A 59209-nucleotide genomic window follows, 5' to 3' on the forward strand; every position below is an offset into this window, starting at 1 on the left:
GAGTGGTTAGCTGATCGATATATTTATTTGTAGGTTAGTTTGGGTTTAATATACATTAACACATTTGTTTAATTTGGTCAACTTGGGCTATATTACTAATCCAAATCAACTAATAAGCGACTTTTGCCAAAACAAAGGAAAAAGAAAATTACAGTTACTTTGAAAACAAGGTTTAATTTTACCTTGTTGTATCTTTTTCCAAAAAATTTACCTTATAGTATGATAAATATTCTTTAATTCGACTGTATAACCTAAAATTTAGAAGAAAAAAGAAAAGCAAAATTGAAAAGTAGCTTTGAGTAGACGAGTCAAATTATGAGCCACTCATAAGTCATAAACTCATTTTGGCATGTCCCATTTTAGTCCAAACAAAATTTAGATAGGTTTCAATCATGCCTTGTCTTAATTTGATTAATAATAACCAGTCATTTGGATGTAATACTAATATAACAAGACCCACTTTTGAAAGCACGAAACATTTTACATTAGAATAATAAACAGCTACCATCAAATGTAATTCCTTTGAATCCACAACACTTTGTAAAGAATTTCCAATGGCAAGGATGTTATCATCAGAGAGTGTTTCATCCACTAAAAATCAGGTTACTAAATGGCAAATATCGAATGAGAATGAATTAAATGTAACATGTATCTTGTAGGCATGCAGCGGGAGTAGGAGATTGTCTGATACACAAACGATTTCATTGTTAATTGGGCAAGCAAGAGTTTTAAATAAAATACTTAACCCATTAGTTGCAGAGATTATGAGCGTTCAGAAAGCTATCGGTTGGTTGAAGAATGGCTTTGCTAATAGTCCTATGGTGATTGAGACAGATAATCAACTAGTTTATCAAGTTCTCAAAGGATAACATTTCAAATAATTCTTATTTTGAGTCTCTTGTTTATGATTGTAAGACTGAAGAATTTCAATTAGACTAGTTAAAATATAAGTGAATCAAGCTGCTTAAGCTTTAGTCTAAGGCGACTGTTTTTATGTATGATATTTCTGATGTACTTGATTGATAATTAAGAAGACAATTTTTTTTTTTTTTTAAAACAAAGTAAATATCACAAGACCCAGCCGAATCCAGGACCCGGTATCCGAATATCCAAAATCCAAACCCGCCCAATAAAGCGGTCAGCTATTCTTTGTTTAACACTTATCTTCTTCTTCTTCTTCCGCCAAATGGTAAAGCAGCAGTGAGTTTTGAAGCACTGCACACTAGTTTGCCAGCAGACCAATTTTTCTGAAGATTATTGAGTACTCTATCCCTCATCTAAAATGTTGAATAAGTGCAAGTAAAACAATAAACTCCAATTTCCAAAATTTCACAGCAAAAAAATGGCTTCAATTTGCACTTCAAATTTTCAGTTCCTACACAGAACGAACCCTAACCCTAACCGTATATCTCATCAGCTATTAGTCTCCCCTTCTTCTCTATCCTTTTCCCGGCTGTGCCATTGCGCGGCTTTGAAGACCGGTTCAGAGAGCGGTGGGATTCACAGCGATAACGCCGAGTTGTTGCGTAAGCCAGTGACGTCATCAGTTGGTGAGGAGGAGGAGGATGATGAGGTGGCGAAGAAGAGTGGAGAGGGTTGGGTTGATTGGGAAGATCAGATATTAGAGGATACTGTCCCCCTTGTTGGCTTTGTTAGAATGATTCTTCATTCTGGAAAGTATGTTCCCTCTACTTTATTCATTTCTATTACTACTTGTTGTTATTGTTTCTTTAGCCTCGTTTTGTTATCTTGATGTTGTTTATGCTTGTTGCTACTACTTACTGCCGACGGTCTTTCGAAAACAGCCTCTATACCTTCTCAAGGTATGGGTAAGGTCGGTTTGCGTTCACTTTATCCACTTGTGGGATCATACTGGATTGTTGTTGTAGTTGTAAAGTATATAATTTGTATCTGTGCATTTATCGTGAAAATTGGATATATGTGAATTTTCAATGTATATTAGATAGAGACTTTCTTTTGCCGCTTCATGCTCCCACCCATTCTGGAATAACTTTTTTTTTTTTTTTTTTCCCCCTAATAAATGAAAAAGAACTTTGACTGCTCAATCTTTGTTCATAGGTGCCTCCTCCCTGCCTGACGTAGTTGTTGTTTATTCAATAGGAAAGGGTAATGAAAGGATAATAAAAAAAAGTTTGTCTTGAATTTTTGATGCTCATAACTAGTACCATAAAGGTAGGGGTTAGGTCTGCATACATCCCCAAACCCTACTTGTGGGATTATATTGGGTATGTTGTTGTTGTTAAAACCATTACCATATGCTCCGAGGAAATGCAGCATTAGACCCCTCGTAGACTAAAGTTTGACAATGTTAAGCTGCTCCAAGCAGAGGGAGATTTTTCTGTTTGGAGTTTGCACCTACCTAGTGAAATTTTTATATCTTCTGCTTCAGCAATTCCTGAGTCCGTCGAATCTTTTCTTATAGGTTTGAAGGTAAACAGTAAACTTTTACATGGAATGAACTATGTTCAATCAGTTTACAATATCTGCAGGTCAAGTTGTTAATTTGGTGTCCACTTTGTTTGGAAACTATAGAAATTTATCTGGTTCTCAGTGGAAAGCCACTACTTTCTCATAGCAATAGATGTGGGCAAATCGGAGCAGAATACCTTATCTAGAGACCAGAAACTTAGGCAGTTTATTCCCTTATGAGTTATAAACTCCAATTCCTCACAGCGCGAAAGCATTTGGTGGTCCTTAACATCTGGTTGATGACTAGTGTCATGGATGAAGTGAGCATTTTAACTGCTCAATCGAGTCACCACATTGTTTGCAGAAACTAAAAAAGTCTTTGGGTATTGGGTTATGGTTAACCTTTCTAAGGTTAAGTTGGTCGTCAATCTGTTTTCATCCCATCATCCTTTTCTTTCAATGGAGTTGTTGGCAGGCTAAGATAGTTATCAACCTCTCTCTGAGAGGTATCCATAATTTTGAACATCCAGATTCTATATGTTTACTATTCTTGCTTGATAAAAAATGTTTAATTATTCCTACAATCCTCATCCCACCCACCCCCCCCCCACCCCCACCCCCCTCCAAAAAAAAAAAAAAGGAGAAAAACATTGATATCATTTCATTTGTTCAATCTACAATTTGCAGATATGCAGTTGGCGATAGGTTAAGTCCTGAACATCAGAGAACTATTCTACAAAGGTTGCTTCCATATCATCCGGAATGCGAAAAGAAGATTGGCCCTGGAGTTGATTACATTACTGTATGCCATCCCTCCTCGTTGCTTCATTTACAGATCTGCCTGCATTGTTATGTCACGTCGCATCTTTCTCTGTTCACTTTTAGGATCTCTTTTTTTGGTTTACTTTCTAATGTCAGTACGGCTAAAGATCTTTAGTGTGCGTATACTCTCCAATACTTGGCTCGTGTTGAAATTCAAGTATGCTGTATGACATGCATTCTTAATATAGGTAATACCAACTATTTCAGGTTATATTGCAAACATTATATCTTGCCCTCTGGGCCGCACCTACTGTGTGATGTATAACACACAACGCAATTACCAACTGAAACTTGTTAATCTGTAAGCCGGGAGCTTCATTTGTTTCTTGAGCTCTTTCTCATTTGTTGGATGTTGTAGCTTGTTTTAGGTTCATGGAAGGTCAACACTGCGATTTTTTTTATCAAAAGATGATTGAGCTCTACTAAAATGCCTTTTAGGACTATTACCTTACTCTATTTTATGATTTTGAAGTTTAGTGGGACCAGGAGAGAAACATGTTGCTATAGATATCATGCAGAATATGCTGCCAAGGGTGGTATCAGAAGGTAGCAAAAATAGCAGGAAAATTAAATCCACTGCTAGGAGTGGATATTTATCCTGTTTTTGGGGTTGAAACAGAACCAAATCCAAGCCATAGTCGATTTGCCTCAACCACTTATGGGAAGGGGTGCTAGTGAAAAGCTTTGATGGTGCATAAAGGGAAGATGCCTCCGAGGGAAAATGGAACAACAGACAGTAAAACTGAGGTAAGTAAACAGAATGGGGAAATTGCTGAGTCTGAATGGTGTAATAATCTAGAGAAATCAGTTTCAAAAAGAATGGTGTAATAATCTAGAGAAATCCAATGTAATTGATCATGGCTATGTTGCTCGGACTCTTCAAAAATGTCGAGGGGTACGTGTCCGATCCTTCAAAAGTAGTGCATTTTTGAAGGATCTGACACGGGTGCGATAGCATTTCAGGAGAGTCCGAGCAACAAGGATCATGGTGAAGGGTGTTCAATGAGATAGGGAGATTGCACAACTCAGTAGTCCATGGAAGACAGAAACATGTGAAGCAACTACAATGTATGTGTCAAATGAGCACGATATGGGGTAATGGATATTGATGGGAATTTATTTGGACCAATGGTTTGTGAATTATTCCGCCGATGAATGACGAGATATTTAAGCCTATCATTGAAGCTGAAAAATAATGAATCAGATTTAGAGTGTAATAAACGAGGGAATATAGGAAATTCTTGGGAAAAACTTCGTGACACAATAAGAGAAGGCAAAGTCATTATAAATGCAAGGTGGGGGTAAGGTCTGCGTACACTTTACCCTCCCCAAACCCCACATTGTGGGATTCAATTGGGTATGTTGTTGAGGAAAGTTGGGCAGAGGGAAGTGGCCAAAAGGGCAAGTCATACTTGAAAAAGACCAAGGACAACACAGCGAGGGAATTGAGACGATTGAAACATAGGTTCAGGACAATAGATCGTTTTTCAGTTATGGAAAACAAGATTTTAGCTTTAGGGATTTACAATGTACTTAATGGATCTATTAAACAGTTGGTAGTGCGATGAAATTTTTTAAGTTGGAGTACATCTTCACGGTTTTGCATACACAAGTAAACACTTTCTAAAAAATAAGTGAATAAAGGAATATAAATAAGTGGCGATGAGTAAAGAGGTGAACCCATTATCCCCGAGTTTCAAAGGCTGTGGTTGGTCCTAAGAGTTGGCCAAGATGGATTTCTTGGTCATAAAAAGAAAAAAAGATGTGAACAACTCATTTGGTTTTTTGACATCCTGTGGTTATTCATTTACCTAGGATGCCCACCGCACTTCCTCCCAAAGGGTTTTTCTATCATCCAGTAAGTGGGAGTTCCCTATTTCAGCATATTTCAGTAACTTGTAATCTCTTTGTCTTAGGATAAGTAGCTAATAGACTCGTGTTACTTGAGAAAATAGTTTTGGATTGTTTTATGTGCTATATGCAGCAAGTGTTGTACTTTTAGGTTTCTACGACTTTACATATGCATGTGGGGTGCGTGGAACGATTCTCTTTTGCAAATTTCTTAACATTGTATATCACTTGGTTTTGTTTGACAGGTAGGGTACCATCCAGATTTTGAAAACTCCAGATGTTTATTTATTGTTCGCAAGGATGGTGAATCAGTGGACTTTTCATACTGGAAATGCATAAAGGGTTTAATTAGAAAAAACTATCCACTCTACGCTGACAGCTTTATTCTCAGGCATTTCCGGAGGCGGAGGCGTAATGACTGAATGTATCATTTTGAACTGGAGCTACCCTGAGTTACATGCAAAGAAAATTCTTTTACTATTACAGAGCACATGTCATTTATGCTGAAGTGTCACTCAAAGATTTGAAGGCTGAGATATAAGTTCGCGTTTATTGGAAGCTTACTGGAATCTACTCACTGTAGAATTGCCCTTCCATTTACTTTATTTAAAAATCCACACTGTAGAATTCGAGTCAGAGTACTGATCAAAAGGAATTCAAGTTAGTGTAATTTTGCCTAGATGGTCAGGTCTCATACTGTTGTAAAAGAAGCATTTTAGCATTTCACAAGTGTGAAGTAAAAGCTTCCTTTCCTGCCTTCAGTTTTTTGTCCTTTTCTCTAATCTGAGTTCATTCTTTTTCTCCCATCCCGGTTCTCTTCCGTTGAATCTTTCGGTTTGGTTTTGCAGTTGGAGATACCTTCTTTTCCTTATTGAGACATTATTGTTGTATTAAAGTGTTGCAGTTAATTGGCATATTCGAGTTTCAACAGAGAGAATTTACCTATACTAAGTAAATTGCAGTCCGAAACGCATATAGCATTTCTGGTTTAAGAGGACCCTATTTGTTTTTCCATAACTAGAGTTCTATAACTGGAATCAAGATAAGATAACCTGCTGCGACTTCCTGCTGAAAATGATAGTCCCGCATTAATATACTGCATGTTATGCTGTTCACTACCGTCCTGGAGATATCAAGCATTATTAACATCCATATGGGACCTGAGGTCCACAATGCAACAAATTGGAAATCTTCTGAAATATCTGCTATGACAATACACATGATTCTGAGATGACTCTTTATCTTTATTATAAAGACAAAAGTACTACGAGTAACCGACTTACCGGATTGTGTCCTTGTTTGATTGGTTGCTGATTTTTGCAACAAAGTCAAATCATTAGAAATTTAAGGTCAGTTGATCATGAATTTTTTATTATTATTATTATGGATGCTATTGATAACTATGATTTCGTACTGGGGTCCCAAAACTGTGCCCTTGGTGCTCATCTAAGAAACTATGGTGGAAATTAGGGGTGGGTATGGTATGGTAAATGCCGATTATCATATCGAAATCGAAATTTTTTATATTGCGGTATTACCATATCGAAATCGAAAATTAATTTATATATATCTTAGTATTATAATACGAACAAATATTAAACTAGTATTTGATATTATTTAAATGCTTTTTAAAAAATGTTGGTATTCTTTTGAATATTTTTACATGTGTATTTTAGTACATAAAGAAAATATCGAAATCTCGAACGAATACCATACCGTATAGTATATAATTACATATACAATTTATATATCTTAGTATTATAATACGAACAAATATCTAAATTAGTATTACTAGAAAACTAATTGTTTAAATGTTGGAACTTTAATTACTCTATTTTGATTTAAATGTCTTTTTTGTTAATTGATTTACGAATTGATTAGGATTTGGGAAAACTTCTTTTGTACTTTCTTTTGAATATTTTACATATGTAAGGATGTTTAGTACGGCCCATAATAATTGATACGGACCGTATACGTTTACTTAAGCTCCAGCGAAAGTCATATTATATGGACCGTATAACTTTATAATTCTTTTATTTCCACGATATGAATCCATATATGTCATTGTTCCTAATCTAAGGTTTTCAAGTCCCGTCAAGATTTGGAAATCTTCTCACAATTATTCAAGATTTTGGAGCAATTAAGGTACCGATTTACCGTACCTAAAATACCGAACCATGATATAGAATTAATTTGGTACGAAAATGGTATAGTATTTTTTATGAATGTAGCGAAAATTAAAATATATAATTATCTATTGTTACCATACAAGAACATGTTTTGCACTACGATTATCTCGTGACCCCTAATGAAACCATAAAGAAATGTTATTTACAAGGAATAGAGTCATTTCATACCACATTCAAGAATGTGGTGGTTAATGAAGTAAATAAAAACAGATTAGTGTGTAAATCAAATAAAGACAAATAAAATACTAAGCAATTTCTTCAAACGGCTTACCTTTGTTAGAAGGAAGTAGCATTTAGCAAATATATATAAAAATGGTCGTAGTGTGCGCGTATAGTAGCATTACATTTAACGGAATGTTACACATTTGAGGAGTAGGCTAAAAATAATTATATTCGCCAGTTAAATACATAAAAAATATACACTATTTTGTATCAAAGATGTATGTTTTATGTATATCAAACATTAATATACAAAGAATATACATTTGCTGGCTATTGTTTTAGTGGACGGTTATTTATATCAAATTCACTACATTTAATACTATTCACATATTTTCTTTTGACACTATTATTTAATTTATACTCAATTTTTAATTTTTTTTACACTTTTACTCACTTCAAACTAATGCATACATGCTTTTTGTCTAAAGTTCAAGCAAAAATAAATGAACGTAACACATTTATCACTTTCTTTATTTTATTTTATGTGATAATATATGTTTGATTTCAAAAAGAGTCCCTTATTTATATTCTGCAAAAAAATCAAAATGACTAGGCTCAAAGAAAAATAATATACACTAATAAAATTGTTATCTGTTTTAGTAAAACTAAGTAAAACACATACTTACCTTTTTAATCAGATTTTGGCATTTGATACACCGATCATTTTTATGTTAACATAAAGTTCCCAAGTTCAAATCTAAGTAAAACAGGCAGTACTTTTTTAAACCTTTCGGTGATGGGCCTAATGGCTCAAAGTGGAGCGAGGAGCACATGTGTTACGTCTGTCATACGTGTCAAACTTGAAAATTCAGTGGGCCACCACATCAGTGACACAAGCACAAAACATGGGTCCTCTAAAGGGCAAAGTTGTCTCTACATAACAATACATTACAACAAAATATGTTTTTAGCGGCTAATTATATTCTAGAATCAATTATTACCGGCAATATCAAACTTCAACCCTAACAATAAATGTGGCTAAAGGCTTTATCGACCTTGGATCTAATGGCATTAACCAATTGCTTGTAAATAAAGAAAAATATATTGCCACTAAAAGCCTTTTTTGGTGTAGTGATATGAGCCAACAGAACAAACCAACAATGCGCAAAAATAAAAGTAAAATGACCAGAATGCCCTCAATTGCCAAAGCAAGCCTGTTGACCTGCTGCTTGCTTATCACCATTTATTTATAGTAGAAACTAGAAAGTAGAAAGTAGAATTATAAAAGTAAATAAATAAAGTCATTCTAGATACTCGTTGTATGCTCCTTAGATGACCTTTTGCCTCCTTTAAAGTTTGCACCTTGGTGCTTGTATTAATTTGACATTATCAATTCACAAATTAAGAATTAAACTAGTGGTGAATGAAGGAAGCATGATAACAATTTGTCGTTCCATGAGTGACCACTATTCTTGCCGGTGCTAGTAAGGCATGTTGAATTCAGACACGTAGCTCTTGTGCTTGTGATATTTCCTAGGCAGTTGAGCACTAAAGTTTAAAGATATTTTTGTTTATTAATCACTTATGTCATTTTAGTTTGCGTAACTTAACTCTGTCCTCACATATTAATTTCTAGACTAGAAGGGATTTAATATAGACAATTATCTACAATTAACCTTAAATAATTTGATAGTGTAGAGATACATGTCAAATTATTCGTGTATAAAAACAAACCCTATACAGAGTCAGTTGTTCGATCCCAAAGAAAGCAGCATAAATCCAAGGACTTGTGACAACGCAAATAGTTCCCTTGAAAAGGAAATTATTACACTTGGCGCTATAAGAGGCAAGCTATGTGATATCTACTCTTGAAACAACAATATGGAAATAGATCTTCTGTTTTTAGCGTGCTTTGAATGTAGCTATAATAATGGCAAAAGGTGTTGACTAGAAACAATTTTTTATAGAGTTTTGATAAATTGAAAAAGAAAAAAAATAGTATAAGCAATTTGACCCTTTTACGGCAAGTACTTTTGGGTAGGGTTTTGACAAATGGCTTCATCATATTCAGATTACTCTAGAGAGGATATTACATAAATTGAGTGATTAGAAATATTGTTATTTTTTTTCTTCTTTTCTTGGTTTGACATGAGAAGAAACAGACGCCGTTCAGGTCAAATCCCATATCAATCGTATTGCTATTTGCACTCTTATTATAATATGGTTCATTTATTTGAACCCTATGCTTTTATGTTTTACAATTTATCCAGCTAATCTCTTCTTACTTTTCTTTTTTCTTTTGCAATTTGCACTCTACCTTCTTCTTTTTTTCCTTTTCCGATTACGATCTACCAGTGAGATTAGTAGCTAAAATTTCTGTGATTGGTCGGGGCATTTTTTTCCTATCTACGCGTGAAATAGGTTGCACCCATGTTTGCCACCATTAATGAGGGATGACATGCATTAGAGAAAATAAAGTTATATTTCCGACCTAATATTACTATGAAATTCGTTTTTCCGTGTGTTTACTTTTTTTAATTTCAAAATTCAAACCTACTTTGTGAAGATCCTAAATTAGCCACAAAATATATGTTAGATAGTTTGTAATTAGGGGTGGGCATAGTTTGGGCCAACTCGAAATCCAAATTGAAATCCGAACGTTTTAAATATTTGGTTTGGATTATGGATTGGATTTCAAATTTTATTTTTGAAATTTATGGGTTTCAGATTGGATATGAATTTAGTACTATGGATTTTAGATATCCGAAAATCCGAAATTTTTATACCTTTTATCTAAACCTACCTATATCATATGTACTAATAAGTCTAGTTTCTAAAGGTCTAATAGATTAGTACGTAAGACCCTACCCATTAAAATATTAAATCCAATATACAATTCTCTACTAAATTAAATATAATATAAGGTTTTCTTATTTCTCAAGTCTCAAAAGTCTCACATCAGTGTCACCCAAGGCAATGTTCTTTATTATTTTTCCAGATGACTACTTAGATTTTATTTTGTTCATTTCCACTTTTCCATAATGCTTTTATTTAGTATGGATTTATTATGTTGGACATGACTTGGATTTGTTAATCCTAACTTGAACTGGAAGGCTTTTTTTACTAAGCAATTAAGATTTAGATTTACCTCTGTGGAACTAACACATGAATTTCGTTCCTAATAAGTTTGCCTTAAGTCTCAAGAGTCAAATCCTAAATATCCAAACCGAATACTCCGAAACCGAACTTAAAATATCCAATCCAATCCGAACTTATTTGGATTGGATTTGGATTATAATTTCTTTAATCTGAAAACTGAATATCCAAACCAAAAATTTCATATCCACTGACGATAGCCCGAACGCCCACCCCTATTTGTAATACATGTATAAAGTGGGTGTGTCTACCGCAAAAGACGAAATGAGTTTGAAGGCTTTGTGTATTAAAAGCTTTTTCAAGTTTTTAAGAGGAGGTTAAAGGGCCAGTGAAAATAGATCACAAAATTTAGCATAGACTTATAATATTGACCGATCAAGTTGCTACGCAGAGCATGAATAAGGTTTTTTTTAGGTGGATCCTCGCCATATGATATATCAATTCTGAACAAACAGTATCTCTATATGATTTCATTATTGGTATATTGTTATACATATGATATATGGAGAGAGGAGACAACTTTATTGAGACAAACGATTTCTTTTATGAACTCTCACTATATGAATTATCATTATTGGTATTTAGTTCCATTTTGTTTGAATCGTCGTGGAAGAAGAAGAAGCCTTTCACCGGCCACTCTATTCCGATCATAAAATAAGAGCTAACAAGTCAATAGAGATAATCCGAACCAAACCGAAAAAAAAAACCCGACTGGAGAGAGAGACAACTTTTGGTTTTGGTTTTAACTCAAACCAACCCGACATTACATTTATAAAATTTCAAACACATTTTATACATAAATTTTAGTTATAATGTAATTTATGAACTCATCACTAGTTGGAATTAGACTTTTAAATGGCTTAATAAGTTTTATAGTGATATTAGTAACTCAAATAAAACTCAACAAAAAATCAAATCAATACTAATGCTAACAAAAGTAACACCAAATCTTATTTTATATTAGTTTAGAAAGTTGCATAACTTAATTTTATTTTTTTGTTCCATAGTTAGTCATGTAATTAATACTTGAGCCGTACTTATTTTAGCATGACTTAGTACTTTTAGATTATGATCATTTTTTACATGCCTTATAAATTAGTTGTATTTATTATAGCATGACTTAGTACTTTTAGATTATGATAATTTTATTTTATGCAATTTCATTAATTTTTTTCGTTGGATATTTTAGTACAATGTCATCTCTCATTCCGATTTTATAAATATATTCCGTAGAAAAGAAATATTTGAAGTATAAGTTATATGTTTTGTATGAAGACTTTTACCGGAAAAAACCCGAAAAACCCGAGCAATCCGAAAAAATCGAGAAAACCCGAGGTAACCATTTTGTTGATTTGGTTTGGTTTATAGATTTAAAAACCCGACGCAATCTATAAATTAACCCCAAAGAGCTATTCAGAATAATCTTTTCCTAGATTAGGCCTTCTTTTATAAAATGATTAAGAAAAATCTTCAAGTATATGATGACTTTATTGTATCTAGGAGGGGCTTGCCTGTATTTCACCAAACAATATACAAGCAATATCTCTTTAATTAGTAAAGGTCGATCTCACGCTTCAAACCTTTCTTGTTTTCTCGGTTTCGAATTATCAATATTTTTAGCAGTGTGTGAAGCAAAAATATGATGAGGTATATCCTTTCTTATCCGGTCTCGTGTAGATATGTAACTATTAACTAACATTTTGTCACTTAATACATCGTCATGGTGCAGAAGTAAACTGAACTTTTGGGACTCTGTTTTTATAAAAGTGACAATTACATATAGGATGCTTCTTCCTTCCTCGCACTTGGGAAATCAATGAGAACGATTGATGGACTTAACAAAAAACAGGTGCTTTGGTTCTTAGAGAAATAATGAGTGACACGTGTAAGTATATGTATTCATCCTCCATCGGTCTCAAAATGGTCTTAATTAGTGCTTCAAATTGATAACATGGCACAAAGAAATCCACAAACCCATATAGCTCAAGTTTTGTCCTTTGTTAACAATTAAATCATTGTCCATAAAAGTTCAAACTCTTCTCTTTCTTCTTTTCTTCTTCTTCTTTTTTTACCATTTTTAGCCATGAGGATAGTCACAAAAAGACAAAGTAAACTAAAAGAAAAGGATATGAGTTCCAATTATAGTCTTCAATGTTGAAATTTGATGTTGATACTTGTATAACATTCTCTCTCTTTTTTTTTTTTTTAATGATGGTATTTGGGTTAGCTTATGCGCATCTTAATTATATCATCAGGTGATCATAAATCACACACAGGGACCGAATAACTCTATATATGCATCAAAGTTTAGGCAGATAGAAATAAATCACTTACAATTTTGCATCCGTTGAAATTTGAACCTAGCTTAAATATATCTTCTCACTTCATTGACCAATAGGTCATACTCTTAATTGTGTATAATCTTCATCAGTTTATATTGTTAATTAATTTCAATCGAATTAAGGGTTTGTTCCCTTTATCATCTCTTGACAATAGTGTTTGAGTTGAAGCTTAGCCAATTTCACAAAATGAAGTCTAGTTGCCCTAATTCTACGTCTTTCTACATGCCTCCTTCTAATTGGAGCATTAAGATAATTATTGGCTGCATGACCTATTAGGATGTACCAGATGGCTAAAATCACCAAAAGATTATTTTGGTCGGAAATATAATTTAGAAAATAAAAATTGTTGATTAATTGTCATATAACTCATAATAGTATAGGTTTGAGGTGCCAAAAGAAATCAAAAAATTTGGATCTTCCTATATGTTTTGAGAAATTGGAATATATACAAGAGCTCTTTTGAGTGTATATTAATTATTTTAATTTCAAAACTTAATTATACTAACTTATTTTGTTTATCATTTGTGTATCCAAGTATTTTATCTGTATATTTATAAAAACTTTCATCTCTAGTGGATTATTATTTATACTCAAACTAATTAGAATCAATAAAAACATGAAAATTAAAGTCTTAGATTAATCTCCATAGCATATATCAAACTGTGATCTTTGTAGGGGGTTTGGTTTAATTTTTCTCCCCCTCCACCTGTCTGTTTTCATTTTAAAATGATTTGCCTTTTTAGTTTCTTAAGAGTAACTATATAAACTATTTGAAAGTACATTCACTCTTCAATATAATATGGCAAGAAAGTATACATAGACTCTGAGTTTCTGACCATAAATTAATTAATCAAAACTAAAGTAAAGGTGCCGTCTTGGAGAGTGTCATGTCAGTATCTTGGTGTGATTGAATAAAAATAATGCTTCATTAGCATTAATGGGAAGGCACATCTAAGAGATTGACATTGAAATGAACAATCTTTTAGATTAGGTTCTAGTTTAGGTAATGCTTATGTAAGCCCTCACATGCTTGACCTCAAGTCTAACAAAATTAGACGAGCTTCATTTTATACTTCTTCGCGGTTCCAATTTGCGTGATATTATAAATATTAGTACTACCTATTTAAGATTACAAATTACAAAAATAATATTTTTATGTTTCATGTCGAATCAAATTATCTTACACAAATTGAAATGAAGGGAGCTATACAGCTAACATCTCCATAATAACATCGTTTTTTGCTATAACAAAGTGTTATTATAGAGAACATATAAAATAACATAATACGAAATCATTCCAACAAAAAATTGATCGTTATATTTAAATATTATTATACAAAATGATAATTATAGAAAAGTCTCACTATATTTTAACATGCATAAACCTTTATGATTTGTGTTTGGTGAAGGAAATGTTTTCTTGTCTGGGTGAGTATGCACTTTATGGAGACCCATAATGTGCTATCATTAATGGAGTTTCTTCTTGCTTAATTTGGTTATCCATTTTTGGACATCTGCCGACGAATATTCATTTACTGTAAATAACGAGTCTTTGTATCATTATATGCCCTCACACCTTATCTCTTTAAGTTGAAACTCTGCAAAGCTAACACATGTCTATCCGTCTTGAACTTCACATGTCGTAGTCAACAAGAGATAGGTCTAGAGACATTTCCAATGATGATTGATCCTCTAAAAAGAACAAGAAAAACAATATAGTCTTAACTTGGAACAGGGAATTGTCTTCAAGAAAAAAAATAGTAAGAAATTATTACGTAAAGTTAATGATATTTTTGTAACAAAAAATAGTGTTATAACTTTCTTAGATAATTTAAAGTTACGCTGTGCCTCTAATTAATCAACCCCTTGGAATAGTTATGTGGGAGTCATAGTTCAAACTTGCTAGCTATAACACAAGAAAGATATAAACGTGAACCATGATTTGTAACATCTATAAGGTACAAAATTCATGGAGAGATTATAATGAGAAGATTGTAATGCAAGAAAATTATCGCTAAGTTATTTAGTACATACCGTTTTTGGATAATAGCGGTTGATTGCATTAAAAATGAGATATACAAGGTTTAACTTTGAATTTTTGCACAATACACAAAAAGTATAGAAATGGCACGAACAAAAAATTTAATATTTGGCAACTTTTTTTTATTATTGGCAAATGAACTTTTTTGTTGCGAAAGAGTTTAATTTTATTGCCATAGTATTGATTATTATTGTAAAAAGTACTTTTGGCAACAAAAAAAAAAGTTATTGCACATTGTTGCAATAACAACAGTTAGAAAAAGTTTATGCAATAAAAAAAAATTATTGCCAAAAGTACTTTTGCAACAATAATCAATTTATAGCAGCAAAAATAATTTTGTTGCCAATTTTTTTTTTCTTGTAGTGTGTTTTTTTATATATTAAAAAAAAGATGGCATTAAGTTTATTTTGTATTTTAAGTGCTTTATCCTGTAAATTTAATCCACATATATAATGTATCATATGTTAGATCTTGTATAAATAATACAATTTCAAGAATTATCTTCTTTCGCTTTATTTATCTTACTATCTTCCTGTTGTTACTATTTGTTATTACTGCTTCTTTTTCCTCACAAGGTCTATTTGCTTCTTTTTCGTCACAAGGTCTATTGGAAATTAAGAATAAATCTACGTACACTTTATTCTCCCCAAATCTCACGGCTACACTAAATTTATTGTTCTTGTTATTGTATGAAAAGTGAAAGAGTACGAGATCACTTCACACCTTGTGGTACTTACGCCTTCGTAGCGTAAAATTCAATCTTGATAAACTATTTCTCTAGCTATCCAATTTTGGGCTTTGCTCGAACCGAAGCTACCGTATTGTTTGATTATTTGCCCTGAAACTTGTTAATAAAAGCACTTAAACTTCAATCAAGATCTCAAGCCAATAAGAAAGTGCCAAATTAGTGCAATCCATAAAGGTCACTTCCCTATTATAAAAAGTAACCAATCCTAAAGCACCAAGTGCCCTACACACAGTACTGCACACTTTTGGGCGTGCGTCTTTATGGCCTTGTCACTATCCCATCCCACCTATCTGATATAAACCAAACAAACTCATCTCAACCGTTCATTTCTTTCTACGTGGACGGTTCAAAATCAACCACATTTCCTTCAATTATTGGCCCAAAGTCACAACAACCCCTCTCCTACCCCATGTTTATTGGCCCAAGTTTTATACCTTTGGGCCCCACAATCCCATTATTTTATTATCCAAGCTACTATATTTGGGCTACCAATTTCTCTTTTATATTAAAAAGTTCTAATGAGCCACTTGGCACTTTCAAGAACCACTCACAACCAAAGAAGAAACGTCTAGCAGCGTACCATTGCAAGAAAAAAAAAAAAAATCCGGAAAAACGAAAAAAGGTAAACAGGAAGTCACCGAAGTTTTTTTTTTTTTTTTTTTTCTTGTTGTTATCAGCTACAATTAGAATGGTGTTACCTAAAATATTTTTCTATTTATGGATAAGTAGTCAATGATTAGCTTGTGTTAGCTTTCTTGTTTTCTTACCTTCAAAGTTTTCAGCTTTATGCTTTGATCTTTGAGCTTTGTTATTTTTGACTTGAGTTTGTGCATTTTAAGTGGATATACTTTGGTAGGTGAAAAAGTATATGCTTTATTTGGATTGGTGGGTGGGGGAGTTTGTATTTTGGGGTTCATGGTGTGAACTGAAAATGCAGTCAACTAAGTTGAATGAAGTGAAATTCAAATAGAATTTGTTTTTGATGATTTTTCTGTAAAAGGGTTGGTGAAACTTAGCTTCAATTTGATTTTCCATCTGTTTCCAGGTATATTTGCTTTCAATTTCAGTATACACTTGTGTGTACCTGTAGATATATGTACATTTATGTGAGGGGTTGAACAGCATAAAGAGAAGTGAACAACTTGTTGGATCTGACATATATTTTTGTGATTCTTGAATAACAGAGAGAGCTTTGAAGTAGGGTTGGGGAATATTGTTGTGGAGATTTTTAGTAAAATGGGGGGTAACTTTAATTTCAAGAACTTTGGAAATGAGCCACCAGGGGATGGTGGAAGTGGTGGGAAGCAGCCCGGAAACTTTCAGTTGCCACGTCAGCCATCTATCTATTCGTTGACGTTCGACGAGTTTTTAACCACAACTGGGGGGAGTGGTAAGGATTTTGGTTCAATGAACATGGATGAGTTGTTGAAGAACATATGGAATGCTGAGGAGAGTCATACTATGGGAGGGCCTGGGATTAATGGGCAAGAAATTGGTGTTCAAAGTGGAAATTTGCAGAGGCAAGGCTCTTTAACTTTACCTAGAACACTTAGCCACAAAACTGTTGATGAAGTTTGGAAGGATATGTCAAAGGAACATGGAAATAGTGTTGTTGGGGTGCCACAAAATATGCCTCAAAGGCAACAAACTTTAGGGGAGATAACACTTGAAGAGTTCTTAGTTAGAGCTGGAGTTGTTAGAGAAGATGCACAGTTAGCTGCTAAATCGAATAATGCTGGAGCAATCTTTGCTGATTTGTCCTATGCTGGGAATAATAATACAGGGCTTGCATTTGGATATCAACAACCTAGTAGGAACAACACAGGTTTAATGGCTGGTAACAAGAATGGTGAAACTGTTATTCAGTCTCCTAATTTGCCACTGAATGTGAATGGCGTCCGATCCACACAACAACAACAACAGCCACATCAGCAACCGATTTTTCCTAAGCAGCCTGCTTTGCCCTATGGTGCTCCGATGGCTATACCAAATAACGGTCAGTTGGGCAATCCAGCACTCAACTCTAATTTCATTCAAGGCGCTGCTGGCTTAACGGGTGGAGGAATGAGTATGGTAGGTGGTTTAGGAGGCGGTGGGGTTACTCTAGCTGCAACGGCATCTCCAGGTGTTTCTTCATCAGATGGACTTGGGAAGAGCAACGGAGATAATACACCATCTACTGTATCTCCAGTTCCTTATGTGTTTAATGGTGGTTTAAGAGGCAGGAAATATAGTACTGTGGAGAAGGTTGTTGAAAGGAGGCAAAGGAGAATGATAAAAAATAGAGAGTCAGCTGCCAGATCAAGAGCTCGAAAGCAGGTAATTATCTATACTTTTTAATGATTGCATGCATTTTGTGTTACTGTCTTATTCAAAATATTATGAAGAATGATGTATTCTCACTTCTTGTATAGCAGAAACACAAACATCTGTCCTTATGTGTATAATCTTCATATTTCAACGATTTTAGTAGGTTTCTCTCCCTGTAAAAAGTAAATCTTTATCTTGATATCTCATCAAAGGAGTTTATCTCACGTTTTTCAATATAAAATTATCCTATTAAATTTAATGGGAAAAGATTGCTGGTGTTTTTGTGGCCTCACTAGGTGATTAGTTACACTTTGTGCCCAATGGTATGAAATTACAGTTATGCACATATGTCTACTTTCTGGTAATAATACTTTCAATATTATCTGTATCATACAGCTGAGAGACATGAACAACCAATCACGCCCATCGGATGTCTAATGTTAATACTAATTTGCATATCTTCCATTAAAGTTAATCTTTACATGACTCTCCAAACCTATCGAAAATATAAGTACGACTCTCCAAGAATTCTTAATGTTAACTTCAATATTTTCAGAGGTATATATTGATGTTAACTTAATGTTTTCAGAGGTTTATGGAATACCACATGTCTTTACCTCTAATTTTCTCTGTAGCAATATAGCAAAAAGACATACATCTGCGGTTCTCATTTTCATTAGCAAAAGCACCCGACATTTTCATAGTCATTTAGTTCCTGGGTGTGGTTACTTCTTTATATTTTGACTGCGTTTAGTGAAAATTCTGGTCCACCATTGCACACTGGATTGCTTAGGCTAGCAAATATAGAGGTCGCTTTGACTTCATTCGAAATAATTTAGCATAGACATTTAATGGTCCTCAGAATAAATATATAAAGGAATTTATGCCACCAGCACCTCGTATGGTCGCTATATTATAGACATGAAATCATAGGTGAAGACACCATAGATGAAGTGATCAGAAAGAAAGCACCAGATGGTTTCCATGTTCTCTTTTAGTTTTATCTTCTTTTAAATAGTTTAGTTGAGTATTTTAAGACAAATGAAAGGCTTTTGAACATTTGCCTAATCTATTTGTTGTTTGGAAGGGGTGGAAGAATGACAAGGAGAAAAAATCACATATTTTTGTGTAGAAGACCTGTAGAACTCAAAGGAAAACAGAAATTAGCTTCATCTTGTCACTTTAGACAATATTTGATTGACTAACATCCTACCTCTTATTCAAAGTTACCAGTTTAAAAAAAAAACATCCTACCTCTTACTATCCATGGGCGTGCATCTTTATAACTCTACAAAATATTTGATATCATATGCAGCAGAATGATAGTGTATTGAAATCTAAATATGACAAGATCTGAAAGGTCATGCTTCATAGAAGCTTTAAATATCCCCTTGACTACAAGGTAATGCAATTTTTGCTTTTCAAAGCAACCAAAATTTGTATGACCTTTTGCATGTCTTCCTAAATGTAGCCTAGCCCATGAACTAGTCCATCATTTTAATCTGATGACACTCTTGTGTTCACTGATTGTCATCTATTCTAACTTTCTCTAGGCCTATACTATGGAGCTAGAAGCAGAAGTTGCAAAACTAAAAGAAGAAAACGAAGAACTTCAAAAGAAACAGGTAACTTTGTATGAAATCACATTGCAACTTTTGTCTGTCTGAATGGTTCATTACTAACTAGATTGAACTGCTGCAGGAAGAAATGTTGGAAATGCAGAAAAATCAGGTACAAAAAATTTTTGGTTCCTCTTTCCAGTCAAACCCTCATGCTTTCTTCTTTTCTGCACGATTTTTTTTTTTTTTTGATGACATGGGAACCCGCAGCCGCTACCCTTTGGGTGCGCACCGGGTAAACTCAGCTCCTGTGCAATAGCTCGCAAATCACACAGGAGAGGTAACCCGCACTAGGCAAGTCCCATGCGACGAGCTCGACCCAGAAGGCAAATCTCCTGCTATCGTAGGCAGGGGGTTTCGAACATGAGACCTTCATTATGAAAGCCTCATGCTCAACCAACTAGGCCACCCTTGCGGGTTCTTTTCTGCGCGATTTTGCTTCCACAGACATAGTTAATTTCACCTAGTCTGGTCATCCATATCGTGCAAGAATCACAGCTTTTCTCGGTTTGATCCTATCCAATTTTTGTCCATAGAAGCTCATAGCTATTCTGCCTCGTTGATTGTGTTGTTTTCTTCTTGATCTGAGTTAGCATAGCATTTTTGGTTCCAAAAGCTTAAGTATTGCATTTTTGTGACACAGGTTATGGAAATGATGAACCTTCAAAAAGGAGCTAAAAGGCGATGCTTAAGACGGACACAGACTGGTCCATGGTAAAAAATAAAAGGGGGTTCAGAAGTTAGTGGTATTAGCCATATTTACAGACTTATAGTAGGTGGCTGTACATAAAGGGAAGATGTATTCACTGTAGATCGGAAGAGGAGAGTTGTCTTTTTGCTGTAGGTTTTTATTTCTGTTAATTTCTTGTTCTCCCTTGTTGGCATCATGCATAGAGCCAGGATGTAGAAATACCCAGTCGATAGCTGATACACATATAAAAATACATATATTAATGTAGCCTCTTTGTAATGTGTTCTGTAAATGTGATTTGAAAACCAATGTACTGTTTTAACAGGCTGAAAGTTGATTCGGCGGTTATGTTGCTTGAATTCTCCAAAAATAAAAAACTTTAGCCGGATTGAGACACACCTGGCGGCATTTTTAAAGGGTTAGAGCAACATAATTGAAAGTAATTATTTGTTCAAAGTGGAAGCTGTACGTTTTGTAGTAGAAAGTGAAAAGAATTAGGATGCTCTCCAAATGTTTTTCCGCAATGGTGTTTTTGAGTGGAGTCGTCGGTGATTGCTAATCTTGACAAACATCTTTCTCCTGGTCTTAAACGAGACATAAACAGCTGCAAATTGAGTTAAATTTTCAGGTGAACACAAGCATTAACTTAAAAATAATTGTTTCTCAACAAATCAGCCGAAAGCCTTGAGGCACATATGGTGGTGTTTGAAACTCGAAATATGCAGATTCAAGTGCATTGGTCATCACTAGAATACAAAATATTCAAGGTAATAGTTGCAAATCTCGCTGCGTAATTTAAGACCAATTGTCACCGTAACATTATTAACTAATGATGTTGGTGTGGATCATTTGCAAATTGAAGGAAAACGGCTTTCCTTACCAGTAATATCGTATAGCAACTCGAGTCAGGTAATGTTTGTGATATTTAGATACTTGAATGAACGTTTTTCCTTTCAAACTTCAAAAGAAAAACAAAAAAGAAGGGAATGTTTCTTATTTCACATTGAAATGGTACATAGTGGTTACAAAGAGACTGATCTCTCGCTGCTGATAGGTTAAGAGACGTGCACAAGCAAACTGACGATCCGCAATAACACTAATGAGTTGCCATTCGTTTTTATTGCATCTTATTGATCAAATGTCTGCACAAGCTGATTTTAATTGATCGTGCCACTGAATCCATCCAACTATATTAACATGGACACCGCGGAGCACTTGTTAAAGAGGTTTTTGTACGCAAACGCGGAAGAAAAAAATATAGTTAAAAATGCGCTTATATTAAGCAATAGTATAAAAAGATGTCGACCAAACATTAATGCTATTGATACGGTGCATATGTTTCATGGTTCTACCATTCGATATGGTGAACATACTAAATGATGTACTAGCAATACCATTTCAAAATATTTCCCTCAATCGGCAGAGCTGGCCCACCATGTGCTTTAACCAAATAATCAATCAAGCATTGTCTAACCAATTCTGGAAAAAACTGGAAGTGTATGAACCCCACTAACTTATTGAATCATCCTTACAAACAGCAACCAAGGCATCAACAACCGAAAAGAAAACAGACGTGCCAAGAAGTGGCATCAGCCCCATCATTTTGACAAGATGGACAACAAATAGCATCCTAGTGTCAGCAAGAGACGGCACGTTGCAATGTTAATCTCAGTAGTACATGGTATAGAACAAAAGACAAATCACATGGAGTTGAATTCAACCCAGCACACGCAAGAAATAAAGTTTCAAAAGGTAACAATATTTGGGATATTACCTAGTACGGATAGCCAGGGGTGCACGAGCCGTCTTTCCATGAGATCATCTTCCTATGATCTCTTCCTCTAAATGATCGAGCAACAAGCTGACCAGTCATAGGCTTGCACAAACCAACATCAATCACAGAAGTGCTCCTTCTCTTCTCAGAAGATGAACCCCCGTCTTCAACATAAAAGTCAAACAGCAAGGCAAGACAACGAACCTGATGAGCGAGGACTAAGTTTTCTTCATCTGCAGGTATAGCATTTATTATGTGAACATTGACCTGCAATAGATTAGATAGCTACTTCAGTATAAGATTGACGAATAAACTTGTTGAAAACTGACATCAGACAATCTCAATCAATGAACATGTTCAGCTAATTGTCTGAGGACTCCTCAAACCTAAGGTGGTTAATAAAATGTTTCTGTTAGCAATTAAGGAATAAGACCGGAGTCTCCTTTTGAGTGAGACATTAGCCACAGGTTTGCGGTTGAATTGCATTTCACTGTAAAACACTTTTAGATCGATGTAAAACACTGAAACCCATTTAACATGGTCTAAGCAAATAAAGAATCCATGTAACATAGCCACAGGCTGCAAAACTAAACCATCAAGTTTGTTACTGCTAACCTCTGCTTCCATGCTGCGAAGTTCATTGTACCACACAGAACTATCCACCTTGGAATAGCTCTCTGCCTGTATTGCCTCATAGAGGCTCAATGTGAAAAGAGGAGGTCTAAGTGGATACTCCTTGCTGATTTTGATCTGCCATAAGAATTACCATAATGTTAGCCACTCATGAAGAGGAAAATTAAATTGAATTTTGAGATAGAAACTGAAAAAGGAATGATGTTAGACCTTGGATTCCAATTTCATTTTTCTTTCCTCGTTATTCATCTTTCTTATCAAAACAAGACAATATTCCTGAACCTTGCAGTCCACCCATGAGTTATCACTGACCCCAGCAGATGCAGGTGCATTATTACTATCCTGCTCAATCTGCACAATGTCATCCATTTCACTATCTGATTCCAGAATAAGGTCTGTATCATCTCCGTATTTCTTAAAACTCGGTGACTTCCCCTTTGAAATTGGAGAGCCGGTACTCTTTGAAATGAACGCCAGCTTTGTCGAATGATCAAAAGCAGTTTTTTTATTTGGCGTGAAATTAGTATCATTTATAGAAGTGGCAGGAACTAAGGATGGAAGCTCCCCATCCTCCCTCGTGCTTTCGACCTCTTCTTTTGAAGAGGCAGATTTTCCATTCACCACAACTTCTGTAGGATGCTGAACTTGTTCTGTTTCTTTGATAGCCAATGATGAAACCTGACTAGGAGATGAACCAAGAGGGATCCATGCATGCAAACTGCAGCGAGGATCATGTGAAGCCCAAGGAACACTTCCACCGGCTAGAACTGGCCAATTTAGGTTCATTAAAGAATCAAACTGCTCCCTGTAACTCAGCCAAAAAACAGTTCAAATTTCCAATATGAGTTAGACCTTCCGTTCTAACCTTAAGGCAAAAAATAAAGGAGGAATAGAAGTAAAAGACAAGTCTAGAGATAGAATTTCAATACTGAAAGTACAAAAGAATACAAGACATCACATCATTCTCCGTGAACACGAGGACAGAGTAGAAAATAGAAAGAAGGCAGAGTACGAACTTGCAGAGCAAGGTAAACATTCACTATCTTTAATAAATTCAAACATCTTCAGCAAAACAAAACTGCACGTAAGATCATCGCTGCCACAAGTCAGTCTCATCTATGATATTGTCCCTACAGAGCCATGACGCTAAACATACAGTTCAGTGACTCACACTAGAGCCAGCTGAGCCTTTTTCCGAGCACGGACTCTTTGCACAACTGTTTGCACCCGATTTTGCTGCCGATACAGCGACAGACCAGATATAACAGCAGCGTGCTTTGCTGTCTCATCATTTGAAGTCTCCAAAACCCTAAGCGATGGTGACACCTCAGGTAAAAAGTCGATGCCTGCCAGATGCTGGGCCCACTTGTATGGTCGTGAGGTTCTCCTTTCATCAAATGCAATAGCATGTTCAATTAGCTTAGCTGACTGCAGAAAACACAAGAAGTTGAATCAATCAGAAATACTGAAACAAACAGTTGAAAGTAAAATGAAAAATTAGTAATCCTATATCACAAGCTGAAAACCTGGTGTGGAAGTTCAAGGCCTGTGTCATCTGGAAATAAATTGCATAAGATGTCATTATCAGCATTCTCTTGAGAGCCTTCAACTCCAACACAAACACTATTCAACTTAATTAAGTACTCAAATTTCAAAGTGACAAGTTTTCTAGATTGTAAATCAGATTTCTCATCATCGTGTATATGAAGTGTGACTTTAAGTGGGTGAGTTTGATAAATTCCAGCCTGCTCCAGACTTTCCTTGCTGGGTATCTTTTTGGGACGCTTTCTTCTCCTTTGTCCATCATCTTCCTCATCTATATCATCATCAACTTTCGAGCTCTCTAAGCTGGCAGACACACCTACACACAAACGATTTATCATTCAGGAAAGAACATTTAAAGAAGAGCAAAGGAAGCAAACTGGGAAAGAAGAAAGGGTTCAGCCGGATAAATACAATCAAGCTAAAGTAAATTAAAGGAGATAAAGTCGGTGAAATTGAGCGTGAAAACTAGCACATCCACTGTAGTGCAACCAAAAATGACAGCGGATAAATGAACAGGCATGCAGAATAAAATAAGATATTAAGGTTTACACAGCAGTTTCAACAAAGAGAAAAAACACATGATAAGCCCAAACAAGAAATCCATAGACTGGCACCCACCAGTGTCTTTATTTGCTTGCTGACGGGCAACAGCTTGAGCATCCTTCACACTACCAACAATCTCTAGCTCCACATTTTCTCCAAAGGCTTCTTTTTGGGCCATTAGCTGTGAATAAATAACATAGAGAGGCGGAGGAAGCAACTCTGCGTATTGCAACTGCTTCAACTTTTTTGTGTGCAGAACTCCAAGTTGGTGCTGCACCGGCAAGGATGCTTTCTTGAGTGATTTTAGGTGTGACGGGAGACTTGACAAGAACTTCTTCCTGTTTGCAATGGTCTCCTGTAGAGCCTTTTTTTTCTGTTCCAGTTTCTCACGAAGCTTGCATAATTCTTTGCGCTGACACAGCAAATAAGTAAGTTCAACACAAAGCCACAGCCAGACTTATCACACACACACCCAAACAAAGGAGCTTCAGCCACTCCTCCAATGGCCATATAAGTTCAACACAAAGCTACAGCTGATACATATTGTCTAATACAAGTTCTAAAGAAAGGAGAAGCATAGAATTGACCTCAACATTAGCCAAATACTAAAAGATGCCAAATCTTTTTCCAGCTCATGAAGTAACATGTTACAACATCTACAAATGAAACACATTACTCTTGATAAAAAATAAAAATAAAACAAATGAAACACATTAGAAGAAGATTATGTAAGTGCAATATGTGCAGAATCCACTGAAAGCACCACTACTGGAAAGCCAAGGTAGGTATATTTTCAGAATATCTCTATTCCCTATTGACGTATAAACCTCCATGGACCTCAAACTTAGCTAAATAAAAGAGAAGCATAGAATTTGACCTGCAGATTAGCCAATACTGAATGACCCCGAGATTTTCCGGCTCATGCAATAACATGTTACGACCTCTACAAATAAAATCTATTCAGAAAAGGAATATATAAGTGCAATATGTACAGAATCCACAGTTAAAAGCGCCAGTAAACGGAAGCCAAGCCGGGTATAGCTTCAAAGTATATCTTTATTGCTTGTAACAACATTCTTATGACCGCCTACTCCACTGCATCCACTTCTGGGACCAATTTAGTAATTGTAATAAAGATGATAGTCCTTTTGTTACCTTTTCTAAAAAAAAAAAAAATGATAGTCCATGAATACATGAGTTTAAGGAGCAAGATAATTTTGATTCACAAGCAACGTGAAACACCTAACAACCCCATTTAGCACAAGATGCTGAGAAAATAACGCTAGCAAACAATCACTAATTTGGAAAACAAGATGCTGAGAAAATAACGCTAGCAAACAATTACTAATTTGGAAACAGAAAGGAGTACTTGCCAATTGCATTAAACTAATTTACCTGGAATAGCTCAAAATTGAGCCGCTTTAGCATCAAATTGTGTGAGCTATCCTTTGAAATAACAGAGTTTTTTATCTCCTCAGGTGCATCTCTAAAGAATTCTTCCTCGGGAACAAGTTCAATATCAGGATATTTTGACCTGAAATCTTTGCATGCCTTTATAGCTTTCACATAGTGACTTTTTTCATACATCAAGTTGTGGAGCTGCAGTGTGGTGAAGTCCACGGGAGCTTTTGCACGTTCCGTTTCCCCCTTCACACGATCCTCTTCGAGCAAGATTGATCTATTTGCCTATGGGAGGATGTTTAAGGTAAGTTTAAAGAAGTCAGTTGAAAATATTAACATAGATTTCATGGCACAATTAGTTTGCTATCCGGCAATCCCAGCGTTGGTTTATTGAAACGATTTAAGAATGGTTAGATGAAAGAAGACGGCCTAACACTTTACACAAATTTCAAAGTTTGGTACCTTGCTCTAAGTGTAGAGCCCCAAAAAATCAGATAAAATATACCTTGTCAAAAACAAAAAAAAACAGATAAAATATACAAATCTAAACTTAACATGAAATATGTGCAGCCTAAGAGACATTATCTTTGCAATTCACAATGAAGCATGTATCAAGTTTGAGAAGTGAAGCAATCAAGCGACAATATCATTCAACGAGAACAAGAGTTAAAATACAAGAGGACACAACCGACTCTCCAATCCTCTAGATATGATTAGAAGACTTACTTGAAACAATTCAAACGAAACTAACTTTAACAACTAAATCTAATCTTCTCGATAAAATTAGCAGATTTTTCAAATGAACACTAACTCTAACAACTAACAAAACGACTCATAGACCTGATTAGCTCAATAGCAAGAAGGAATAGAAGCACATGTACATAGATTCAATTAGTCGATAAATTGCATTGAGATCAAACAACTAGCATCGAATTACAACAACTAGCATTCATACGGATGATATGTAAATATACGTGAATTGAGTGATCTAGAGTACTAACAGCTCGTCATTAACCCTAATCATATTCATTTGAATAGTTTTATCACTTCCTTTGTAACAAAAAGGCTATCATTACCTGACGAAGAGAGACGAAGTTGATGAAAATCTGAGTAACAAGTTCGCGAATTTCAGATTTAGGAGTGCTTTCTTTCTTCATAGAAAGCATTTTCGAAATGATTTCCTCAACTGAAGCTTTGCTTTGCTGAAGAACTTCGTACGGCGACTTTTCCTGTTTGTGCTCTGGTAGTATCTCGCCGGGTTCCCTCATCGTTACGTCAAGCTTCATCGCTGCTCAGTCGTACACTTGGCTTCTCGATGTGTACGCTACTAGGGTTTCTTATGTCTGCTCGAGTGCAGCCTTCTTGGTCCTCTTCTTCTCCTTTTCTTTTTTTTTTTGTCTTCAGCAAGGTAATCTTGTGTTCATTTTTTCTCCTTGTTTTTTTTTTTTTGAATAATTTGTTTCCAGAATTTACGAAGAAAAATACATTAATGGAAAAGATTAAAAAAAAAAAAAGAAAGATAATTTATGCATTTGTTTTCAGAAGTTCTTGCATTTTCTCAAAAATTGTTTTCTATGTTATGCATTGTTTATTTTTTATAAAATGACAATTTTAGCTGTTACTTCCGTGTATATTTATTTTTTTAGTTTATCTAAAAAGAATATTATCTTTATATATATTGAAACAATATGACTTTAAAAATTATCGTTTAAACCTTACGGAGATGATTTGTTGTGATACAACTATTTAAGGTTAAGTTTAGAGAATAAGTATCAAAAGTCTTTAACTTTTTTTCTTCAACTTTGTGTTTAGTCAAAAAGCGTCACATAAACTGAATGAAAAGAGTATAAAAATATATATAGATCACCATAATTAATAATTCAGTTTAAAAAATTATGATAACAAAAACTTTGACTCTCCCAATAATAAATGTGGGGGTACGGCTTAGCTAGCGTTTGGACATAGATTTTTAGAAAGATTTCGAAAAACTTGATTTGGGTGAAGGTTTTTTAAGTTTTAAAAATGTGTTTCGTCATAGTTTTTCAAATCATATTTCACTTTTTGTTTTGGAAAACATGAAATATTACTTATAACCATAAATTCTAAAAACTATCAAGAATACCCAATCATACAAAGTTGATCATCCCAAATTATGCAGAACATTATATTTTAAGAACAACTGCTAATAACACACTTATTACCTACTACAATTCAAATTACAATACAAAGATCCATATTTATCTTCGCAACGGATTTCTACAGTTGACCGAGCAATTTTCCCTAGAATTTCTTCTTCTACTGTTTGGGCACAGCTTCGCTCGTTCACTTTATTGAAGAGACTGCTTTAATTGTGGTAATATGATAGATACGGCTTTAATGGAGGAACATGGTAAATAGAATTACTTGGGTTACAGGTTTGAGACTAAATTTGAGATTTGAAGATTTGTTTTCAAAATCTTATGGCCAAACAAAGATTTCAAAACAAATATATTTAAAATATGCTCCCAAAACATATGGCCAAACGGGAGCTTAAGGAGCTGCACAACTTTTTTTTCCATGATATACTTAAATAATTTTTGTTAGTATCTTATTTCCAAAATGAGTTATATGTATAGCTTTCTTTACAAAATGCAAAAATTATATTGACAAAAGTGAACACCACTGTGTTGGACTCAAATTCGTTGTCCATGCCAAAAGAAGGAATCCAAGAAATACAAGCTAGAAAAGCTTCACCCCCAAAAAATTAATATACTTGATCACTTCTCTAAAAAGATAATTATTAATCTTTTGTTTCAACTTATGTGATTATTTGGCATGAAATTAGCCTTTTTCAAAAAATTATGATCTTAAACATGTTGTGACATTTGTGTAGCCAAATAAACTTAACATTAAGGGCAAAAAGTGAATCTAAAGTTACATTATTTTTGAATATAGAAACGTGTTTTGTAATGAAATGTAACAAGGATCAAAATCAAAATTTATCAACAACTTAGAGTTCAAAGGTGCTATTAACCCCAAGAAAAAGAAGAAGAGCCAAATGTGATTCTTTTCTTCCCCAGCTGGAATAACATTTGTCCCAACTCACAACAATACCTCAAAAGTCAAAGGTGATTCTTAAGTGAACATCTGAAGGCACCTTTACAACAACTACCAATGTATAGACACCGTTTAAAGTCAGCCAAACTCAGAAATTAAGCAGACATTAATAGAGTAACTGCAGAGTTGTTTATGGCTACTAACATGCAACAGAAACTTCTTGCTTTACACACATGGGTTTCAACACTGACGACATACTTAAAACACCAGCTATATGGTCTCGAGTCTTCATTAGTGACCAGGCCCAAGAAGAGATAGAAGAAAGGTACGATAATCGCCAGAAGTCTCGGAATGAACAGCATCATTAAGAGATTTCCTATGCTTTTTCTGGTACTCTACTTTTATATACTGCATATCGATCTCAGTTCGCGTGACTACTATCCTGATGAGAGTCTTATCATCCGTCCCCAAGCCCTTCATTGCCTTGTGCAACTCCTGCATCCATTAAACATATGTAAGGTGCAGGCAGTGCACATTTTATTCACGTAAGAATAAGCATAAAAGAATGGCTTACTAAATTCAAGACAAAAATGACTGAACAGAGATTATAGCAAACTACTTAAGATTATTCTGAAGCCCGCAAATGAAGGATGTTAACAGTACAAACACAAAAATCTTTAGAATCCCTTTCCACATCAAGTTGAGATATAGAGCCAAAATGAATGAGAAATATTCCACTGTAGAAAGAGCAGCATGAAACTTTCCACATGAAGGAGAACAAATATCACAGTGAGGTATAGAGGCAATGCATCTACATGACACACAAGATAAAATTAGTCTACTTGAAGGAAAAGAATATTTTTTGGAGGATAGTCATCTCCAGCAAACCTTTTGGGCAATATAAATCTAAACCAAAATACAGCTTGGCCACTTTTTTTCTTGATTGGTACACATATAACCAAAAGCAAGGAGACGAAGAAATCCAATAGGAGGAAGAGGATCAACTATTAAGTATAACATCAGGAAGTGAAATGACCATGCCATCTCCAAAAGGTAACTATCATGATATTTGTCTCTTGACAGGTGTCAAGTGTTATGCTTATAATATCTACTCAATTCCTCCTGATTTGACTATTTACTTTCACTTGGCACTTTCAAAGAGAAGAATTGAAAGTATTACTCTTTCAACCAATTAAAGTGTCCTATGATTTTAGTCTTTAGTGGTCAAGTTTGACCAGTACTTTTACTAATATGAAACATAAGCTTTAAAAAAAATAGATGTTACCGTTATCAAAAAAAAAAAAAAACATAAGCTTAAAAAATTGACAAAATAAAAGTAGAACAACAACTACATACCCAGTGAAAAATAATACTATTGATTGAAAAATCTATTAATTGAAAAATAATACTATTGATTGATTAGATATAGGGTGTGTTTAGTATGGGGGAAATTGTTTTCTAGAAAATAAGCTTTTTCTTATTTATTTTCCAGTTTTTGGATGGTGAATGGAAAATCTTTTTTAGTGCTTGATTGATCAGTAGAAAAAAAAATCTGGTAACTGAGTGACCCATACTGCTATGAATATAAAGAAATTCTGAATTGTGAAGTAAAAAGTAAATATTTGGAATGGAAAATATAGTTTTAATATTAAAAAGGGTTTGAAAAAGTAGAATTACATTAATTAAATATACCAATAATATTACAAACAGATGATATGGAAAATGTAGTTTTATTTCTTTGTGATTTTTCATGTGAAAAAAGAGTAAGCGAGCCCTTCCAAGTGTTCTTGAAAAGAAGCAAAAAATTCAACCAAGAAAATAAATAAATAAATAAATAAAAGAAGCAAAACAAGGAATTCATTGTAAAACCAACACAGAAATAAGAAACAAAGAGCGCACCATAAATCCGTGTGTCTAACGCCTCCTTTTTTAACCGGAAAATGACTTCCCTTGGATCCTTAAGGAAGTCATTTTCCACTAATTAGAGGAAAATGTGTTCCTTAGCAAAAAGTTTTCTCAAATATGTGCAACCAAACATGAGAAAATTGGAAAAATAAAATCTGGAAATTTTTTCTTTTCCTTCATACCAAACACAACCTTAGTTACAAATTTAACTTGGGATAGTTAATTCCTTCATTTCCCCAGTTACCAGTTTCAAAACAGAAAAAAACCTTCATTTTCCTTTTTTTATAGATAAACTTACAAAAGTCAGAAGATACACCATCTTTTTGGTCATGTCCATGTAAAGGAAGATAAAGAAAAATAACAGAAGTAAACGACATCCAAAATTCCCAACAGCAAACCCAACCCCCACCTTTAAAAAAAAATGAAAAAGGAGATAATATCATTTGAGGAAAAAGAAAGAGCTAGTCAGAAGCATAAGTTCAAGAATATCCATATTATAGGCAGAAAGGTAATTGTGTTTATGACTTGAAAAGAATTAAACAAATGTAACCTGTACCTTCGCAAAGTATTTTGCTGGATTCTCAGCACACTGCAAAATAGTCAAGAGGGCAAACTCGAAGAGCCCAGAGGTTTCACTTTTTACAGCCTGTAACAGTTGCAATCCATTGGTTAACTAAATTGAAAATCTGAATAGGTTTTCTAAATGATGTCAGCTTACCTTTTTTAACGACCTGCTGTACATGCTGTGATAAGCAGCACTAACAGCAGCCAAGTGTGCCCTGCTTCTTTCAGAGAAAATTTGTATAAAAGTCTTCTCATCAGTTCCCAGTTTCTTCTCCCCAGCTTTGTAAAGAGCTTTAGCATCATAATCCACCGTAGCTCTGTCAACTTCTGGGCCTTCATAGCGCATTGCGCTTACATATGCTAGAAGCAACTGTAGTGATTAAGAGAAAATAATATATCAGTATCTTCCTTCATAAGACCTAAGCAGTACGTGCAATTATCTGTTTGAGTTTTAGAGATCGTACAAGGTAAACTTCCATTTGTATAAAGCAAGTAAAACTCCAAAAAAAGTAACTAATATATTGAAATCAGAAACCATACTAGATTCAGGTCAGTTCTATTCAACGGAGGCATAGGTGCCCGGTGCCCCAGCACAAAGGGTAAATGGTATAAGTACAAAAGTCACTTGAGAGTTCCTCATTTTCCCCTCATCTTTCCTAAAGACTATAACTGGACAAATAAAGTTCCACAAACTACTACTATTACTCATTTATTTACTTTTTCCACAAGGTTTTCGTCTTTTAGGTGATCCAGAATTGCCTTATGTTCTCTTCTTTCATGTACTTGTAATCATCATTTAAAAGGGAATAAATGACTCAAGTGAAAAAAAGATTTTATTTTGTACAAGATGGAGAGGGTGACTACCTTTTTGTGATCACCAGATGCGTGAAGCTCAATATCATGCTCAAGGTAAGTACCATTCATGGAATGGTAAAGTTGTTTGACATGTACTATTTGAGACGGAGTCCGAGAACATATCACTTCAGTGGCAGCTCTGAGATCAATGGCCTCAGCACTCAAGGCCTTCCTTACTAGTATAGCATCCCTTCCTGCTGGATCATACATCCAAAGCAATACTGCTTTCTGGAACCATTCAAAATGATAAAGAAGATGAAGAAACGGACAGCTTGAAAGAGAAAAGACTAAAGGAGGAATCACAAATTTTGCCACATTCAGTTTCATTTGTCTATTGTCATTGATGTTGCTAATGCCCTAACTTTTTAAATCTTCTCTCTGAATGCAATAAGCTTTAGGCCTCTAAAATTCTTGTTTAATAAAGTAGTAAAAAGTTAAAGAGTTATCAAAGATATTCCAGAATTTCTATTCTCCATCAATACCTCGAGGTTACCACTAAGCTCTTTGGCCAAGCGTTTGCTTAGCTCTTCAGAATACATAGCTCTGTATTCCTGTTGAATAAGAGCCCGCTGAGTTGCATCACGATGGGCAAGGATGTTAATGACTGCTGGTTTATCACATCCAAATCCTGCACAACACGAACCAAGTAATTCAATAGAAGGCAAGCTGAATAGCAACACACTATAACTTAATTCCGCTTTTGAAGTCACCTTCTGATTTTCAAGTATTGTATGCACTCATAAGAAATTACGTCAGAAATAACTTGATTATGCGTTTATTTTCCACTTTGGAGTACATAAACTCTAACCCAGAAATTAAACCGAAATGGGATGATGACATTTATTTGTTAACCTGATAGCACTTAAAGTTCAAAGGAGTATACTGTCCTGTAAGCCATAGCTTGCTAGGAGTTCTAGAAGCAAAATGTATCATCTTTTGTGCCCTGTCTAATATTTTGATTGGTTCAAAGTAATTGATGTGATACAGAACTACAGAGCTCGCGTGAATGGAGAAATAAACTGTGAAGATTAATCATTATCTCAAGGCTAAGCTACCTTAATGTTATGGGAGACACCATGCTTTACTTGTTAAATTTCATTGAGGCCTTGAAATAGGAATAACTTCTTTCATTAGGAGATTGGTTAGCTTTACACCAAGGGGTGGAGGGAATGGGATATATTCAGAAGCCCAGGTAGTGATTCCAGATAATTGCACCAACGCCAAGCCATAAACATTCTGCCACGAATGAAATTTGCAATATCAAAATTATGATGTGCTGAATTTCGTGAACTCCATCATCCTATGCATTTCCTCTTTGTTTAGCTACGCTACTTCTAATAATTATTTTTTTTTTTTTTTTTTTTTGATAACCTTATTGTCTGGGCCAGCTTGCACGCACCTCGACTAATTCCACCGGATACCTGCCACCTCTAACGAGCAACATGTACCAAGTAACTGTCCACCAAGGCTAGGACAAATGGGAAGAAATCAGCTAGTGTTTTTGTCTCTTCTGGTAATTGAACCTGAGACCTCATGGTTCTCAACCCACTTCGTTGACCACTAGGCCACACCCTTGGGGTGCAATAATTCTAGAAAGCATACAGGCAAATCTACACAGAAAATTGGAGACAAACTCACGCATCTCTAAAGAATACTGTCTGATAGGGGACCCTTCTCCTATCCCTCACTTGTTAAAAAAAGGATATAATTATTTTACAAGTTTTTATTTTAAAATATTCAAGGAGTAATGTTAAATTCTATTCTATTTTTAAGTAAACAACACTAAATCAAATACAAATACATGCCAGAACTACACATGTGCTTTCTCCCCTGGCACAACAACTTCCTTTCTCTCTTCATAAACATTTTATTCTTTTTTAAAATGATAAAAAGCAAGTAATTAGGCCCTTCTTATTTTTCTTTTTGTCATGCTTGAAGCTTAATTCAGTGAAACAACAACTCATCCTCAACAAAAATTCAAAATTCTAGGGCAAAAACAAAAAAGGAACCCACAAAGCAGGATGAATTCCAGTACAAAAGACAAATAAAAATGAAGCAGAAGACTAGTAACCCTACAAATAAAAAACGAGAGAAGTTATGAAGTTAATGGAAATGATCACATAGACTTAAATAGAAAGATAATGGTGAGGAATTATACCTTTGAAAGCTTTGTAAAGGTGCATGGCGTCATCACGAGGGGAAGATAAAACTGGAGGAATAGTAAGGGTAGCCATTTCTCTGTTCTCTGCTTTTTTTTTTTTTTCCCCTTTCTTTCTCTCTCTCTCTGTTGATTAATAAATGATAAAATAAATGTACGTGCACACGCCCCCTTCATCCGCTCAACTACTCCACCAAGCTTTTTCCTAATAATTTTAAATTTTAAATGAGTCGCATTGACTTCAGGTGACCCCACTTTGAATTCAGGTAATCCCCCAAACTCTACTCTATAATTTTTTGTTCTATACATGTATAGTCTGTTTTGATTAAATTTTTAAAATTAGCTTATTTTAAAAAATATTTTTTGTGACAAATAGTTTCTATTTGATCGATTAATTCTAAAAATATTTTTAAGCAGTAATTATCATTTAGTCAAACTTTTAAAAAGCGCTTTTAAATGTATTTTTTTAAAAGTGTTTTTGAGGAAAAATTACTTTTTTTAGTTTCTAGAAAACTGTTTTCGCTACTCACCAAAAGTACTTATTTTCTCTCAGAAGCTTGATTAAACACCTCACTTTTTTTAAAATAAGCACTTTATGGAAAAAAAAATTGGAGAAAAACGAGCTTGGCCAATCAGGCTAGAAATACAAATTCAATTTATTTAACCTATTAAAATTATAAATAATAAACCATTTTTTTCATAAGTCACTATATTTTTAGCAAGAATTGAACAAATAAACGAATTTATAATTTATTGGAATATTTTCATGAGCTTAGTCCATTTTAGCCAAACCCATTCTAGTCCATCTAAAAACTGGGCAGCTATGTAGCCTAAATTAATCTTTTTTTTTTTTTGTGCGGAATGCCCTTCAAAGTCACTGGTCTTTAATTTTTGCCCCTCAAATTTGAAATCTTTTATTTTCGTCCTTCGCCTAAAAATTTATGGGTTCCGAGTTCGAACCCGATTCAGTTAAATATTAAAAAAAAAATTGCAAGGCAAGGGTTTGTAGGAAAATTAGGCTTATTCAAGCAAATAGGCCTAACTTTGCCAAAAAAATTAAGGTAGAGGTTTGCCTTAAAGTCAAATTTTGGGTAAAAGTTTGCCTTAAGGCAAACCTCTACCTGAATAGGCCTAATTTTGCTACAAACTTTTGCCTTGCGATTTTTTTTTAACTGAGTATAGGTTTGAACCCAGAACCTCGGGGTATTAGGTAAAGGGCAAAAATTAAAGACCACCAATTTGAGGGGCAAAAAATATAGATCAGTGTCTTCGAAGGCAAAAATTATTAAAAATTTCGCCAGGTAGAACTTGGATTTACAAGGCAGAGAGAGTTTTGCCTGCGAAACTCTGCCTGAACCTGAAGCAGGCAAAATTCTGCCTGCAGGCCTAAGTGTGCTATAAAACTCTGTCTTGTGATTTTTTTTTTTTTTACTGAGCCGAGATTTGAACCCCAAACCTCATGGTATTAGGTGAAGGGCAAAAATTAAAGACCACTAATTTGAGGGGCAAAAATTAAAGACCACCCCAAAATAAGGGCATTCCTGCGAATTGCCCCATTGTTTTCAATTTTTTATGTGGATTCCCTTCAAAGACGCTGGTCTTTAAGTTTTGCCTCTCAAATTGCTGGTCTTTAGCTTTTTCCCTTCGCTTAAAAAAGTGGCAGAAAATATCCCGAGATTCTTGATTCGAATCCCCGCTCAGTAAAAAAGAAAAATAATTTTGCAAGGCAAGGCTTCGCAAAATTTTTGTCTTATAAGATATAATTTAGTTACGCCATAGGTAAATTCTGCCCTATAAGGTAGAATTTAGTTATGCCTTAAGGCAAATTCTGCCTTGCGAAATTTGACAAGGCATAATTATTATTTCTTTTGCTCTGCTGGGATTTTACATAAGTTAGGCCTTCTGCCTGAATAGGCCTAATTTGCTACGAAATTCTGCTTTGCGAATTTTTTATTTTATACTCTGTTGGAGTTCGAACCCAGAATCTCAGGGATATTTTCGATCACTTAAAATGCCGCAGGGCAACAATTAAAGACCAGCAATTTGAGGGGCAAAAATTAAAGACCACCCCCAAATAAGGGCATTTGTGTTTCTGGCACACCTCATTTCAGCCAAGTAAATTTTGGGCCGGTCTAGGACTGACCTATTTATTATCTTAACCCTTTTTGAACTGCTTAAATATCAGCTGAGTGGATTGCCCTTTATATGGATTGGTCTTCAATTTTTATCCCTCAAATTAGTGGTCTTTAATGTTTGCCCCTACTTCTCGTTTAATGAAAATTTGTGGGCCAAAGTACCCTTATTCGCTGGTCTATAAACCAGAGTTTCTGGTTCGAATCCCAACAGAGGCAAAAAAAAAAAAAAAAACACATAATTTCGCAAGGCAAGATTTCATAGCAAACTATGTCTATTCGGGCAAAAGTTATGCCTTAAGACATAGTTTATATGCAGTTCTTTTTTCCGGCATAGTTTTGCAATATAACTTAATTTCCCCAAAACTATGCCGGACAAGTCATACTTTACATAGAAATTATGCCTTAAAAAGATAACTTTTGCCCGAATAGGCATAGTTTGCTACGAAATCTTGCTTTGCGTTTTTTTCTTTTACATTACTGGAATTCCAACCCAGAATCTCAGGTGTATTTTCGACCACTTTTTTATTACTTAAAGTGGCGAAGGGTAAAAATTAAAGACCAGCTATTTGAGCAGCAAAAATTAAAGATCACCCCAAAATAGGGGCAATCGCGTGAATTGCCTCTTTTAAGCCTAGCCTGCCCATTTAACACTCTTACACATAACAATGTATATCAATCTATAGACAATGAGCACCGGATAATCAATCAAGTATGTATTACATGATGACCATAGATCATAACATGATTAAAAAATCAAGTCATTAGCAAAAACCAAAACCAAACCGAATAAAACCAACATTTGGTTTGGTTTGGTTTGGTTTTAAATTAAAAACCGATAATATTTGGTTTGGTTATGGTTATAGTAAAAATAACCGAATAAATAACCGAACCAAACCGATAATTATATACATAAAATTTATAATTATTTATATGTATAATATTAACTTTTCATAAATAATTAAAGATATTTTATACCTTTTAATTATTAATTTAATTTTGGTCTACTTATTTTTAAAGCCCATGTCTTAAAAGAATATGTCCAAGTCCAACAATCCAAGCCCAACTCTAATAAGTCGTAAGCCCATTTAACCCTACTATCTCTTTTCATTTTACATTGCCATAACAATATAGTTGTATTGTGGGCCGAGAAAAAAAGAATAAGAAATTAAGAATGTAGAGAGAGAATATTTGACAATGAAAACCACCGAACCAAACCGACAATAACCAAACCGGTGGTTATTATTTTACTTGGTTTGATTATAATTTTAGACATTTAAAAATCGACTAAATTGTATTTTTAACCAATAACCGACCCAAACCGAACCATGAACACCCCTAAACATGATGCCGGGACTATAGTATATGGCAATAGTGGCATTGAATATTCAGGAGGGAAAAAATTTCAACTTTCCCTCCTGAATATGCTGATACTCATTAACTTTATTTATGTGATCTCAGATCGTACTAATTTAAAAAGACTCGTTGCTCGAGAAAATACTGTGATTGGTCGTATTAGGAGGAAAAGCCTGGATGGAAATGGTTTCACATCATTAATTCTGACCATTACTCTCATTTTGATAAAAAGCAACTTTTGATTTGGCGGTCAAGATTGTTCAAATTTTGTAGAGAAAAGTTACTATCTCTGTCCCAAAAAAATTATTCTTTTTTTTTTTTTTTAATTTATTCTAAAAAAGTTATTCTCTTTCTAAATTTAGAAATAATTTAACTTTATGAGATGATTTACTATCACATAAATATCTAAAATTTATTTTGGACCATACATTTTAAATTTTTTTTATTATTTCTTAAATTTTGTGCCGAATCAAAAGAGAACAATCTTTTTAGGACGGAGGAAGTATTTGATGTACTTGAGTACTTTCTGTAGACGTAAAAGCGCATTACACTTGTATAAGGGCCCGTTTGGCCATGAGTTTTTTTACTTTTTTTGGGGAAAGCATTTTTCCTTTATTTGAAAATCAATGTTTTGTATTTGGAACTTGAGAAATACCAAAAATAAATTTCGCTTTCAATACATTCAAATAACTAAATATTCTTTGCAAAAATTATAACCAAATACAACTCCATCTTCAACTCCGAAATACCAAATAAAGTAAAAATATTTAGTTTCCCTGGCCAAAAGCCTACTTATTTGTTGAAAAGATTTTGAACTTTGTACAGTGAGCCATGTTTATACTCACAAAATCATCAAACTATAGTTGTATAAGATTCAATTTTTTTTTAATTTCTCACCCGATGTTCGATATTCATAAATATGGTGTAATGCAATGTTGCATTAACAAGATATATACTATTAGATTTAAACGAGAACCCGCCAGCCTGCTCCTAAACTTCAATTAGTTTACAAGTTTACTTTTCTGTAAGCCACTATAGAACAAAAAAGTGATAGCTTGTTATTATTTTTATTTTTATGATAAGGAAACCGCAAGCTACTCTGTTGAAATACAAGACAGAACTCTCCTCCTGGGATAAAATTTCGCAAAACCACACAAGTAGAGAACCCGCACTGCAGTTCCCCGTACGACGAGCCTCAACCTGTCCAAATCTCCCGTTTCGTAGGCAGGTGAGTTGCGAACCCGAAACCTCTATTACGCGAAGTTCTACGCTCAACCAATCGCCCACCTTGCAAAAAAAAAAAATAGTTTAATTATAGCCTTATTAGTAATTATCACGTAGCTTTTAAATATCTAAGGTTAAATTTAAACTAAATCATTTAATGTTTTAATCTGATTTTATTTTACGATTAATCAAATTACCAAGACAAGTGAAAAGGGTCAAATAAATGGAAAGGAGGCAGTACTCAGCTTTTCCTACATTTTCTCCCATCTTTGATCTTTCGTTCTTAAATATGACTATAGTATATGACTATAGTTTGTTTTGAGAAAAAGCCCCAAATGGTTACCATTATTTTTGGACTTTAGTTTAAAATGATCCAAAGCCAATGGACTATTTTGGGCGTTTTCTCCGTTTGTTTTCAAGGTCCGGAAGTCACTTCAGTGTAGACAAATTTTCAAACTAATTATGGCACACTATTGGGTTTGTGGTTTAAATAGATAAGATTTAATTTGTTCCTTTGACTTGATTTTCCTGTTTGTGCAGTACCTAAAAAATTTCGAATGACATCCTATATATATACTAGTATATTTTAAGTTTGCACGCCAAAGTTAATAATTGAGCAATTGCTTTAATTTTATGTTGTCTCTTTTACGCATGGTCTTTCCGTGATAGCGTGCCAGCTTAGACTCAAATGATTTTTTTTTAAATATACGAATATTAAAAATTTAGTCTTCGAAAGTAATTAATTATATTTTATTACTAACATTTAATTTATTCGGTTTTTATTAGTCTTTTAATATAAAAAAGATTAATCTCTTTTTAAGCGTAGGTAATAAAGAAAAAATCAAAATTATTAAAATCGGTTTTTTTTTTAAATATACGAATATTAAAAATTTAGTCTTCCAAAGTTTAGTTTCAAGTTTTAATCTATATTTTATTATTAACATTTACCTTTGTACTTTTCTCTAATTTTTCACCACTTAGCGGTTTTTATTAGTCTTTTATATTATAAAAAAGATTAATCTCTTTTTTAGGAGCATATCTAGCATGATAAGTTGGTTAAATTGAACCCCTAACTTTCGCCTCAATTTTTGTCTTTCACTTTCCCTCGTCACCGTGCTCTTTTGTTTTTTTCCCTTCTCTGCTTTCTTACTTTCTAATATAAATAAAACAAATTAATTTTATAAAAAATTATTAAAATTGTAATAAATATTTAAAAGTTTTTTTTCGAATCAAGTAGATATTAACCCATAACTTTAAAAATATATTATTTGCTCTTTTGAAACTAAAAGCTAAAATTGAATATCTGTAATTTAAAACTTACTTGCGATTATCATCTAGTAGAACGCTTTTATAACTAAAGGCTTATGAGTAACAAATTTGATTTTATTTTTTGTGTGTATTTAGTATTTAATATACGTACATAAGTATTTATCCTTTTTTCTTTTCATTAGTGAGTTAAATTTTAATATAATAATTAAGAAAAAACACACATGAGAAAAAAAGTACAAAAAACAGTAGAAAAAAAAGTAGATGTTATGAAGCTTAAGGAATGTGAGTTATGGAGATTATTTTTTAAATATAATAATTAAGAAAAATGAGAAAAAAAGTACAAAAAAGCGAGAAAAAAGATAAATATCAGAGCGATCACCTGGTTTACGCTAACTTTATAATATATATAGATATAGATTGGTGACAGTATTTCTCATCGCAAAAAATTCCCAAATCCTAACAACCTCGTAGTTTAGACACAATTATCTGGCTTTAATTTAGAGATTATCTTATTGTCATACCTTGATCTGGCATATCTGAAATTGAAAATGACTAACGTTTAGAAAAAGTCGAATACAAGTTCAGGTAACTACAAATCTCACCAACTTTAGGCCAATATGTAAGCTGAAATGCAACCAAATTCTCGTTGGGGAGTAAGAAAACAACAAAAGGAGAAGTGAACATTGTGGTTTAATTATTGCTTCGGTTTATCCAAGAAAAAAGGATTTATGCCAACTATTGAAGGCTTCAATTTGAAGCAATTCATAAGGCGTCAACTGCCACAAGTCGTCCTCATTATGACGAAGGTTGATGAGTTCAATCAAATAACTTGACGAGTGTAAAATTACTAAAAACCTATATCAATATCGATAGAGATAACATTTTAAGCTTAGCCGATACAAAATTTATAGTTTATGAGTCTTGATTATGAAGTTTACTGAGTTCCAAAATTTATTAGACCAAAGTTACTTAATTTTGTTGCACTCGTACTTGACATGTTAGTTCCGCCCAACACATGAGCTTACCATCTTATATTTACTTCTCCTATTTCTTTTAGAATCGAAGACTTTGGGTCCTAAAAGGAGAACATTATTGCTTATATTCCTCTTGAGAACATTATTGCTTATATTCCTCTTTGAATTGGAACTGTACGTACTGGACCCGTTGGTTGACAGATGAGAGATTGTGCAACAGCCAAGTAATCTTCATGCATTTATAAACAAAACATTTGTTGTAATATGTGACTATTTTGGGTCCATTTTCATGCACGATTATGTGTCTCCCTTTTGACCCGCTTTAATCCAGGCTGTCCAGCTAACTCCTGGCTCCACCATTAATTACGTAACCTATGCTCACGAGCTTCAATACTTTCTTTTTTCGACAACTACAAGTCAAATACGCAATTAATTTGGCTAGACTCTTGAGGAACCAAGGTTTTCACGTAAATCCATATTTATATCAGTCAAATAATTTCATTAAATAAATTTAAAATAAGAATACATATCACTTGATCGTATGGTTAGCTAGACAAATGTCCATATATCAGTTTTTTGTTTTTTGTTTTTTTTTAGCATTCTTTTATTTGATGTAAACATGGATCGAACTTTTTTAAAGACCTCCCACGGCCCAAGTATATTTACTTTTATCTCCTTACATTTTTCACCCTTTCCCTTCCTCTACACCTCAGAACTTTGTTTCATTTTATTTTAGGTGGAATAAATAGATGATCCTTTAAATTTGTCGGTATATATTTAATTAGAGATGCGAACGATGGTCTGTTTCAATCGAGTACATGAATACATGATAAAGTGTTCCTATTAGATAATTTCAGGTAAAAATATGAAAAAGTTTACGGGCATGCATGTTCCCAAGAGTCCATTACATAGATAAGTTTACCAAATAAAATATGTCACCTCCTGTAATTATACACATCAGTCTCAATTGGAACATACTTGATGAGTATAATTAAAGGAGATGTCATGTTTTATGTGGTTAACTTATCTAACGGATCAAGCGCTTGAGAACACCACATAATACAAAGCTTTTTCAAAATTTGAGTTAAAAGTATCTAATATATAAGAACACTTTATCATATGTTTAGGTACTCAATCTGAACAAACTGAATATAGTTCGAATGCCAAAAATAAATATATTGACAGGTTTGAGGGGCTTAGTTTTGACCGCGGACTATTAGCTGTTTATGAATACCGTATTATCCAAGTTCTTGAGGACTTTGATTCAAAGCAAGCCCCAAAATACAAAAAAGAATCTCCTGTTTGGTCTGCCAGCCTATCTGCAATCCTTGTTGACTTAAGATTATCTGCAAATAACTTTTGTGTTTTCAATTCTTCTGGTTGAAATTGAATTGCATCAACAATAACATTTTCAATGTAATTCCATAAATAAAGTCCGGTGAAAGTAGGATATATGCAGATCTTACGTCCAACTGTATAATCAGTTTTAATATATACTGTTATGAGTTACTATCACTTTCTCTTTTTAACTAACCAAAATTAACACGCACTGGTCCCATCATTTTTACCTTGCCAGGTGTAGGCTACATTTGTTTAGTTGGACCATAAAATTGTGCGACTGAAAGGGCATATCACACACCAAAGAAAACCAAGCAAGGCGTTTGTTTACAGCAAGTTATAAATTACTCTATACTCGTACTACTTAGTGTTTCATGCAAGCAGCATTTTAACCTTGAAGAGGAATAGAAGCATTAATTAATTATTGCATGGGAAATCCAAAGGAAAGAGACAGGAAATGGCAGCAATAAATGTGGGGCTTTGTCATCTTACTCTGAGTGAACTAACGTAAACTATAACCAATTTCTGACTTACGGTCCGTTTGGACATGAATCTCCTTCCTTTTTTTAAAAAAAAATATTGGTTGATTATAAATTGATAAAATAATTTTTTTCATGATATTTTGTTACATTCATAAAAAAAAAGGTGTAAAATACATATTCAAGTGTAATTTTAATTTTCGAAAGCATTTTTTTAACTAAACCTATATCCAAATGCCTGCCAACATTATTTATGGGTGCTTGAGGAGAGGGGCCATACCTACATACCCTCAAACTTGATTGATCAACAAAAGCAAAAAATGCTGAGAATCACAGGTGCAGCAGTAGCAAAACCTGAACAGTGGACCATAAATTACGGTGTTGATTTTTCAATTCTTGGCTTTTCGGAACTTACAAACCCATAATTGAATGTTGCAACACACTACAACACACCATCGGTGTTCCTGCAAGCCTGACTCAAGAAATTAAGCTTTTCTATAACTACCGTTCATTTTTCTCTATTTTTTCTTGGGATATGTAATAACTGCTATTGTTGGCTTAAGGGTCGATTTTAAATTTTGAATAAGTAATAGCTGAAAAGTAGTAAGTTAGGAGGTAAATTATTCATGTATAAAATTATTATGATATTTAATTTGCAATTCAAAATTCCGCATAACTAAATACAGATATACGTTGATAAGTTGTGAGGAAATCTGTATAAAATAACTACTGATACATAACTCATAATTCAATGCTGCAACCTACTACAACAATGTTCCTGCTGACCAGACTCAAGCCCTTATGCTTTTTTGTTTTCTTTCGTAGAATTGACCACAATCATAAATTACTGTTGATTTTCTATTTTTTCTTGAGATGTGTCAAAGTTGGTTCATTAATAATTGATGCTGTTGGCTTTGATTTCTCCTCAATTCATGTTAATCAGTACAGTTGTTAATTACTAGAGTCAATATCACAGTTAATTACTCCCTCCGTTTCATAATAAGTGATTTTTTAGACTTTTAATTTTTTTTCAAATTAAGTGGAGCTTTTAAATTTCAAAAAGGCTTTGGGCAGATTCTTTCAAAATTACCTTTATTTAAATAGTCAAGATTCATTAACTACCTTTTTTTTTCTAGAAAGTAATAAAAGTTGATTAGGGGTGAGTCAGTAAAAACCCTTTTAATTTTCTAGGAGTGAGCAATTTCTTAAGAAGTGTGCATGAGTCTAACAAACCACTTATTATGAAACGGAGGAGTTACGTGGATAAGTTATGAGAAAAATCTATGTACTGGAAAGTTGTGTAATAATTTTTTAAGGCAAAGCCATTTAATTAATATTTCCCGTTGTTTGCATTGATTTATCCTTAATTCATACTAACCTGTCCCACGTAAAAATGTACTCCCTCCATTTATGTGAACCTATTTGATTGAAAGACGATATTTAAGAAAGAGTGAAGACTTTGAAACTTATGATTCAAAATAAGTCATAAATATTTATGTGGCTGCAAATCATTTCATAAAGTGAATTTGTTTCCAAATTAGGAAAGAGTTCATTTATTTTAGTACAGACTAAAAAGAAAATAGATTCACATAAATTAAAATAGAGAGAGTATAAGTTATGAGTCAATTTATGTAGAAGATAAAATAATTAATACTCCATAAATAATTAATTCTTGCATTACTTATATCTGTATAACTTTACCACGACCAAACGGCCCCTTACTGCATTAACTTCCACACAATTACCTTGGATTTAATTTTTTGACCACTTTATTAGGGTGAGAATTTCTGGTCAAACAGAGTGAAGGACAGCGAGCATAGAAAGAAGCGAATCCCACTGTTAATTGTGGGAATGATAACATAACATAATCATTAACTCACTACTCCTTCTCTTCAATTAATTAAAATAAACTTTTGTCCTTTCCGCGAAGATTCCATTGTTACAAATACATCATCTTGCTAATCTCGTGACCAACACGCCATTACAATCTATTACCACTAATAACAGTAACAGTAACCATCTTTATAGTATACATACACATTCTATATTTCAGTTACCATTTCCATGTAAACTTTGTATAGTCTATTCTCTAAGTTGCTACCGCTTATTAAATGTCTGCAACAACGGTGACGGAGATTGAGATTCCGGTGTGATGACGGAGAAATGAAGTGTTTGGATTTTAAGGCGTGAATGAAAAACCAGAATATGTATTGCCTTTTTGAATTGCAACTCTTCATCTCACTCTTTTGTTTATAAATTCAAAGTTTTTGCCTCAGATTTAATACACCTGGCAATATGAAGTTTATTGATTTTCCAAAACAAACATTGTCAAGTGTGATTTGCTCAGGCATTTGAGTTAAAGTTTTGTAAATTGAAGTGCAACTTTTACAGAATAGATTTCCGTTCTATCCTGAGTCTAATTAATTCGTATACCTTGAGCAACAGCAAGGGAATTAAATTCCTTAACAACACACAAGAATGTTGTGTATTTGGTATAATTATTTGTTTGTTTATATTCTTACTATTAAACTAACTTTCTGCTCTCCTGTTTATGAACAGAGAGTAATAACATGAAGTTGTGACTGGTGAAAGCAAATTGACAATGCCGGAGCTAGGGTTTCAGGATTCGAGATCGGGTAGAAATGTTCATCGTGATGTAAGTCCGGATTCTGTTATATTCACAGGCGACTCCAATTACAGCAGTATATTCTCATCTGCTTCCGGTAGCGTTGACCGGTGTTCATTTGCTTCCGATGCTCACGATCACCATTCCTCCGTTTCCGATGTTAGCATTTCTTTCCTTTTTTATTTTGGATTCTCATCATTCACGTGTATTTCCTGTTTGGTGCAATATAATAATGAAGACAAATTTATGCTTCCGTAAGCTTAGTACACGCGCTAGAGCTATAGTACTGGACAAAGCTAAATCGATACTATTGTCTATTCAGATCTCATTATGCACCGTCTCATAATTTCGGATAATTTCGGATCATGATGAAAATATTGCGTCCTTTCACTTCTTTATATTTTTATCTATATAATGCGAAGTTGACATAAGCTCCCGTTTGGCCGTAGATTTTGAAGTTGAAACTTGAAAATTTGAGTTTTTGAAATTGTGTTTGGACATTTTATTTGAAAAAAAATTGAAGTTTTGTGAGTGAAAGTGAAATTTCTCCCAAAAACTTCTCCCAAAAACTGGTTTGAAAACAGATATTTGTAGATTTTGGAACTTCAAAATATTTTGACGTTAAATTTTTAAAATTTGTTCAAAACAGATATTTGAAGATAACTTTTCAAAATGTGTTCAAATTTCATGGCCAAATAGATATTTGAAGATAACTTTTCAAAATCTATGGCGAAACACTAGCTCAGTTTGAGAAAAATGCTTTTAAAGAGAAGAACAAAGATTTCTCTGTACTAAAAAAAAAAAGAGGAATATTAACAAGGTTGATTTAGTTGTTTTTTGTTTGGAAATTGGCGGTATAGTGTGGTACTCACGAGTTTGTCCACTTCGATAGACTGAAATGTTTGATTGAATCAGCACTTGGCAGGGCATGAATGCCGTGAAGCTTCTGGTGGTACAGTTACAGATCCAAACAAAGCTATGGTACACAGAAATAGTCACCTTGGCAGAAAAGAAAAAGCAAAAGGTACTACTCTCTTTGACTCTTTTTTCAACTCTTTCAGTTGGCTTCCTACAAAAGCCTTTTAAACTAGATTCTTCAATATTCCTGTGGTAGTCACACATTCTCTGTCTTCCAGTTCAAATACCAGAGAAGAACAGCAAGATTGAGATTGAGACAGATGATGACAATCTGTCTTTAGATTCCGCAAGAAACTCTTTTTCTCAAGCTCTTAAAGGTAAACTGCCACTAAAGCATTTCAAAGCACAAAGCAATTATTCTCACATTCTGGGTAACCAATTTTTTAATTTTTCCTTTTTGTGGGTCTTTGGTTTGGAAAATTTGTTGGAATAGAATGTCAAGACCGGAGGTTTAGGTCGGGATCACTACTGAATAAACCAGATAGGCGAAGACCTGCTTCACTAGATCTAAACAATGCTGTGATTAATGCGGGCCACTCTTCTTCTCCGCGTTTTGGTATCATGAAGAAGACTCCTGTTACGACTAGCCGAGCGGGTTCATTTCCAAGTCCAAGAACGCCAAATTGCCGCCACTCCAGTGTTGGTGTTCAAAAAGGCTGGAGTTCGGAGCGCGTGCCATTGCATTCGGGCGCTAATCGCAGGCAGCTCAATACTGCATTGCTGCCTTATAGTAACGGAAGGACATTACCTTCCAAATGGGAAGATGCAGAGAGGTGGATTTTTAGCCCGGTCTCAGGAGATAGTTCCATGAGAACTTCATTACAGCAGCCACAGAGGCGGCCTAAATCCAAAAGCGGACCTCTTGGTCCTCCTGGTCTAGGTTACAATTCCTTGTATTCTCCTGCACCACCTGTTTTTAAGGGAGGAAATGGTGGGAATCTGTTAGCCAATTCCCCTTTTTCAACGGGAGTGATGGCAACTGATGGTTTGTCAATTCGATGTGGAGATAGCCTGGGTAGTGGAAACTTCCATGCGCTCACAGAGCCATGCATGGCAAGGTCAGTTAGTGTACATGGATGCTCTGAACTGGTCTGTTTATCGACCTTGCCGACTTCCCAAGGTACTGATTTCTCTGTTCCAGTTGATTGGTTGCTTGCTTAATCTAACTAAGAAATTGCACATTGATTTGCATTGCAGCATCATAATATTGAAATGTAGCATAATTTTAGACGGTAATTCCTAGAAGAAGAAGAGGAAATATTGCAAGAACATTACAAATAGATCCCACTGGTTAATTGGTCACCATACTTGACTGTTTCTTTGGAAGATTGAGATCTATATTTCCACTGGTTAACCTTGAATGCTCAGTATTTCCATGTTTTCAAGGTTCAAAGTTAAAAGGAACCTGCCTTTTTTGGCTGGAGGATGTCACTGAAAGTCACCTGTTTATATCAATGGAATGCACTGTCAAGGAAAGTAACCAGAAAGAAAGAAACTAAAGTTGATTTTCTGTTATTCATTAAAGAAGTTTTATAATCAGATATATCATCAAGCTGAGCTCAACTTCCTTGATGTAAATTTGTACCAGGAAGCACCTACTCCGATATGTGATAAAGATTTGTAGACAATCACACTGGTCATTAACGTTTGCCTATGAATCCCATAGGAGACACCAATGAACTGTAAACCATGTGGCATAACCCAATTGCCAGGGTGGTGTTTGGTAGTTTTGCATGATGCTTTCGTTTTGGAGGTGCAATAACTTTATTTGTCACTGCCTACTGCAATTTGGAGCTTTTCCCCTACATGGGAGAAAATATACAAATCTTTAAGTCCATCTTATCCACCCTTTGAACCCTCATAACTGTGGCCTGTGGGTTGTGTAATATGTGAAGAAATGATGACTGTGCCTTCCGATTGTGTTTAACTTTCTTGTAAATCTGATTTGTAGATGAGAGTGGGGGTGATATTCAAGATGCAGCCAATGGTGTGTCACGAATTATCTCAAGGAGGGATATGGCCACTCAAATGAGCCCCGAGGCAAGCCCTTCCTCATCTCCAATAAGACAGTCATCCTTCTCTCCTTCAACTCCATCTATTCTACCACTTGTAGAATCGCAGAGTGTACCTTCTTCTAAAGCAGAAATGAGAGATGTTCCCATTGATGAGCGGGTTACAGTGACCAGGTGGTCAAAGAAACAGAAAGCTCGAATTCCAGGTAGGAGCATGGAACTTGATGACTGGAAAAGGAAAGCTATGGAAATCCGGTCTTCAGGTTGGGATGTTGCAGAGACATCAACAAGCATTTCAAAGTAAGTGATGATATTTTATTTGTTAGCTTGTAATTGAATTATTTTGATGCATTGTCAATTGAAAGCAGTTTGATGGAAGTGTAAGGTGATTGGATATATTACAAGTAGAGTATAAAAAGGAAAAGCTGATATATCTTTTTCAGAAGATGCAAACACAAGGGAAGGGAAAACATCCAGCTGACAGAGGCTTCCTTATGTTGTTTTGTTCAGTTTCATGGTTTTTCTAAAATATTGGTTTACATGTACATTGCCTTAATCATATATCTGATCTCAAGTTAATTATGATCATTAAAAATCTCGATAAGCTGTACAGTTTGAGAAAGGATAGACCACATTTATGCTCTTTAACCTCTCTTTCTCCAAGTATCAAAATGCATTTGTTTCTCTATTCATGCTATTAATTGTCTCTATTCACTTCTGAAATATTAGGATCAAGAGGGAAGAAGCAAGAATCACTGCATGGGAGAACCTGCAGAAGGCAAAAGCAGAGGCATCAATGAGGAAACTAGAGGTCGGTCTTTAATCACACATCTCCGTCATTCACTTTTTAGTTTCTAAAGCTTCTTTCTGTTGCCCATAAGCTTTAATTGATTCATCAATTATATGGTTTAAATTGAGTTTATTACTCCTGAATGCGTAAGACTACTTTTTGTTAGTTTAGGGGTAGCAAAACTTGAATATGGACAAAATGGTTATTACTATAAAATATGTGAAAAAATAGGCATGTTACACTCATACGTCTACCAAAGGTATATCTAATAGAATGCTAATTTATCAATTAACAAAAACTTGTTTATCAATTATGATTTCTATTCTACTACTTGCTGGTCTAGGTTAGGGTAGTTTTCTGAATTGGAAAAGACAGTTTATGTTGAAGTGGTAATCATCCAGTAGCTTCTACCAGTGGCTGTAAGATACAGTTTATCTTGAAAGTCAAATGTCCTCTGTTGAGATGTCTGGCCTAGTGAACTAGGCACAAAGGAAGTTTTTGTTGTTGATACGGGGGATTAAGATGTAGGATCTTCAAGTGTTATATAAGCTGACCTTTTGATGTTCTTCCCTCACTGAACTTTTACATTATTCCAGATAAAATACAACTTGAAAGATGAGCAGTGGATTCTAAAACTGATATAATTATATGCATTTTTTGCTTATCTGTCATTTGCTAATATAATGGTTGACCTTAGTGACGCGGAAATCTTACAAGATTCTCAAGGGGATGAGAGAAGAGACATCTCGTTCCTAACTGCAGGGTGATTTCTTCTCCCCCATGTCTACATGATAAGCTTAAATTGTCTTTGAAGGAAAAAAGGTTTTAATGGATAGTTTATCCTGTACTTCTTTGAAACTTTCAATTGGATTATGACATAATCATCAAGATACCTGTTCTCTTATTAGTGGATGCTATGATCTGTTGGTGGTTTTCTTAATCCATGTAATAAGGGAGGAAGATTTATTGTTCATATTTCACAATTGTATAGAGGACAGCAGAACGGACAGAACTTGCATATACACTAATAGAATGAAAGCGTTTTCTGTTTGCAAATTAAATACATGGTATCTCTGTAAATATAATGCAGATGAAACTGGAGAAAAAGAGATCGTCATCCATGGATAAGATTATGAACAAACTTAGATCGGCACAGAAAAAGGCCCATGAAATGAGAAGCTCAATGTTAGCCAACCAATCACATGAAGTAGCAAGATCCTCCAGCAAGGCCTTATCTTTCCGTCGGACTCGCCAAATTGGGTCTCTGAGTGGCTGCTTTACATGCCATGCATTTTGATGTTACAACAAGCATCTATATCAGGTATTCTCCTCCCTTTACAGCGAGGAGTGTTAGATTTTATATACCCTTGCACAGATTTTAATCTGGTATTGAATGAGTAGATCCCTTCTTTCCTGATGTACTTCTCTGCATTTTGGTAGTGAATGGGTCAGATCATGTAATTCTCGTAATAAGCGGCAATGATTTGGAAATGTTATTTGTCAAGACGTGCTTTCTGGAAATCAATGCTGTAGGGCATTTAATCACCCTCTTAGAAGACGATATCTGCTACTGAATGATTTAAACAGCCGAGAGGCATGAACAGGATGAAAAGTACCCACGGTCTTCCATGAATGTCGAAGTAGTTTGAAGTGTAACTCCAAGTTTCATCTTGATGCTCCAATTACAAAGCTTATTTTTGTTTCTCCTTCAGGCCCTGCCATCTTCAACAAAATTCTAGTTGCTCTGTAAGATTCTAAAAACATCTCCTTTGATTCAATCTGTATGTAATGAATTTACCAATAATCCACGAGTTATCTTAAACTTTTTTTTCTTCTTATGCATCCAGCACTCGGATGACAAAATCCTACTTTATAATGCGAATAACAAGCTTATGGGTTGGAAAAGTAAATTCTTTATCCCTACTTTCAACACCAAAGAACATGATATAACTCAGAAAACTTTAGATAGGCAGTTGGGTACTATTTGAGGGAAAACAAAATTCGCTTGATAATCTTCGTTGACCATGTTACCTAATAGAAGTTCATCTCAAGCCAATAAAAATAATACAAAATAACAAGATAAAATGAAACATTCAAGCAGTTGACTTGATTTTGCATTGGCTTGGAATATTTCTTTCCAGCTGGTTTGGATGGTTGTTACCTATTGTATTGTGTTGTCAGTTTAAATATAATGTTTGTTTTTGTTGTTACTTAAATTATATTGTATTGTTAAATTTATTGGTATGTAACGACGAAAAGTCTCATTTTATGTAATGACCGATTTGGAGTGATCGCGTCGCTACCTTATTCTATTTATTTATTTTGTCTTTACTTATTATCTAATAATCTTATTTTATCCTTTACCCTATCTTTTTGTAATAGCTCTACCTCGTACCCTACATCTCTTGTAGATTTATCGTTCATATTGCTGATGTATGGTGTTATGTAACGATGGAAAACGATACAATATATTCAGACGTTGTATTTTACAAAACATATAGTACAATACAACACTATACAATATAATACGATACATTATCAAATGATATATTACAACCATCCAAACAAGGTGTAAAATGTCTCTGAATCTTGGAAATCAATCGCGTTTAACACTGTCTTCATGAGCTGATTTTGGAAGATGAAGAACTGAACCCAATCGGGTTAGGTTAACATAATCGATAGTACAATGAGCTGATAACCCTGGAATCACCAACCCTACCATCCTAAACATTTTTGAGAACCATTCCTCTCTGTAATGACTGCCCTTTGTCCAAGGGAGGATGAACCCCCTAATAAACTCATATACTGCAATTAGCAACATGGGGAAAAACCATAGCACAGAGAAGTAGTTCTTGTTTGGTTCTTCTTCCACCACCTGCATTACACAAAAAAATTGAGCTGTTGCAATTGATACATAAGGTAAATAATTAATCAGACTTTTGATAAACATGCACATGCATTGACTGTTAGGGCAATGAAATATGAACCAAATCCAATGGTATATTCTAGGGTCAATCAAGTGGAATGGAAATCACGAGAGACCAGTGTGACATGAAAAGTTACTTGATTTCTTTCAACATCTGCCTAAGCCCTTTGCTGGTAGAAGGTAGCAGATATCAGGTGCAATAATCAAGGTGTGCAAAGTGACTCAAACATTAACAAAATAAAAAATAAACAACAAAAAGTGTGATCCAAATGTATGAGAAACCTTACCCATCCTTTATAGAGGCTGTTGTAGTAGAGACATGATCCAAAATGCTTGAAGAAGGTTGAGTCATCATATGGTAACCTAGGAACCATGTCATTGGAATAAACATGCCTATAATACTTGACATCGTACTTATTGAACTTGTCCTTCATGAAGTTCCCAAATTGTGGATCCCCAACCCTAGGTTGTCCAAATGTGTAAACTCCTTCCAATTTATCCAATAGCCATTCCTCTTCATGCAAAGTCAATATGGCTGCAAATAAAATTGCCAATGCCCCTCCTAAACTATGTCCTGTCAATATAAACTTTGCATTCTCATTTTGGGTCAATATCCTTTTCAGTTCTTTTCTGATTTCGTAATATGCAAATAGTTTTTGGTCTGGGCTTTCATCTAGTTCCTTGGGCCAGCCTTTGTTCTTTTGCAAGCCCAATGCTTTCATGAACCCAGCATGTAGCTTACCTACGCCTTCAAGCTCGTACCATGAAAGGTCCACATCTGTGATCCAGTCATCTGCATGATATGGGATGGTCCCTCTAAATGCAACCACAACTAGGTTTGAATCTTCAACTTTGTCATGGAACATAATGGCTTGTGTGGTGTATACTTCCTGGTAAGCTGCACATCGACAGGTATTTGAGTGATTTCACTAACCAAACAATAATGTGCATAAAATCGAAATTTTTGATAAGAATTGGATATTGAGTCTTGCTCAACCTCAAAAGTTAATTCATGAGGTGAGGATGATCCAAACCATATAAAGAAACCAAATAGTCCATCACCTGTAGGAACTCAACACCCCCCATACTGGACATTATGTTTAGAGTGTATACAATATAAATGAGACCAATAATGGGGTAAATCATGAATTGTGATGAGTCAGGCTTTGTTACCCTGATAAGAAATGGACATTGAACCTAAATCAACCCCAAAAATTAGCTCATGAGGTAAGATACCTAAGATCGCGTAGGAACAAATAATGCATCAACCATCGATTTGGGAACTCAAAAGTTTTTATGGTCACCAAGCAGTGCATAACTTCGTATTCACTTTCATAGTGCTTATTGCTTAATATATCAAAGACAAGTTCCTTTGGATTCTTATTTCTTACTACTTGATAAAAATATAAATAAGTAAAAGTGGTTATTAATGTAAGAAGCTTGAAGTTAAGTACATGGATAACATGTGGGGGATAAAATACTTGATATTTATCAGAGAACAAATCGAATCTTATTGATTTATTTGTCTTTTAAGAATATATAAAATATTGTACTTCGGAAGGCAAGAACTGGGGTCCTTATAAATCTTCAAAATATCTTTAGGAAGTTTCCCAATAAAAACGTTGATACTAGTATTTTTTCACGGTCTGGAAAATAAAAAACAACAACATTCAAATTGAAACACAATTAAAAACAATAGAAAGATCTTAATAAATCTGGTTTAAGAGAGACGGGACCGGACTTACCATTCCAAAAGTTGTAAAACTTTATGAAGTCCATCTGCAAAATAAAAATAAAAATTATATACTCATTAATCTTTCGAAATTATGGATACTCTAAAAGTTTAGTATAGCAAATTGTAAAGTCTGTTTCTGCTGTAAATAGGGAAATTAACTTAAATAGTCGTAAGTCCAAAGAAATAGTAGTCGACATATATATGCAATTAATATGTAATATACGTATGTATATTGGCTAGTCAGCTGTAAATATTTAAAATACCTGCCAATTTTCTGTGATAACTTTCTTAGTGAAAGCTTCATTTTCATAGGACAATTTAGCAGCCATAATTGATAGTGAAGGGCCATAGTGGCTGGCCCCCATATTTATGGTCTTGTCTAAGTCAACCCTCCAATCAAGTTTTCCGACCATCGACGTGTACTCCTCCGATTTCATGTCTGGTCTTATTACCTCTTTTCCTGCAAATACCTCATAATTATATAACAGAAAATTTTCCCAAATCACAGGTTAACAATTTTCTTCTTCTTCTTCTTTTAGAAGATGTCTAAATTTAGAAACCTGAAACTTTAATTTTAAGACAAGTTTTGCCGAATTATAATCTATAGCAAGCAAATAAAGAGCAGCTATATTCCAACCATAGAATTAAAATGCATATTTTACATGGATGAAACAATTCACTTTATTATATTATTTTCATATTCAAGATTTAGTTCAAGACCTATCACAAATTTTCTAAGAAAATGGAAAAACAACAATTGTGCATCAACAAATAGATTGGGGTCAGCTATATGAATCCTAACCGTTCGTATTGCTAGCTCTTATAGTGTGACAGCATGAGCTTACTCATATTGCTGGTCTCAAGACTAAATAAAAAAGGTTGTGATAGATTGACAATCGTAAAATTAATCACTACTAAATGATCACTAATTTCTAACAGACGGAGAGAATAAACACTACTAAATGATCGCTAATTTCTAACAGACGGAGAGAATAAACAGACTCCTCGAGAGCTACTTAATTAAGCCACTTTAGTGATTAGCTTGTTGGAAACATTTTCGACTAATTTTCTGTCGGAAATCCCATATTTAGCATTCTTTTAGTAGTGAATTTAGGATGAATCCTCGCAGACAACGGAGAATGAAAATGAAATAAATCTAGAAACATGCGAGGGCAAAGCAACTTTTGGCACCTAGAAAACGATATAGAAAAAGACCATATATATATGAGGATGAAAAATCAATCGAGTTACCTTGAATTAAATTCAAGAAAAGCTGGAGAAGACCACCATTACATGAAGGATAATTCAACCACAGCTCAATTTTAGTACCTACACTGTTCATGGGTTTTCTGGACTTAATTAAAAATCTCTGCATAGCTACAGAGGCAAAAATGATCCATCTTCGACGAAAACCTCGTGTGCTTTCTGTTCCTTCAGGAGCATCACAAAAGTTTTTTTTCTCTAATTCACATGAATAAAGTATCCGAAATAAGTCACAACAACTAGCTTCTTCTGGCTTCAACTCTAAATAATCTTTACAGAATTCTTTGTTGCAAGCCATATAGTTAATGTGAGTAGTTTCAGATGACAAGTTCACAATGTGAAAAATCTTTAATCATATATATAGTAAGGTCACAGTACGCATGAGATATTTCTTTACTGAGCAAATAGCATTTTTGGTCCCTGAGTTATTGCCTTATTCCAATTTTAATCCTTATGTTATTTAGCTAAGCATATTAAACCTTCAATTAAGTTGAATGTGTGATTTTGGTCCTTTAGGTTGACGGATGTTAAATAGTTAACAGAATCCATATTAAAAATATAGTTAACAGAATCCATATTAAAAATATACTTAAAGAAAAGTAATTTAAAAAAGAAAAATAAAAAAGAAACCTAAATCTATTAGTAGTATTATTTTCCGCCTCTGCTTTACCAAGCAACAAGCACCATGGTTGATCTTTGAGAAGCATAAACCCAGAAAACTATTTCTCACTTAAACCATTGTTAATTATTTTTCTGAATTTATGCTTGTGAAAGTCAGCAATGGCGGGTGACCAGACGATTGAAGAAAATGGATTCTAGTATCCCTTTTTGTTTGTTTCTTTTTCGTCTTTATTTATTTTTAGAATAGTACATTTTTAAATATAAATTCTGTTAACTATTTAACATCCGTTAGCCTAAAGGATCAAAATCACACATTTAGCTTAATTGAAGATTTAATGCTAAATGAGCACTAAATAAAAAATCGAATCGAAGAAGACAATAACTAGGGACCAAAAGTGCTATTTGCCCTTATTTATTACTACTCCATAATTACTTTAGTGGTGATGGTCAACTATTAAACTAATAATTGATTCAATAACTAGCACCCATATGTGAGTTGTCAAATATTTTGATCAGTAAATAAATATCTCAAGTATCTCTTGTCAGTTAGGAAAATGCTTTATTCTTCTTTACTTTAAGGAAATCATGTTCTAGTATTCGGTTACTAAAAATATATAGTTTTAGAGGAAAAATATAGCTTCTATCAAAAGGGGAATGACATTTCTCACTTATGGCCAAAGTCATTTTTCCTACAATAATCTGAGTTTTTGACTTTATGATACATACTTGCTCCACCTGATATTCAACATCATAATTATTAATCTTTGTTATTAGTTAAAAATTTCACCAACACCTCCTCACCAAACAAAAAGATATTTTAATAAAACCATCCAGATCTCACATAGCACGACTCGAGCTGTTCATCTCGAAAATCATGTTTATTTAGAGAAAGAATTGCTCTACTACTTTATATCATATCCACGTCGTAATCATGGTTCTCTTTGACAAACTATTCTTTGGTGGGGCATCCCGCGTGGTTCGGTTTTCCCATTGATTTCATTAATATTCTGCTTTTGGATGTATCTCGTCTATTAGATATATATATATATATGTCATATGTATCTCGTGGTTGATCAATATTTATTTTATTTTTGGCTCGGCCACAATTTGGGTGTTCGTTCGCAAAATTTTGTAACATTAATTTGGTAGCGGTAAGTTTTCTAAATTGTGAAGGCAAGAAGCGGTTATTTTAATCAAACTCAGGTGGTTTGTAAAGAATTTATGTACTTTTACACTATCATGATACTAAAAAAATAATTATAAATAAATATCTATTCTAACATCAAACGATTTGGTCTTGATGTAGATATTGAGATGACAGAAACAAAAATATCGGGATAGTGCTCCACATCTTTTACATACTTTACTAAAGAAAAGCCACTCCACCACCGTAGCAGTCCTGCTATTTCATCTTACTATATAGTTAACAGTCTTTTACTTTTCTTGAAAAAGCTATAAAAATCACATGACATATTTATAATCACAAATTTTAAGAGTACTTTTGATATGCACGAAAGATATTTCTTCTTCAATTCTTCCCGCCAAACACTATCATATAAAAAGAAATTAAGAGAGTTATATGCATTAACTGCTTCAACTCTTATGATATTCAGTTACTGCAGCATGTAATGAGTCAAACGGATACTGAATTTAATGTTTTAAACCTTACGTTGTGCCTTACCTTAATTATGGTCTAACTCCTGTATCTATTGTATGGCTGAATCAACTACTCAATATATGAGCTCTTTGGTTTAATGTGGTTTTGTTGCTCTAGTAAAAGTTACCATTTGTGACAGGAATTCTACAAGGAACAAGCTGTAGCATAAAAAGGATATGTTTTCACAAATAACATTGGCAAACAAAAACACAGGTTCCCCAAAGAATAAAGACCATATAAAATGATAAGGGACTTCTTAAGACAGAGGTAATTACTACTTAGAGAAAGAAAAAAAAAAAAAAAAGGAAAAGATATTGAGATTGCGTTTAATTCAATATGTTAAGATGACGCTCTGTATTGCGGAAACGCTTTAGTGATACGTTTTCTTTCATTAGTCTCTACACGCTCTACTTGTTGAAAATTTAACTGTTATAAGTATTCCGTTCATATTCTAGAAGATTGTTATATGGCACTGTAACATTACCCTGATAAGATAGGATCAGTAATTAGTTTATTTATATCTCTTTATATAACACTTAAAAAAAGCAGAAAAATGACAAAATATTCTAAACAAAATGTTACTTCCTCTGTCCCAATTTATGTGATACTTTTCTTTTCTGAGAGTAAATTTGATTAATCTTTGAAGCTAAATTGGATTAGATTAACTTAATATTCAAAAATCAAAATTTATTATATTATAAAACTATAGGAAAAGTACAATAAGTTGCAATTCTTCTCATGCCATGTCAATACGATGCAAGAATATATTTTAAAATTTTAGTCAAAGATTACATAATTTGAGTTGCAGAAAAAGAAAAGTACCACATAAATTAAGACAAAGTGCCTACTAGCAAGTGGTCGAGTCCAGTAAACCCAAATTGGAAATTTTTTTGGGCAATTTACAGGATTAGCCTCCGCTGGGGGTTGTCTTTAATTTTTGGCCCTCAAAATGGTGGTCTTTAACTTTTGGCCTTCAAGGCTGAAATTCCGCCTTAAGGCAGAATTTGCATGGGTACAGGCAGAATTTTTTGGCCATGCAAATTCTGCCTTTTGATTTTTTTTTTTTTTTTTGTACTGAGCTGGAGTTCGAACCCACAATCTCAGGGTATTAGGC

At 34.1% G+C, this 59209-nt stretch overlaps 6 protein-coding genes across 10 annotated transcripts; 3 read left to right on the forward strand and 3 right to left on the reverse strand.

Annotated features, from left to right (window-relative positions):
* The first annotated feature begins 1107 nt into the window (after positions 1–1107).
* On the forward strand, positions 1108–5864 carry LOC132033385 (protein DCL, chloroplastic). The gene is made up of 3 exons (XM_059423348.1): positions 1108–1677; positions 3118–3232; positions 5349–5864. The coding sequence occupies exons 1-3, from the start codon at positions 1343–1345 to the stop codon at positions 5523–5525; spliced, it is 627 nt and encodes a 208-aa protein (XP_059279331.1). The 5' UTR covers positions 1108–1342; the 3' UTR covers positions 5526–5864.
* Positions 5865–16252: 10388 nt separating this feature from the next.
* LOC132033386 (ABSCISIC ACID-INSENSITIVE 5-like protein 5) lies at positions 16253–20757 on the forward strand. 2 transcript variants are annotated; one of them, XM_059423350.1, is made up of 5 exons: positions 16253–16363; positions 16930–18060; positions 19605–19676; positions 19753–19782; positions 20314–20757. In XM_059423350.1, the coding sequence occupies exons 2-5, from the start codon at positions 16978–16980 to the stop codon at positions 20386–20388; spliced, it is 1260 nt and encodes a 419-aa protein (XP_059279333.1). In that variant the 5' UTR covers positions 16253–16363; positions 16930–16977; the 3' UTR covers positions 20389–20757. The 2 variants fall into 2 exon arrangements, with proteins under 2 accessions (XP_059279333.1, XP_059279332.1); XM_059423349.1 differs by lacking the exon at positions 16253–16363 and adding an exon at positions 16477–16786 and having other exon boundaries at positions 16926–18060.
* A 509-nt stretch (positions 20758–21266) lies between these two features.
* LOC132033387 (THO complex subunit 5B) lies at positions 21267–27640 on the reverse strand. Of its 2 annotated transcripts, none has more exons than XM_059423352.1 (9): positions 27334–27640; positions 26252–26542; positions 24932–25268; positions 24295–24629; positions 23940–24196; positions 22979–23573; positions 22751–22885; positions 22136–22402; positions 21267–21548 (listed from the first exon to the last, which is right to left on the reverse strand). In XM_059423352.1, exons 1-8 carry the CDS (start codon positions 27541–27543, stop codon positions 22136–22138), a joined length of 2427 nt encoding a protein of 808 aa, XP_059279335.1. In that variant the 5' UTR covers positions 27544–27640; the 3' UTR covers positions 21267–21548. The 2 variants fall into 2 exon arrangements, with proteins under 2 accessions (XP_059279335.1, XP_059279334.1); XM_059423351.1 differs by lacking the exon at positions 21267–21548 and adding an exon at positions 21858–21991.
* A 1645-nt stretch (positions 27641–29285) lies between these two features.
* Positions 29286–34941, reverse strand: LOC132033388 (annexin D5). Its single transcript, XM_059423353.1, has 6 exons — positions 34776–34941; positions 33100–33245; positions 32627–32845; positions 31917–32132; positions 31755–31844; positions 29286–29788 (listed from the first exon to the last, which is right to left on the reverse strand). The coding sequence occupies exons 1-6, from the start codon at positions 34849–34851 to the stop codon at positions 29585–29587; spliced, it is 951 nt and encodes a 316-aa protein (XP_059279336.1). The 5' UTR covers positions 34852–34941; the 3' UTR covers positions 29286–29584.
* Positions 34942–45448: 10507 nt separating this feature from the next.
* On the forward strand, positions 45449–51715 carry LOC132033393 (uncharacterized). Of its 3 annotated transcripts, XM_059423360.1 has the most exons (9): positions 45449–45754; positions 46107–46332; positions 47089–47197; positions 47310–47408; positions 47525–48211; positions 49043–49403; positions 49833–49914; positions 50984–51214; positions 51334–51715. In XM_059423360.1, the coding sequence occupies exons 2-8, from the start codon at positions 46150–46152 to the stop codon at positions 51188–51190; spliced, it is 1728 nt and encodes a 575-aa protein (XP_059279343.1). In that variant the 5' UTR covers positions 45449–45754; positions 46107–46149; the 3' UTR covers positions 51191–51214; positions 51334–51715. The 3 variants fall into 3 exon arrangements, with proteins under 3 accessions (XP_059279343.1, XP_059279341.1, XP_059279342.1); XM_059423358.1 differs by having other exon boundaries at positions 45450–45754; positions 50984–51715; XM_059423359.1 differs by having other exon boundaries at positions 45740–45881; positions 50984–51715.
* Positions 51716–52409: 694 nt separating this feature from the next.
* LOC132033389 (triacylglycerol lipase OBL1-like) lies at positions 52410–56155 on the reverse strand. The gene is made up of 5 exons (XM_059423354.1): positions 55806–56155; positions 54818–55014; positions 54565–54598; positions 53107–53717; positions 52410–52768 (listed from the first exon to the last, which is right to left on the reverse strand). Exons 1-5 carry the CDS (start codon positions 56113–56115, stop codon positions 52490–52492), a joined length of 1431 nt encoding a protein of 476 aa, XP_059279337.1. The 5' UTR covers positions 56116–56155; the 3' UTR covers positions 52410–52489.
* Positions 56156–59209: the final 3054 nt, after the last annotated feature.

Source organism: Lycium ferocissimum, chromosome 10, assembly GCF_029784015.1.
Source record: "Lycium ferocissimum isolate CSIRO_LF1 chromosome 10, AGI_CSIRO_Lferr_CH_V1, whole genome shotgun sequence".
Lineage (NCBI taxonomy): Eukaryota > Viridiplantae > Streptophyta > Magnoliopsida > Solanales > Solanaceae > Lycium > Lycium ferocissimum.

Coding starts and splice junctions, on each gene's coding strand:
- LOC132033385 (XM_059423348.1), top strand. CDS start 1,343: ATGGCTTCAATTTGCACTTCAAATTTTCAGTTCCTACACAGAACGAAC. Junction 1,678..3,117: donor ATGATTCTTCATTCTGGAAA/GTATGTTCCCTC, acceptor TACAATTTGCAG/ATATGCAGTTGGCGATAGGT. Junction 3,233..5,348: donor CTGGAGTTGATTACATTACT/GTATGCCATCCC, acceptor TTTGTTTGACAG/GTAGGGTACCATCCAGATTT.
- LOC132033386 (XM_059423350.1), top strand. CDS start 16,978: ATGGGGGGTAACTTTAATTTCAAGAACTTTGGAAATGAGCCACCAGGG. Junction 19,677..19,752: donor AAGAACTTCAAAAGAAACAG/GTAACTTTGTAT, acceptor GAACTGCTGCAG/GAAGAAATGTTGGAAATGCA. Junction 19,783..20,313: donor TGGAAATGCAGAAAAATCAG/GTACAAAAAATT, acceptor TTTGTGACACAG/GTTATGGAAATGATGAACCT.
- LOC132033387 (XM_059423352.1), bottom strand. CDS start 27,543: ATGAAGCTTGACGTAACGATGAGGGAACCCGGCGAGATACTACCAGAG. Junction 23,574..23,939: donor AAGGCTCAGCTGGCTCTAGT/GTGAGTCACTGA, acceptor GCTGAGTTACAG/GGAGCAGTTTGATTCTTTAA. Junction 22,403..22,750: donor TTCGCAGCATGGAAGCAGAG/GTTAGCAGTAAC, acceptor AATCTATTGCAG/GTCAATGTTCACATAATAAA.
- LOC132033388 (XM_059423353.1), bottom strand. CDS start 34,851: ATGGCTACCCTTACTATTCCTCCAGTTTTATCTTCCCCTCGTGATGAC. Junction 32,846..33,099: donor AGCTTAGTGGTAACCTCGAG/GTATTGATGGAG, acceptor GAATGGTTCCAG/AAAGCAGTATTGCTTTGGAT. Junction 32,133..32,626: donor CATCTGGTGATCACAAAAAG/GTAGTCACCCTC, acceptor TAATCACTACAG/TTGCTTCTAGCATATGTAAG.
- LOC132033393 (XM_059423360.1), top strand. CDS start 46,150: ATGCCGGAGCTAGGGTTTCAGGATTCGAGATCGGGTAGAAATGTTCAT. Junction 48,212..49,042: donor GACCTTGCCGACTTCCCAAG/GTACTGATTTCT, acceptor TCTGATTTGTAG/ATGAGAGTGGGGGTGATATT. Junction 49,404..49,832: donor ACATCAACAAGCATTTCAAA/GTAAGTGATGAT, acceptor CTGAAATATTAG/GATCAAGAGGGAAGAAGCAA.
- LOC132033389 (XM_059423354.1), bottom strand. CDS start 56,115: ATGGCTTGCAACAAAGAATTCTGTAAAGATTATTTAGAGTTGAAGCCA. Junction 55,015..55,805: donor TTTCTTGAATTTAATTCAAG/GTAACTCGATTG, acceptor AGGTATTTGCAG/GAAAAGAGGTAATAAGACCA. Junction 54,599..54,817: donor TTATCACAGAAAATTGGCAG/GTATTTTAAATA, acceptor TTTATTTTGCAG/ATGGACTTCATAAAGTTTTA.